Source organism: Rutidosis leptorrhynchoides, chromosome 5 (assembly GCF_046630445.1).
Source record: "Rutidosis leptorrhynchoides isolate AG116_Rl617_1_P2 chromosome 5, CSIRO_AGI_Rlap_v1, whole genome shotgun sequence".
Classification (NCBI taxonomy): Eukaryota; Viridiplantae; Streptophyta; class Magnoliopsida; order Asterales; family Asteraceae; genus Rutidosis; species Rutidosis leptorrhynchoides.
This window is the reverse complement of record NC_092337.1, coordinates 57,900,932-57,973,020: the sequence shown is the minus strand read 5'-3', so window position 1 is coordinate 57,973,020 and position 72,089 is coordinate 57,900,932. Positions and strand designations below refer to the sequence as shown.

Genomic DNA, 72,089 nt, shown 5'->3' with positions numbered 1-72,089 from the left:
AATTCACCTTAATCATATTAGTTTGCTCATAACGGTTAGGTGAGCTTTATCTCATTGTGAGTTCCCTAATAATTTTAAGTGTTGAACAAAAGGATGGCATTTAAATTGTTTGCCTTGTTAATAAGGGTTTTAAGTTTTCATTAATTCTAGTTTGAGAAAACTTTTATGCCATACACCAACATGCATTTAGTGTATGGTTTATTTGAAATCCATTTTCAAGTCTTGTAATTTTAGCCAGTTACTTGATATAAACCATTTTATATATATGATCCTTATCATGTTCTTAATAACCGATTATTAATGTCCTTTTAGCCATTTTTTAATTTAACCATTTAAATTGACGTTTTGCATGTCGTTAATAATGTATTAATTTAACCAATTAAATTGCCATTTTCTAGTTGTTGACTTGTGTGATTAACTTGTAGCATACAAACATACAATCCACATAATCAGATAAAACAACCACGCATGCAAAATCATATGTTCACAATCAAGCTATTTTGGTGGACATTTGTTTAGCCGAAAACAAATGCCACCGGTAAAGGGGTTATAACACAAAGTAGGAGATTTTAAATCTCCCACTTAATCTTGCATCCAAATGCTTCTTCATGTGTTCTTCAAGTCTTCATCATCTTCATCATTTTACAAAATATATCCTAATACATTTTGTCTGAAAAAAATGAAAATACAACCTAATCTATTTTACATACCAAATATAAAATAAATTACATAACCAAATGAATAATTATTACAAACCAAATTGAATAAATTATTACAAACCAAATGAATGAATAAATCAACCAAACAAACATCCATTCAAACACAAGGTCGTGGCTATGATTGTGAACAACAAATATGACCAAAATGGAACAACCCAAAACCCATTTTGGGTGTCCAAGAATTCAGCCAAACCAAGCAACCCTCCAAACCCGAAAAGTTTTTGCAATCTACTTTCATGCATGTTTATAGATTACAAAATTCATGGGTTTATAAACCATATAAGAAGCATATTCCAAAGACCTCGGCTCTAGATACCATTGTTGAAATTCAATATAACAACATGTTCTTAATGTTAACATAATTACTAAACCAATTTATTAAGATATATAGCAAGCGGAAGCATGATTTATTAAGAAAACAAGTGTATATATTTAACCATTTATTAGAATTCCAAGTAGATATCAAGTCTTGATAATATGCTTACAAATATAACAAGAAAAGAAGAGTCTTTATACCTCCTCAAAGATTGTTGAGGGCTGAATTTTGGACAGCAGAAATGAAGAAGAAGATGATGCAAAATGAGCTTCTAACTTGAAGCCTCAAGTGTGTAATACCCCAAACCTTTAATACCAAACCTTTGTACTTTAGTTAGGATTTGTTAACACTTGATTAGAGCTTGCAAAGACCAAGATATGAACTCTCTTTGAGCACTAAAAGGCCACGACATTCAGCAGCCAGAAATACTGGTTTGTGCTGTTTTTTTTTTTTTTTTTTTTTTGATCTTTTGATGTGTACTTACTCCTCAAAATGAGTCAAGCCTTGGTTACCTTGTTAAGCATGCACTTGAGAATATATGTATCAAAAGTAACAAGAATCAACAAGCATGGGACTTGTCTTGAAGTCCCAAAAAACTGCCCATCCATGCCATTATTTTATAACAAGAATGTTTTATAAAAAAACTTGTAATAATTTTATAAAACTTGTATAAAATAAACATGTATTTGTTACTTGCAATAATTTTATAAACCATTTTATAAAATATAACATAACATAATTATTTAAACCTATAAATAATTAAATCCATATCATATATAAATTATCCAAATAATTTATCTCAAGTGATTATAATTTAGAAAACCGATTTTCTAAAGTTCAAGTGTCGCGTATTTATTTAACAATCTAACCGTTAAAATAAATACATATAAAGTGTTGGTAAGCTTGTTATTGGGTATGACCCGACTTGGATCATAACATAGTGGCCACGTTAATTTAATATGTCTCTCGGGCATACGAAATACCTTCATAGGTAATGTAACATCCCGCCTTTTTCCGTTTACCTTCCTTAACTATTTTAAAGTCCGTTATATATTTATAACATCTCCCGTTGATACGCGTTTTAAATTATCTCGTTTAGGTAATTCACGCACCCGAATGAAACTTGAAGGACCAAACTTGCCAAGGGACCAAACCTTTGACTAGGTCAAAGTGGTCAAACCATCCTCATCCATTCATTTCTCCTCTTTCATCTTTACTACTTCAACCATTTTTCTCTCAAACTTAAATCCAAAGAATCATAATCCAAATCCGATCTAGCAAGTGTTTTGCAAAACAAATTACATTTTTGGAATCCTTGCAACTAACTCTTCGATTCCATACCGATTTCATCAAGTTTGGGTAACTTTCTAAAATCACTAGATTTTGTGTTCTTGATGTTTTTAACTTATAAAGTTGTTAATTAGTGTCTATGGCTCAAGTCTAGCATGATTATGTGATTTGTATGCTCGTTCTTGCTATTTTGATGTAACTAGCATGAATTTGTAAAATGTGTATTTAATCTTGAGTTTTGGATGATCATAGGTTGTTAGATGTTAAAATTTCATGTTTTAATTGTGTTACTAGTATCACTAGCTTCAATTTGATGTGTAAGTTGCTTTAGAAAACTTCATAAACTTGATTATTGATTTTGGTGATATTGGTTAGGGTTTGATAGAACTAAATGTGAACATTTGATGCATTGAATGCCATGAATGGTTGTTGGTAAGTGGTTAGTTGCAATATATGTTTAATTACCTACGAAACGACATATTATATGTGTGTATTAAGTTCCCGAATCATCTTATGCAATTTATGAACTTGGAAACTTTGATAACGAGCTTTAAATGATCATTCAACGGGAATTCGGTTATTGAAAATGATGTTTTTGTTTGATGAAATGTGTTTAGTTGTATTCCTAGTTAAATTACCTTTCCAACGATATAAGATACTTGTTTTGGATGTTTTCGGTTCATGATTTATGTTAGATTGAAGTTTGGTTCGTGCATATAACAAATTCAGCAAACAGCTCCTGAAAACACACATTTCGCGACCACAAGGGTTGGACTCGTGGTCACCAGATGCTGAAAAAGGCCACTTCGCGACCACAATGCTGGGACTCGCGGTCGCGAGATTCTCCCTGACTAAAGCCCACTTTTGATTTTTGCAATTTCGTTCTGCTTGCTCGCAACTCCGTTTAACATGAAATTTTGCCAACATGCTTATATATGACTACATTTTTATGTGTAATGGTCGGAAACCAGACCCGACCCCGTTGACTTTGACTTTAACTTTGACCAAGTTTGACTTTTAGTCAAACTTAACCAAACTCTTATGCAATCTTTCTAACTTGTTTCTATACTTGTATCTTGCATGAAACTTGACAATTTGATTCACATGCTACATAATCGAGTCATAACGAGCCATAGGACTAATTGAACATCTTTGACCTATCGTGTTTACCGTTATTGATACAACCTATTTGTTTAGGACAAGGCTAGTATTGTCCTTTGCACACTTTTACTTGTTGAAGTACCTTATTACTCGTGCACTCAAGGTGAGATCATAGTCCCACTTTTACTCTTTTGAACTTACATTTGGGATGAGAAAACATAAATGTTTCTTTTTACTAAGTGAACACAAGTACAGGAAAACAAACATTCTACATACGAGTTTAGAACAAAATCCTCAATTCGATTATCATTAGTTACACTTGCCGGGTGTAAGCGAGAACTTATGTTGTATGGATCCATATGGGCTTGACAAACCCTCATTCAGGCGGTTCGGTACCGTCTACGAATGAAATATATTTTCGTGAAACAGTGTATGTTCTAACACTATTGTGATGGGGTTCTATGGAAGGAATGTTAAGCATTGATAATTGGGTGCTCGTGAAACAAACTTTTGGAATGTATTACTATTATATCAATGTTACAAATCTTGTGGTTCACTTGTACTTACTTATTTAACCTATGATTTCACCAACATTTTCGTTGACAGATTTCTATGTTTTTCTCAGGTCCTTGAACGTTTTGTGATACATGCTTCCGCTCATTACTTTTGATACTTGCTTGGATGTCGAGTATACATGCATACGTGGAGCGTCTTTTGGCTACTTTTAAATTGTGTCGCATATGTTTCAATTGTACTTTAAACCTTGTAACGTAACTAGTTGTCAAACTACTTTGTAAACCTTGAAACATCTTTACTTTTGAAATGAATGCGACATACTTTTGGTCAAACGTTGTTTTAAAGACTTATGACCACGTAACGGGACCTAAGTAGACGGCGCCGTCAATGACAATTTTGTTGGGTCACTACAGTAATAGTTGGATTTGTTAGTGGCGAGTTGTGGGCTTCCGATTTAAAGGGTCCTGGCTACCTGCTGCGTCTATTGGCTATTCGAAACGTGGGCAAAATCCGAAAAGTCTATTAATTTGATAACTTATATAATTATTATCTTTTATAACTAATAGGATATTCAGTGAATGCACCGAGCAAAACGTTCACCACCTTTTATACGTTCACCACCTGTAACTCGATCAAGACATCTAGCCAATATTGTCGCCGTTGATTTTTCTTTAGAATCGTCATCTAGTCGACCAAGTACTCCAATTCAAATTTCCGATAATCCATTTTTTGAACCTGATCTCACAATTGAGAATCCGGAGGATATTCAGGGACAATTCAGAGATCCTGAACCACTAAACATTCCTCCTGAACCACAAATCACTAATCCATAGATTGTCGAGGAGGAAACCATTAAGTCAGAATCCTTTTGTGATTCAGATTCAACAAATTCAATCATGGTAAATCTGGAACCTCTAAGTATGGAAGACCGAATGAGAGCTAAACGTACTGGCCAAGGTCACGCAATTACTCAACCAGACATTAATGCGCCAGATTATGAAATCAAAGGACAAATTCTACACATGGTAACTAATCAATGCCAATTTATGGTGCGCCGAAGGAAGATCCAAACGAACATCTTCGTACCTTTAATAGGATCTGTACTCTATTCAAAATCATAGAAGTTGAGGATGAACAGATATTTCTCATGTTATTTCCTTGGACTTTAAAGGGAGAAGCCAAAGATTGGTTAGAATCGTTACCTGAAGGGGCGATTAATACATGGGATGTCTTAGTTGAAAATTTTCTTAAACAATTCTTTCCGGCATCTAAAGCCGTGAGACTTCAAGGAGAAATAGTTACGTTCACGCGAAAGCCAAATGAAACTCTATATGAAGCGTGGACAAGATTTGGAAAGTTGTTGAGAGGATGTCCGCAACATGGTTTAGACACTTATCAAATAGTACAAATATTCTATCAAGGATGCGACATCACTACAAGAAAAGACATCGATATAGCAGCTGGTGGTTCCATTATGAAGAAAACCGCAACTGAAGCTTACAAAATTATTGATAACACTGCTTCCCACTCACATGAGTGGCACCAAGAAAAAAACATCGTTAGATCATCTAAAGCGGCTAGAGCCGATTCTAGCCATGACTTTTATTCCATTTCTGCAAAGATGGATGTTCTCGAGAGACGAATGGAAAAGATGACTAAATATATTCACTCAATACAAATTAGTTATGAGCAGTGTGGAGGACCACATTTGACAAAAGATTGTCTCAGTATTGAACAAACAATGGAACATAGAAAGAATGTTTCATATATAAACCAAAGGCCTAGAAATAATTATCAGAATAATTATCAACCGCCAAGACCAATTTACAATCAAAACCAGAATTATAACCGAAATGTTCCATACAACAACCAACAAGGTCCCAGCAATCAACAAGTATCCAATAATACTTACAATCAGCAAAGACCTATTTTTCAAAATAAACCACCACAAACCGATGATAAAAAGCCAAATTTTGAAGATATGATGTCGAAGCTAGTTGAATCTCAAACTCAATTTTTTACATCTCGGAAACAAACCAATGAACAAAATGCTCAAGCATTTAGAAATCAACAAGCTTCTATTCAAAATCTGGAATAAGAAGTAAGTAACCTAGCAAGGTTGATAGGTGAAAGAAAACCGAGGAGTCTACCTAATGATACAAATGCTAACCCCCGGAATGAACAGCTAAAGCCATTACCACAAGAAGTGGTATTACACTTAAACCACCTGAAATACCTGTAATTTCTGATGACTCTATTCCTACTCCACAAGAACCACAACCTGAGAAAGATAAGGAAACAGAACCGGTAGTTGAAAAGGTTAATAAAGATAACACAGTTAAGGCTAAACCTTATGTTAAACCATACCAACCACCACTTCCTTACCCAAGTAAAATGAGAAAAGAAAGACTTGAAGCCGAGCAATCTAAATTCTTGGATATGTTTAAACAAATAAACGTAAATCTTTTTTTCATTGATGTGATATCAGGAATGCCAAGATATGCTAAATTCTTGAAAGATCTAATCACAAATAGAAATAAAATGAAAGAACTCTCGGTTGTTACAATGAATGCTAATTTTTCTGCAGTGTTGTTGAATAAGATACTAGAAAAATTATCAGATCCAGGAAGTTTCACAATTCCATATTTTCTGGGTAGTCTTAGTTCAATAGAAGCATTGGCAGACTTAGGTGCTAGTATAAATTTAATGCCGTATTCACTATACGCTAAACTAGACCTTGGAGAATTGAAACCAACACGAATAAGTATACAACTAGCTGATCGATCAGTAAAATATCCTAGAGGGATAATAGAGAACATGCTAGTTAAAGTTGGTACTTTAGTATTTCCAGTAGATTTTGTTATTCTGGACATGGAAGAAGATTCTCGAGTTTCTCTCATATTAGGAAGACCATTCTTAAACACGGCTAAAGCAATAATAGACGTGTTTGGTAAGAAACTGACCCTAAGTATAGAGGACGAGAGTGTTACCTTTTCTGTTGATAGAGCCATGCAACAACCGCAATCTGCAGATGATACATGTTATTATATTCAAACTATAGATTCACATGCAGAATTGTTAGAAGAATTTCCAGAATTACAAGGAACATGAGAATGTTCTTTAGGAGAAGGAACTGAACCAATTGATGAAGCTGAAATGATAGCTGCACTTATGGCTAATGGATATGAACCAACAACAGAATAAATTCAAATGCTAAAAGAGGAAGACAGATATCGATACAAATCATCGATAGAAAACCCACCGACATTAGAGTTAAAGCCACTTCCAAACCATTTGGAATATGCTTATTTACATGGTGAATCTGAATTACCTGTAATAATATCGTCTTCTCTTACGGAAAATGGAAAATCTCAACTCATCACTGTGCTAAAAGCTCATAAACCAGCTATTGCATGGAAGATTCATGATATTAAAGGCATAAGTCCTTCATATTGCACACATAAAATCCTTATGAAAGAAGGTCATAAAACGTATGTGCAACGCCAACGAAGACTAAATCCTAATATGCAAGATGTTGTTAAGAAAGAAATTATTAAACTGCTAGATTCAGGTTTAATTTATCCAATCTCTGATAGTCCATGGGTAAGCCCAGTTCAATGCGTACCTAAGAAGGGTGGCATGACTGTCATCACAAATGAAAAAAAATGAGCTTATTCCTACTAGGACTGTAACAGGATGGCGTTTTTGTATTGATTATAGAAAATTAAATGACGCCACCAGAAAAGATCACTTTCCCTTACCTTTCATTGATCAAATGTTGGAAAGATTAGCCGGGAATAGTTACTATTGTTTTCTTGACGGTTTTTCCGGAAACTTTCAAATTCCAATAGCACCCGAAGATCAAGAGAAAACCACATTCATGTGTCCTTATGGTACTTTTGCTTACAAACGCATGCCATTTGGACTTTGCAACGCCCCTGCAACCTTTCAAAGGTGCATGATGGCGATTTTTCACGACATGATAGAAGAATGCATGGAAGTTTTCATGGATGACTTTTCAGTCTCCGGTGATACATTTGAATCATGTCTAGTTAATCTTGAACGAATGCTTATTAGATGCGAACAATCAAATCTAGTACTTAATTGGGAGAAATGCCATTTCATGGTTAGAGAAGGTATCGTTCTTGGTCATAAAATTTCAAAAGAAGGAATTGAAGTGGATAGAGCTAAAGTAGATGTAATTGCTAAACTTCCACATCCCACCAATGTTAGAGGAGTTAGGAGTTTTCTAGAGCATGCCGGTTTTTACCGACGTTTCATAAAAGATTTTTCTAAAATTGCCACTCCTATGAATAAACTCCTAGAAAAGGATACTCCATTCATCTTTTCATATGAATGCATCAAATCTTTTAATATTCTTAAAAAAAACTCGCTAATGCGCCAATCAAGATAACTTCAAATTGGAATTTACCATTTGAACTCATGTGCGATGCAAGTGATTTTGCAATGAGAGCCGTTTTAGGACAAAGGATTGAAAAACGATTTCAACCTATTTATTACGCTAGTAAGACATTACAAGGAGCACAAACAAATTACACAACTACTGAAAAAGAACTCCTTGCTATTGTCTTTGCTTTTGATAAATTTCGTTCATATCTCGTTCTAGCTAAAACGATGGTCTATACCGACCATTCTGCTCTTAGATACCTATTTTGAAAACAAGATGCCAAACCACGATTAATCCGTTGTATCTTACTCTTACAAGAGTTCGATATTGAAATCCGAGACAAAAAGGGAGTAGAAAATCTCGCCGCTGATCATCTTTCTCGTCTTGAAAATCCTGAATTAGAAGTTCTAAATGAATCGGCCATACAAGATAACTTCCCTGATGGATATCTATTGAAGATAGATTATAGTGAAATTCCATGGTTTGCAGACTATGCAAACTACTTAGTATGTGGATTCCTTGAAAAAGGGTTGTCGTACCAAAAACGAAAGAAATTCTTTAGTGATATAAAACACTATTTCTGGGAAGATCCACATTTGTTTAAAAGTTGTCCCGATGGAATAATACGCCGATGTGTATTCGGAGATGAAGCTAGTCAAATCTTAAACCATTGTCACACATGACCAACAGGAGGGCATTATGGGCCTCAACTTACAGCAAGAAAAGTTTACGATGCTGGATTCTATTGGCCTAAAATTTTCAAAGACGAACACCTTCTTTGCAAATCCTGTGATGCATGTCAAAGGGTCAGAAAAATAAGTCAACGTGATGAAATGCCACAAAATGTCATTCAAGTATGTGAAGTATTTGACGTTTGGGGTATTGACTTTATGGGTCCATTTCCAAAATCTCATAATAATCTCTACATTCTCGTTGCTATTTATTATGTATCTAAATGGGCAGAAGCACAAGCTCTCCCAACTAACGATGCACGAGTTGTAGTCAACTTCTTAAAACGTCTTTTTGCAAGGTTCGGAACACCGAAAGCTTTAATAAGTGATCGGGGTACTCATTTTTGTAACAATCAACTTGAGAAAGTTCTCAAAAGATATGGAGTAACTCATAAAATCTCAACCTCTTATCATCCACAAACAAGTGGACAAGTTGAAAATACCAACCGAGCATTAAAACGTATTTTAGAGAAAACCGTAGGATCAAATCCGAAGGAATGGTCCATGAAATTGGAGGATGCACTCTGGGCTTTTAGAACAGCCTACAAAACTCCAATTAGAACCACACCTTTTAAACTCGTTTACGGAAAAGCATGTCTTCTTCCAGTAGAAATTGAGCACAAAGCATTTTGGGCTTTGAAGACATGTAATCTTGATTTACATGAAGCCGGACGTCTACGGTTAAGTCAATTAAACGAATTAGAAGAATTAAGACATGAATCATATGAAAATTCGTTAATCTATAAAGAAAGAACGAAGAAATGGCATGATAAAAGAATCAGAAGTTTAAAAGAATTTAAAGAAGGAGACAGAGTTCTTCTTTTCAATTCACGATTCAAGCTATTTCCTGGAAAATTGAAATCAAGATGGTCTGGACCATTCATAGTCAAAAGAGTTTTCCCATATGGAACAATAGAGTTAATAAATTCAAATGGGGTTGAATTTAAGATTAATGGTCACAGAGTTAAACATTACATAGATAATCCAATGGAAGTTGAAGATGAAGTTAATCACAATTTCGACACCATAGCTAACTAAGTGTGGGAAAGTTCGAATCTTTTAAGGGTAATATATATTTTTGTTAGAGTTAGATATTCTATTTTCGTGTAGTTTTCGAAAATGGAATCCGAATGGTCTTTCCCTAGCAGACCCTAAAGAACTAGTCTTCTCCCTTCATTCTGAATTTTTATTTTTTTTAGGTTTTACGAGATGAAGAATTCCTTTGATTTGAACCATGATCTAATGCTACACGCTTTGATTACTAAACGTAATAATGACACACTCCCGAGTGACCTGGTGTCAGTAATAAGAGGCAGATGTGACGAAGTAAGGAAAGAACTCGGGAAAGATCATCATAAGACACATTTTGGTAAAGGAAAATCAAAATCCGCAACAAAAAGAAGAGCACGACACCTTGAAAGATGTTATAAATGTGGAAAATGGTCACACGAAGGTAAATGTTCAAATAATCAAACATATTCAAATACCGAATTTGTTACTTTATGCAGAGAAGGACCGTTCATATGTTTAGAAGAAAAGTTATTGAAGAATCAAGGTTACGCTTATGTAGCTATGGAAAACCAAATCATAAGTCATTGTGCACACATAAATACAAACTATATTACTACTCCAATGCCCGTATTTCCTCCCTGGACTATACAGACCAGACCACCGTACCCTACATATGACCCAACTCAAGCATTCTACAGCACATACGGCTATGAATGGGATCCCTACTGGCACCATCCTCATCAACCCTAATTTTCTTTTATGCCTATTTTTTTAACTTGTAATTTTATACTTTTAATATTTCTTTTGATACTATAATAGTTTTTATAATTTTCTAACTTTTATTATTAGATTTTAATAATTTTTGAAAGTGGGGTGATATACCCAACTTCAAAAATATGTATATATATGTTTGTAGTTTATCTCATGTACACAACAGGGTAAAACAACGCATTTTCAAAGACTGGCATTAAGTTCAGCAAAAGCAACTAATTTTAAACAACAAGATGAAAAACAAATGTGATGTAACAACAAAACGGAATGAACAAATGATGTGCCCCATTTATTATTCAAAGCAAACAACAATATGTTTGGAAACTTTGGTAAAATTTAATCATTTTTCTACGCTAATCACCCTCAATAATTTAAATTGTACTGATTTCTTGCAAATGAGGGCATTGCAAGATCTTAAGTGTGAGAAGGGGTTAAATTCTTTCGGATTTTTAAAATTTTAAATGTAAACACTTGGTTACCATTAAAAATACTAGTAACGCAGTAGTTGTATTAGAATCTAGTGCTCTCTGATAATAAATAACAGCCCTAGTCTTATATACTGACTACCCAATTCTAATAAAAATTTCCAAAATTTTTCAATTAAATGAACTCAAAATCATGTTTATACATATTTATGAACGATAAAACTACGTGTTAATACCGAAATTATTGTTACCTTGCAAAGGACATAAATTGAGAAACAACCCAAAATGTTAGAATTCATTTAAAATGGAATAGAGGAAAATAAAAAGGCAAAGAAAGGAAAATAAAAGCCAAGTGTGGGAAAAATTTACCAAGTTATTTAGAACATATGACACATATTTTTGTACAAATAATTGAAGATACTTTTGTTTTGGACGATATTTATCAGTTTTACCCAGTTTATTGTAATATAAAAGGAAGTAAAGTCTTCCGAGAGAAAAATACACGCGCTTCTTGATTTAGGTCAGGAAGTTGTCGTCCAGACCAGTTGTAGAGTCTACGAAAAACCTTGAAAAGTTTTCTCGAAAATCAGCTGGAAATCCACGGACCTCAGCATCAAACAGGGTTGCCAAGTGGTCAGACTTATCCTAACCATGAGAGGATCTGTCTCGTATAATGGGGGGCACCGTGCAAATTAGCTTATAAGACTAATGAATCAGATCTCCAGAAAGGATAATCTCCTTAAAGATCAAAAATCAGCTTTTAAGACTGATATTACTCAATCCTTGAGATTGACCTTAAAGATTGAGAATTACAAACTCATGGAATTCGATGATATCTAAACTCGAGCTTGAACGAGAAAAAATATTTTGATCAAATTACAAACCGATTTGTTTTCTGAAAACCCATTTTTAATGCGTTCATTACCATTAAACGTAAAATCCTAGGAATTTACCTGGAATTCATTAGGTCACCTGAACAAAATCGGGTGTCAACCGTAAGAACGGTGGTTGCATAGCATGGTCGAAGACAGGACCTTGTGCCAGACCAAAAAAAACTATAGAGTGATCTTTACTATTGATCCTACAAAGGATAGTAGTTACATCCGACACGTTATAGACCATAATCAAAAGCATGTCACGGGACATTGCCTTAACAATTGCTTGTTCAATGCTTTCCTTTACAACCGAACGGTAGTTTATCGAAAGGTAATATACGGAGCAAGTATACTGGACGTGTTGCTTTCCTAATACAAGGTTAGCAAGTGGGTGACACAAAACCGCAAGTTTTGAGCTAAAATTTTCAAATCTGAAACCCACCAAACCCACAAAAACAATTTGCAAACTCCGGTGAAGGGTTATTCCGGAAAACTTATCTAGGGTAAAAACTAGATTTAATTTTCAAAAGATCAAATATTTTCATAAAGATCCAATTTCCTTAAGGATCTAAATTTTCATAGTCATGTGGGACTGTAAACCACAACGTTACTATCATTGTTCATACCACCAAATCGAAATCACTGATGTACAAAGTGTGAAGAATAAAGAAGTGATTCTAGTATATTTTTTTTCAAGACTATATTGCTTGAGGACAAGCAACGCTCAAGTGTGGAAATATTTGATAATGCTAAAAACAAACATATATTTCATAGCATTATCCCTCAAGAAAGACAAGCTTTTAGTTGCAATTGTTCTATTTACAAGTGATATTCGTTTAAATAATAAAAGGTGAAGACAAAAGACAGATTCGACGAATTGAAGACACAAACGACCAAAAAGCTAAAAATTACAAAGTACAATCAAAGTGGTTCAAATTATTGATGAGAAACGTCTAAAAGTTACAAGATTACGAGCCGTGAAACGCAAAGTACAAGATATTAAATAGTACGAAAGGACGTTCGAAAATCCAGAATCGGGACCATAGTCAACTCTTAACGCGCGACGCAACGGAGTGAAAATTACAAGTCAACTATGCACATGAATATAATATAATATATAATTAATTCTTAAAATTATATATATATTATATTATTTATTAAAATCGTCGGCAAACTAGCAAACAAAAGCATGTGGCCTGATCCAGCTGGCCATGTGATCACATGGCCTGGAAGAACAAAACTCATGCGATCGCATGGTCCCAAAAGTTGGGTCAGGTCCTATAAATTTCGCGTGTTTTGGCCGAATTTCATACACTTTTTCAATCTCTCTCTCTCACGATATATATATATATATATATATATATATATATATATATATATATATTATATATATATATATATAATTTATAATTTTAATTTTAATTTAAGATTAATAATAATAAGGGTATGTTAGCGAATGTTGTAAGTGTGTAAGTCGAAATTCTATCCGTGTAACGCTACGCTATTATTAATCATTGTAAGTTATGTTCAACCTTTTTAAATTAATGTCTCGTAGCTAAGTTATTATTATGCTTATTTAAATTGAAGTAATCGTGATGTTGGGCTAAAATATTAAAGACGGGGTAATTGGGCTTTGTACCATAATTGGGGTTTGGACAAAAGAACGACACTTGTGGAAAATTAGACTATGGACTATTAATGGACTTTATATTTGTTTAATTGAATGATAGTTCGTTAATTTAATATAAAGATTTACAATTGGAAGTACCTATAAATAACCATATACACTCGATCGGACACGATGGGCGGGATATTTATAAGTACTAATAATCGTTCATTTAACCGGACACGGGAATGGATTAATAGTTAATGGACTCATTAAAACATGGGTGGATTACATGCAAGGACACTTGGTGTAATTGATAATAAAGTATTAAAACCTTATTACAGTTTAAGTCCCCAATTAGTTGGAATATTTGACTTCGGATATAAGGATAATTTGATGAGGACACTCGCACTTTATATTTATGACTGATGGACTGTTATGGACAAAAAAACAGATGGACATATCGAATAATCCAGGACAAAGGACAATTAATCCATGGTAATAAACTAAAATCAACATGTCAAACATCATGATTACGGAAGTTTAAATAAGCATAATTTCTTTATTTCATATTTTATCGCACTTTTATTTACTGTCATTTTATTTATTGCACTTTTAATTATCGTACTTTTTAATTATCGTAATTTTATTTATCGCACTTTAATTATTGTCATTTACTTTACGCTTTAAATTAAGTTATATTTATTTTTAATATTTTACATTAGGTTTTAACTGCGACTAAAGTTTTAAAATCGACAAACCGGTCATTAACGGTAAAAATCCCCTTTTATAATAATAATACTACTTATATATATTTATATATTTACAAATATAGTTTTAAAAATATAACGTTAAACTTGGCTAGTTCCCTGTGGACGAACCGGACTTACTAAAAACTACACTACTGTACGATTAGCTACACTGCCTATAAGTGTTGTAGCAAGGTTTAGGTATACCCACTCTATAAATAAATAAATAACTTGTGTAAAATTGTATCGTATTTAATAGTATTTCATAGTAAATATATAACTATTTTGTACCCCTTCGCTTTGACATCACACTTCTTGTTCCAAATTTTGATTCGAAGCTTGTTGATTTCTAAATGCTTGAGCATTTTGTTCATTCGTTTGTTTTTGAGATGTGAAAAATTGCATTTGAGATTCAACTAGCTTTGACATCATATCTTTTAAATTTTCTTTTTATCATCGGTTTGTGGTGGTTTATTTTGAAAAATAGGTCTTTGCTGATTGTAAGTATTATTAGATACTTGTTGATTGCTAGGACCTTGTTGGTTGTTGTATGGAACATTTCGGTTATAATTCTGATTTTGATTGTAGTTTGATCTTGGCGGTTGATAATTACTCTGATAATTATTTCCAGGCCTTTGGTTCATGTATGAAACATTCTCTCTGTGTTCCATTGTTTGTTCAATACTGAGACAATCTTTTGTCAAATGTGGTCCTCCACACTGCTCACAACTAATTCGTATTGCATGAATATCTTTAGTCATCTTTTCCATTCGTCTTTCGAAATCATCTAGCTTTGCGGAAATGGAATCAAAGTCATGGCTAGAATCGGCTCTAGCCGCTTTAGATGATCTAACGATGTCTTTTTCTTGATGCCACTCATGTGAGTGGGAGGCTGTGTTATCAATAATTTTGTAAGCTTCAGTTGCGGTTTTCTTCATAATGGAACCACCAACTGCTATGTCGATGTCTTTTCGTGTAGTAATGTCACATCCTTGATAGAATATTTGTACTATTTGATAAGTGTCTAAACCATGTTGAGGACATCCTCTCAACAACTTTCCGAATCTTGTCCACGCCTCATATAGAGTTTCATTTGACTTTTGCATGAACGTAACAATTTCTCCTTGAAGTCTCACGGCTTTAGATGCCGGAAAGAATTGTTTAAGAAATTTTTCAACTAAAACATCTCATGTATCAATCGCCCCTTCGGTGCACCACTAAATTGGCATTGATTTATTACCATATAAAGGATTTGTCCTTTGATTTCATAATCTGGTGCATTAATTTCTGGTTGAGTAATTGCATGACCTTGGCCAGTGCGTTTAGCCCTCATTCGGTCTTCCACACTTAGAGGTTCCAGATTTTTCATGATTGAATTGGTTGAATCTGAATCACTAGAGGATTCTGATTTAATGGTTTCTTCCTCGACAATCTCTGGATGAGTAATTTGTGGTTCAGGAGGAATGATTAGTGGTTTAGGATCTCTGAATTGTCCCTGAATATCCTCCGGGTTCTCAATTGTGAGGTCGGGTTCAAAAAATGGATTATCGGAAATTTGAATTGGAGTACTTGGTCGACTAGATGACGATTCTGAAGAAAAATCAACGGTGACAATATTGGCTAGATGTCTTGATCGGGTTACAGGTGGTGAACGTATGAAAGGTGGTGAATGTTTTACTCAGTGCATTCACTGAATATCCTATTAGTTATAAAAGATAAAAATTATATAAGTTATCAAATTAATAGACTTTTCTGATTTTACCCACGTTTCGAATAGCCAATAGATGCAGCATGTAGCCAGGACCCTTTAAATCGAAAGCTCACAACTCACCACTAACAAATCCAACTATTACTACGAACAAAAAAATTTTGGAAGTCTATAAATTTAACTGCTTAAAATAATTTTTCGTCGAAATTTAAAGAAAATAATAATAAAAAATTATATGTCCTAAAGACTAGAGCGTCGAGAAATAAGAAAGAAAAAGAGTGCGTCGAAAAACATCGAAAAATAAAAGGTCGAAAAATAATAATAAGAAAGTAGCGCGTCAAAACTTAAAAGCCTAAAAACTAAGAATTAAAACTTACGTCTAAAGGTATTAAAGCTTAAAAGAATTCTATATCCAAAACGGCAATAACTTAATAGGCACTAAAATTTATTGAACTAAAGCGATAAGCGACGTCATAAATTCTAAAGCGTCTAAGTCTTAGTCTAAAGAAAAAGCACTTAAGGGATTTTACGGCAAATCTTAGAAATCTAAAAATAAAAATAACTACGGCAAAATACTAATCTTAAAACTAATTACGAATGATAAATATACAAATTATGAATTATATGTTTAAAAAGATATGAAATATAAAAAAATAAAACTTAAAGTTATAAAAGTACAATTTTTATAAAAATATTATTTTTATATTATTATTTTATAAAAGTATTAATTTTATAATTAATAAAACTAAGAAATAACTTAAAAATATAAAATTTAATTAAAAACTAAAATTATTTAATATTAAATATAAACCCTTATTATAATTAATAATAATTAATTTTTAACCCTAATTTCGTAATAAATGAGGTACCAGGTCAGGCGTGTCAGACGACTCCGCGAGTGCGGATTTTTTTATGCCAAAAATCTCCGCGAGTGCGGAGGTTGCAGATTCAGATGAGTAGCAGGCTCAAATTCGTTCGACAGGTTTAGTTTTTAATATTTTTTTTACTTATATAAAATATAACTTAACTAAAATTAAAAATAAAAATAAATTACTTATTAGTTTTTATAAATCTTAATAAAAAATATGAACTTTTTAATTTAAACACTTAAAAATATAGATATATATTTTTGTTCCTTTTTTTATAGCGTTTCGCTTCGGCGTTAAGTGAGTTCCCCGGCAGCGACACCAAAAAATACTTGATGTTATGCGAGGTGTATACGAAATAGTTATATTTTTGTTGCGAAATACTATTAAATACGTTACAATTTTACACAAGTTATTTATTTATTTATTGAATGGATATACCTAAACCTTGCTACAACACTATAGGCAGTGTACCTAATCGTACAGTAGTGTAGTTTTTAGTAAGTCCAGTTCGTTCCGCAGGGAGCTAGCCAAGTTTAACGCTATATTTTTAAAAACTATATTTGTATAAATATATATATATATATATATATATATATATATATAAGTATTATTATTATTATTATTATTATAAAAAGGGGGGTTTTTACCGTTTAGTGACCGGTTTGTCGATTTTATGTCTTAAGTCGTAATTAAAACCTAATGTAAAATATTAAATATACAAATGACTTAATTCAAAGCGTAAAGTAAATAACGATAATAAAAGTGCCATAATTGAAAGTGCGATAAATAAAATTACGATAATTAAAAGTACGATAATTAAAAGTGCGATAAGATATAAAATAGAGGAATTATGCTTATTTAAACTTCCATAATCATGATGTTTGACGTGTTGATTTTAATTTATTAATATGGGTTAATTGTCCTTTGTCCTGGATTATTAGATATGTCCATCTGGTTTTTGTCCATAACAGTCCATCAGTCATAAATATAAAGTGCGAGTGTCCTTGTCAAATTATCCTTATACCCGAAGTCAAATATTCCAACTAATTGGGGACTTAAACTGTAACAAGGTTTTAATACATTGTTAATGATTACACCAGGTTATCGACTGTGTGCAATCCAAGGTTTTAATACTTTATTAACAATTACACCAAGTGTCCTTGTATGTAATCCACCCCTGTTTTAATGAGTCCATTGACTATTAATCCATCCCCGTGTTCGGTTAAACGAACGATTATTAGTATTTATAAATATCCCGCCCATTGTATCCGATTGAGTGTATGTAGTTATTTATAATTACTTCAAATTGTAAATCTCTATATTAAATTAACGAACTATCATTCAGTTAAACAAATATAAAGCCCATTAATAGTCCATAGTCCAATTTCTACAAGTGTCAGTCTTTTGTCCAAACCCGAATTATGGTCCAAAGCCCAATAACCCCATCTTTAATATTTAGCCCAACATCACGATTACTTCAATTTAAATAAGCATAATAATAACTTAGCTACGAGACATTAATTTAAAAAGGTTGAACCCAACTTACAATGATTATTAATAGTGTAACGTTACTCGGACAGAGTTTCAACTTACAAACTTAAAACATTCGCCAACATAACCTTATTATTATTAAACTTTAAATTAAAATTAAAATTATAATTATAATTATATATATATATATATATATATAGAAAGAAGGAAAAGGAATGATGAATCGAGCAGAATGCGCGGCCTTTTATAGGCCCACTTGATCACTGTGTGCTTCGCGAGTGCGGTATTTTTGTTCTTCATAGTTCCGCAGTCGCGCAGCTTTGGATTCCAGCTCATTGATCAAATCCAAAACGTGGGCTGTGGATAAATATAATATATAATATATAATATATAATTAATTATATATTATATTATATTATATTCTCGTGCATAGTTGACTTGTAATTTTTGGTCCGTTGCGTCGCACGTTAATAGTTGGTTCATGTCTCGGTTCCGGATTTTCGAACGCCTTTTTGTACGATTTAATATCTTGTACTTTGCGTTTCACGGCTTGTACTCTTGTCATTTTTAGACGTTTCTCATCAATAATTTTAACCACTTGGATTGTACTTTTTAGCTTTTTGGTCGTTTGCATCTTCAAATCATCGAATCTGTCTTTTGTCTTCACCTTTTATTATTTAAACGAATATCACTTGTAAATAGAACAATTGCAACTAAAAGCTTGTCTTTCTTGAAGGATAATGTTATGAAATATATGTTCATTTTTAGCATTATCAGGTACAGCTGAGGCGCTCCTTGAAGCTGAGCAGGCCATCCAGTCCATCTCGATCCCCTTAATAAACGCTTTCGCTGCGGATCCAAATATATCAGTTGATAGGTTCCTCAAGGAGGATTTATAATTGTAACGCTTTAAACACTTGCGCTGTAAGTCCTGTGCTTAGACAGGCAATTTGTAATTATAATTTTTGAGCCCTAAGTCCCATGTTGGGCAGGTATTGGAAACAATTTTTATTTTTAATAACTTAGTTGCATTATATATTCTTGTGTCATGCATGCGTCATGTTGTAATTGTTTATATATCGCGAATCAAAACAAAGGACGAACCGCATGCCCATGCGCATAATTAACCAAAACTCATGCGCACACGCAGGTACTGCATAAAATAAACCAATACTTTAGCAATTTTACCTTTAACAGTTTAGACTCAAAAGCTACTGCGTTATCGCTTTGTCATGTGCTAAAGGTGCACTTTAGCTGTATGGTAAGCAACGCAACTAAAACAAACCAATGCTTTTATACTTAAGAGTTCCTCATGCAAACCAATGCGAGAGTAATAATGCACAAGCAACCCAATGCTTGTATTTTTAAGTCGACTTGGCAGCCATCTATTCTGCGTGGCACTTGGTTAGGGGAAAACCAATTCCCTTCACCTGCCGTTAATGACTAGCCTCGTAACCAAACAGGCCTCTGCCGCACGGGGGCTAGAGGACACCCCTTAAGTAGGCAGGAACCGCATACAAAAAAGAGATATATACAAAGGTATGCGCGAGTAAATATTTTAATTGGCATTAATCATAATTACAACCGTGACACATCCAAACGGACGGAAATTACACAAGGAAAAAATAATGTGCTAAAATGTTTGGAGTGATCAGGTCCAACCAGCTACATGTAATATTTTTTCAACAACGTCGCGTGCCAAGTGCGTTTCACAGGTTTTTCATCTAATGTCGCGAGATGGTATGCCCCGATGTTGCTTGCTCCCACTACCTTATATGAACCTTCCCAACGGGGGCCCAACTTCCCAGTATCTTCCGTATGACTCGCATCATTCTGACGCCAAACTAAGTCCCCGCACTTATAAGAGCGCGAACGCACACACTGATTGTAGTACTATGCAATTTTCTGCTTATTATTGGCTTCGTTTATCGCCGCAGAAAGTCTGCGTTCTTCCAACAAATTAAGATTTTCCCGCAAAGCTTCTGAGTTATTCTGCTCGTCGAAATTCTGTATGCGGAACGTTGGTACCCCAATCTCTGCGGGCACAACAACTTCTGACCCATAGACCAAACTAAACGGAGTCTCACCAGTGCTTTCTTTGTATGTTGTTCTATGTGCCCATAAAACCTTTGGTAGTTCATCCACCCAACCAATGCGACCATGACCCAATCTAGCTTTGATTCCAGCCACTATATCCTGGTTGGTGACTTCGCACTAGCCATTCGCCTGCGGATGCGCAACGGATGAAAAAGTTTGCTTAATATTAAGCTCCGCGCACCAACTGCGAAAAGGATCCCCCGCAAACTGCGTACCGTTATCACTAACGATTTCGTTTGGTATGCCGAATCGACAAACAATGTCCTCCCATACAAAATTTCGCACCTTTTTTCCTGAAATTGTTGCTAGCGGTCGCGCTTCAACCCACTTCGTGAAATAGTCAATTGCAACAATCAAGAATTTGATGTTTCCTGCGTGTGCAAAGTATGCGTAAGATACTGATGTAAGTAGCATATGGTATAAAATAAATGATAATATTACCTCGGCCTTTCGGAAATGGTCTGACTATGTCAATTGCCCATTTGCAGAATGGCCATGGTGACGAGACTGGGATCATTGGGTGCGCAGGTGCTCTGCTGATAGGCGCATGTATTTGGCAAGATTCGCATTGTTTAACTATGCGCGCAGTATCTGCGTACATAGTGGGCCAATAATAACCTAGTCGCATAATTTTTGACACAATAGACCTATGCCCTGAATGAAGAGCGCATGCACCCTCATGCACCTCGCGTATAACTTCCTCTGCCTCTTTTGGGCCAATGCACCTTAAATACGGCCCTAAATAATTTTTTCGATATAGGACCTCACCTTCAAGGGCGTACAGTGGTGCCTTAGTGCGGAATTTCTTTGCATCAACAGAATCCGCAGGTGAGGTGCCATCTCGCAGAAATGCAATGATGGGTGTCATCCACGTCGAGCTGGATTCCTCAACAGGTTCCACTAAAGGCATCATAACAATAGACTTCGCATGTAGTTCTTCTATAAGAACTTTCTTCCCCAGATGATCAAAGGCCAAAGCAGCCAATTTTCTAAGAGTATCGGCCTTCTTATTTTGCCCCCACATTACGTGGGAGATTTGAAAAGCCTCAAACTGGTCAGCGAGGTTATGAACAAGCGATAAATATTGCTGCATGGCTATGTCATGCGCTTCAAAGTCTCCGCTGACTTGACTGCATACTAGCTTTGAATCTACATAAGCGTGCAGAATTTTAACACTTAATTTATGCGCAATACGCATACCTGCCAACAAAGCCTCATATTCTGCTTCGTTGTTCGTAACAGCGAAATTGAACCGCAACGCAAATGTGTGCTCTTCGCCATCTGGGCCAGATAAAATTACACCTACACCCGCGCCAACTGCGCTGCAGGCACCATCAGTATATAACTCCCATGATGACAAGGGTGGTGCAGGCGCATCCTGCTGCTCAGCCGATGTAACGACCCGACCAAAACCGTTATTGACGGCGCCGTTAACTTAGGTCCCGTTGCGTGGTCGTAGTCCCTATATGAGACTCGTTTGACCGAAATTATGTCGCATTCATTTGAAACGTACAAGACTTGCAAAGTTTAGTTTACAAACAATTCGACAACAAGTTTAAGATTACAAAAATTGTAAAGTATAAATGAAATAACTTGCGACATAATATAAGTTGAAAATCACAGTTGCTATAAATAGCGTAAGTATGTATGCTTTAAGGTTTAATCCAAAAGTGTTATCACTAGCGTATGCATGTATGCTTGACCTCAAGCAAGAAATCAAAGTGTGCGGAAGCATGTATCAAATAGCCGAGTATGAACCTGAGAAACATATAGAAAACTGTCAACGAAAAACGTTGGTGAAATCATAGACGTATTTGTAAACGTTGTTTTTGAACCACAAGATTTAGTATTCCCATAGTTGATTATCAAAATCGTTTGCATTCCAAAAGTATTGTTCGCGAGCACCCAATTATCAAGACTTAACGTTTCCTTCCATAGAACCCCATCACAATAGTGTTAGAACATACACTGTTTCTCGAAAATATATTTCATCCGTAGACGGTAGCGAACCGTCCGTAATGAGGGTTTGTCAAACCCGTATGGCCACACAATATAAGTTCTCGCTTACACCCTGCAAGTGTAACTAATGATAATCGAATTGAGGATTTTTGTTCTAACTCGCTGTGGAATGTTTGTTTCATCGTACTTGTGTTCAAGGTATAAAAGTATGTAGTATAAAACTGTAACAAAGTATATGTTTCTCAGCCCACAATTTAAAAGCATAAAAAGTTGTTGAAAAGGTGGGACTATGATCTCACCTCGAGTGCACGAGTATAACAGTACTTCACAAAGTAACGTATGCATGAAAGTTGCTTAGCCTTGACCTAAACAAGTAAGTTGTGTCAATTAACCGGTTACGACACAAGGTCGGGTGAAATGTGTTCAATTAGTCCTATGGCTCGTTACGACTCGATTAAGTATAGCATGTGAATCACGTTGTCAAGTTTCATACAAGAAACAAGTATAAAAGCATGTTAGAATGATTGTATAAAAGTTTGGTTAAGTTTGACTAAAAGTCAAACTTGGTCAAAGTCAACGAAAAAGTCAACATGTTCGGGTCGGGTCCCGGACTATTTTTCTATGCTAGTTATTCATATATAAGCATGTTAAAACAAGTTGCATGTAAATTGGAGGTCTAGAACATGTCAAACATTTTTAGTAAAAAGGTCAAGGGAAACAGAATCTGGACGCGGCTTATGTCGCGCCGCGGCCAGGCCTGTCGCGCCGCGACAATGGCCGTGGCCTGGTCCCAGGCCTGTTTCACTTGTTCAAGGCTTGGTAAAATTTCAAACAAACGCAAAACTCAAACCGTAAACAATTAGAAAGCGTATCTTATACCGTTGGAAAGCTCTTTTGACAAGGAACACAACTAAACATGTTTCATCAAACAAAAACAACATTTTCCATAACCGATTTCTCGTCAAGTGATCATTAAAAGTCTATTTTCAAATTTTCAAGTTCATCAAATGCATTTTGAGTTTCGGGAATCCAATTCTCACATATGATATGCCGTTTTGAAGGTAATGAGGTATACATTACAACTAAACACTAACAATTAACATTCCATGGCATTCAAGCATCCAAAAATTCATGTCAAGAACTATCAAACCCTAGTCAAACATCTCAAAATCAATAATCATGCTTTTGAAGTTTTCTTAATCAACCTACACATCAAATTGAAGCTAATGATGCTAGTAACACATTTAATACATGAACTTTAACAATTAAACAACATTTAATCATCCAAAATCAAAGATTAAGCACACCCATTTCAAAGTTCATACTAGTTACTCCAAATCAACAAATCGAGCAAACAAAACATATATTCATATTATACACGAGCCATAGACACTAACTAACACAATTTCAAGTCAAAAACACGAATTTAGAGAAATCTAGAGTTTTAGAAATGTTACCCAAAATCAATGAAGTTAGTATCAAATCGTAGAGGATGATGAGAGGATCAAGAATATGTAGTCGGATTTGTTGTGAGCTCCCAAGATTGAATTTAGATGATGAATGAATGGAATGGGTTTGTGTGTGTGTTCTTGAGATGGAGAGAAAAGAGAGGAGGGAGATGATGGAATGAATGAAAAATGGGTTGACTAGTTGACCTAGTCAACTAGCTTGCCCATTTGGCAACTCCGGTCCCTCGAGTTTCAAAGCGGGTGCGGGAATTAACCAAACGAATATTTTAAAACGCTCGAGTAAACGGGTGATGTTATAATTAAATAACGGGGTTATTATGAACGTTACTCAACGGAACTATTAATTTAAATACGAAAGATTTTATATAAAAAAAAAAGACGGCGTTAAAATAAATTTAACCGAAAAACGCGGGATGTTACACTATCCACACCTCAAAAGAAATTTCGTCCCGAAATTTAGTTGGAAGTAGTAGTTGTTGAATCTTCCTCGAGATTTTGTGTTGCCAATTCTACGAGTGAGGGAGAAGTACGTTCTAGGGTATTTCAACGAACTTCGACGGTCGGGATTTTTACGTTGGATTGAAGTTTGGTTTCACGATTCATGGTTTCAACCGGTCCTCCTAGGAATGAAGTTTATCGTCGATAGTAAGCTTATCGAAAAGGAATGATAAGTTCTTGTTTCGCCAAACACGTCTTTGAGTTGATACATCGAATGTAGGATAAACGGAGACCCAAAATGAGTCGGAAAAGTCTAAACGGCTAGCGACGGGTCTAAAACGTCCCAAGATTTCAAAAGGATAAAATATCACGGATTTAGCTTCCTACGTTTTCCCGAAACGGATTGCACCTTTCCAAGGTGCGACTCTTAACGTGACGCGGTTACCCACTTGGAATTCGAGAGGTTCACGTCTAACATCGGCATAGTTCTTTTGGCGACTACGATCCGCCTTGAGCCTTTCTTGGAATTGAAAAATTTCCCGGTTGTTTCATGAATGATTTCGGGTCCGGTGGTTCGCTTGTCACCTACTTCGGTTCAACAAATTAAGAAAACGACGATTACGGCTATACGGGTCCTCGAAAAGTGTGACGTTAAGACTTGAATGATAACCATCGTTGTAAGAGAATTTGGTTAAAGGCAAAAACTTTTCTCAAGTAAATTTGAAGTTGGTAATACAAATTCGTATTATGGTTTTCAAGACTTAAATCGTACGTTTGTTCGGTCCGTCGAGTTGTGGATGGTACGCGGTACTCATGTCTAAACGCGGTCCCGAGGCTTTTTGTAAGGTACTCCAAAATCTAGAAGTGAAACGAGGATCTCGATCCGAAACGGGGTATATTTCCCTAAGGCATATTGAACAAGTTTGCTAGGAATTGAAAACGTTAGCTAGGACAAGTTTCTCAAGAAAATTCGCGTCGCGGAAGATTTATCAGTTTCCAAAAACGTTCGTCGGGACTATTCACCCTCGAGGCGAATACTAGTATAACGTGAAGAGTCGCTCTCCTTTGAGAATTTAGAATAAGGACCTCCTGAACCGGAAGTACGAGGGTGATGCAAGAGAAGTTTCCGCCCCGATGTGAGCATAACGAGTAAATTGTAGTTAGTCAATAAGACTGCGCGAGGACGAGCTAGTATACCCGTGCGACATACGGTTGAAGTCGAATGGAATCGGTAATTCATTCGGAAGCATAAATATAAATTGACAATAATTGAAGGTGTGTCCCCGGTATGGTTGTTATAAATATTCTCGGAGTTTTCGGATGTCCAAACCTGAAAAGATGAAGTCATGTACATGGCACATGGTGGTGTTTAGGTTGATCGAGTCTAACCACCATCACGTGTCACTAGAACTTTGGTATGTCTTACCGTAATATAACCACGTTGATCGAGTGTCGTTATATTACGCTAACTCATACCTCCATCCCCACATCACTCTATAGATTCAAGTTCGTGTAATCGTGAAGTTTAAAATAAACAAAGTGTAACGACGTCTCTAACGTGACTCGTATTGAATCGAAAGAATTAGTGCAACTATAAAGAAGCGTTCCCCGAGGGAAGTGTATAAATGATTGTTCACGTCAATGTGTTTCGATTCAGACAATAAGGTATTCAGGTAGGAAAAGAGTAACGAGTCATGATAACGAGTAGCACGCAACCGTAGTGGTAAATGTTGATGACGATACTCACCTAGAGTAGTGATGGTAGTAACACCAAAAAGTAGATAGTAAGAAACACCAGTGGGAAACCGATAGTAAGTTGAAACGGTGGCAAATAACAATTCTGGAGACAGAGTTCCCGAACAAGTGTGACTAATGAAGTCGTCGTCATCCATACGTGTATGAATCATGAATTTACGTGTGTTACCAAAAAGTGGCGGAATACGAGTTCGTATGATGAAGGTTGGGTACCATTAAAAAGTTTGCCTAAGAATGATTCAAGTATAATGCACAAGTAGTCAAGTAAGTGCTATCTATAGCAAATGTATGTCAGAATGCAAATGCTAACTATCCGGTTGTAGTCTAGACTCACTAATGCGTCCTAACGACTCTGTTAGACACACTAATGCACGTCCTAGTTCCCTACAACCAACGCTCTGATACCACTTGTAACGACCCGACCAAAACCGTTATTGACGGCGCCGTTAACTTAGGTCCCGTTGCGTGGTCGTAGTCCCTATATGAGACTCGTTTGACCAAAATTATGTCGCATTCATTTGAAACGTACAAGACTTGCAAAGTTTAGTTTACAAACAATTCGACAACAAGTTTAAGATTACAAAAATTGTAAAGTATAAATGAAATAACTTGCGACATAATATAAGTTGAAAATCACAGTTGCTATAAATAGCGTAAGTATGTATGCTTTAAGGTTTAATCCAAAAGTGCTATCACTAGCGTATGCATGTATGCTTGACCTCAAGCAAGAAATCAAAGTGTGCGGAAGCATGTATCAAATAGCCGAGTATGAACCTGAGAAACATATAGAAAACTGTCAACGAAAAACGTTGGTGAAATCATAGACGTATTTGTAAACGTTGTTTTTGAACCACAAGATTTAGTATTCCCATAGTTGATTATCAAAATCGTTTGCATTTCAAAAGTATTGTTCGCGAGCACCCAATTATCAAGACTTAACGTTTCCTTCCATAGAACCCCATCACAATAGTGTTAGAACATACACTGTTTCTCGAAAATATATTTCATCCGTAGACGGTAGCGAACCGTCCGTAATGAGGGTTTGTCAAACCCGTATGGCCACACAATATAAGTTCTCGCTTACACCCTGCAAGTGTAACTAATGATAATCGAATTGAGGATTTTTGTTCTAACTCGCTGTGGAATGTTTGTTTCATCGTACTTGTGTTCAAGGTATAAAAGTATGTAGTATAAAACTGTAACAAAGTATATGTTTCTCAGCCCACAATTTAAAAGCATAAAAAGTTGTTGAAAAGGTGGGACTATGATCTCACCTCGAGTGCACGAGTATAATGTAGTGACCCGAACTTTTCCATGTTTATATATATTAATTGAGATTGATATTTACATGATTAAATGTTTCCAACATGTTAAGCAATCAAACTTGTTAAGACTTGATTAATTGAAATATGTTTCTTATAGACAATTGACCACCCAAGTTGACCGGTGATTCACGAACGTTAAAACTTGTAAAAACTATATGATGACATATATATGGATATATATATAGTTAACATGATACTATGATAAGTAAACATATCATTAAGTATATTAACAATGAACTACATATGTAAAAACAAGACTACTAACTTAATGATTTTTAAACGAGACATATATGTAACGATTATCGTTGTAAAGACATTTAATGTATATATATCATATTAAGAGATATTCATACATGATAATATCATGATAATATAATAATTTAAAATCTCATTTGATATTATAAACATTGGGTTAACAACATTTAACAAGATCGTTAACCTAAAGGTTTCAAAACAACACTTACATGTAACGACTAACGATGACTTAACGACTCAGTTAAAATGTATATACATGTAGTGTTTTAATATGTATTTATACACTTTTGAAAGACTTAAATACACTTATCAAAATACTTCTACTTAACAAAAATGCTTACAATTACATCCTCGTTCAGTTTCATCAACAATTCTACTCGTATGCACCCGTATTCGTACTCGTACAATACACAGCTTTTAGATGTATGTACTATTGGTATATACACTCCAATGATCAGCTCTTAGCAGCCCATGTGAGTCACCTAACACATGTGGGAACCATCATTTGGCAACTAGCATGAAATACCTCATAAAATTACAAAAATATGAGTAATCATTCATGACTTATTTACATGAAAACAAAATTACATATCCTTTATATCTAATCCATACACCAACGACCAAAAACACCTACAAAAACTTTCATTCTTCAATTTTCTTCATCTAATTGATCTCTCTCAAGTTCTATCTTCAAGTTCTAAGTGTTCTTCATAAATTCCAAAAGTTCTAGTTTCATAAAATCAAGAATACTTTCAAGTTTGCTAGCTCACTTCCAATCTTGTAAGGTGATCATCCAACCTCAAGAAATCTTTGTTTTTTACAGTAGGTTATCATTCTAATACAAGGTAATAATCATATTCAAACTTTGGTTCAATTTCTATAACTATAACAATCTTATTTCAAGTGATGATCTTACTTGAACTTGTTTTCGTGTCATGATTCTGCTTCAAGAACTTCGAGCCATCCAAGGATCCATTGAAGCTAGATCCATTTTTCTCTTTTCCAGTAGGTTTATCCAAGGAACTTAAGGTAGTAATGATGTTCATAACATCATTCGATTCATACATATAAAGCTATCGTATTCGAAGGTTTAAACTTGTAATCACTAGAACATAGTTTAGTTAATTCTAAACTTGTTCGCAAACAAAAGTTAATCCTTCTAACTTGACTTTTAAAATCAACTAAACACATGTTCTATATCTATATGATATGCTAACTTAATGATTTAAAACCTGGAAACACGAAAAACACCGTAAAACCGGATTTACGCCGTCGTAGTAACACCGCGGGCTGTTTTGGGTTAGTTAATTAAAAACTATGATAAACTTTGATTTAAAAGTTGTTATTCTGAGAAAATGATTTTTATTATGAACATGAAACTATATCCAAAAATTATGGTTAAACTCAAAGTGGAAGTATGTTTTCTAAAATGGTCATCTAGACGTCGTTCTTTCGACTGAAATGACTACCTTTACAAAAACGACTTGTAACTTATTTTTCCGACTAGAAACCTATACTTTTTTTGTTTAGATTCATAAAATATAGTTCAATATGAAACCATAGCAATTTGATTCACTCAAAACGGATTTAAAATGAAGAAGTTATGGGTAAAACAAGATTGGATAATTTTTCTCATTTTAGCTACGTGAAAATTGGTAACAAATCTATTCCAACCATAACTTAATCAACTTGTATTGTATATTATGTAATCTTGAGATACCATAGACACGTATACAACGTTTCGACCTATCATGTCGACACATCTATATATATTTCGGAACAACCATAGACACTCTATATGTGAATGTTGGAGTTAGCTATACAGGGTTGAGGTTGATTCCAAAATATATATAGTTTGAGTTGTGATCAATACTGAGATACGTATACACTGGGTCGTGGATTGATTCAAGATAATATTTATCGATTTATTTCTGTACATCTAACTGTGGACAACTAGTTGTAGGTTACTAACGAGGACAGCTGACTTAATAAACTTAAAACATCAAAATATATTAAAAGTATTGTAAATATATTTTGAACATACTTTGATATATATGTATATATTGTTATAGGTTCGTGAATCAACCAGTGGCCAAGTCTTACTTCCCGACGAAGTAAAAAATCTGTGAAAGTGAGTTATAGTCCCACTTTTAAAATCTAATATTTTTGGGATGAGAATACATGCAGGTTTTATAAATGATTTACAAAATAGACACAAGTACGTGAAACTACATTCTATGGTTGAATTATCGAAATCGAATATGCCCCTTTTTATTAAGTCTGGTAATCTAAGAATTAGGGAACAGACACCCTAATTGACGCGAATCCTAAAGATAGATCTATTGGGCCTAACAAACCCCATCCAAAGTACCGGATGCTTTAGTACTTCGAAATTTATATCATATCCGAAGGGTGTCCCGGAATGATGGGGATATTCTTATATATACATCTTGTTAATGTCGGTTACCAGGTGTTCACCATATGAATGATTTTTATCTCTATGTATGGGATGTGTATTGAAATATGAAATCTTGTGGTCTATTGTTACGATTTGATATATATAGGTTAAACCTATAACTCACCAACATTTTTGTTGACATTTAAAGCATGTTTATTCTCAGGTGAATACTAAGAGCTTCCGCTGTTGCATACTAAAATAAGGACAAGATTTGGAGTCCATGTTTGTATGATATTGTGTAAAAACTGCATTCAAGAAACTAATTTCGATGTAACATATTTGTATTGTAAACCATTATGTAATGGTCGTGTGTAAACAGGATATTTTAGATTATCATTATTTGATAATCTACGTAAAGCTTTTTAAACCTTTATTTATGAAATAAAGGTTATGGTTTGTTTTAAAAATGAATGCAGTCTTTGAAAAATGTCTCATATAGAGGTCAAAACCTCGCAACGAAATCAATTAATATGGAACGTTTTTAATCAATAAGAACGGGACATTTCAGTTGGTATCAGAGCGTTAGTCTTAGAGAACCAGAAAATTTGCATTAGTGTGTCTTATCGAGTTGTTAGGATGCATTAGTGAGTCTGGACTTCGACCGTGTTTTCTTTAAAAATGATTGCTTAACATTTTTGTTGGAAACTATATATTTTTAACATATGAATATTATGTGATATATTAATCTCTTAACGTGTTTGATATTATGTGATAGATGTCTACCTCTAGAACAAGTCCCATTGACTCACCTAATAATAATGAAGAGTCAAATGTAAATTGGAATGATTTGTGGACTGATTCACAAGTTCCCGAAGAGGAACCGGAAGAAGAGTCGGAACCGGAAGAAGAATCGGAACCGGAAGAAGAATCGGAACCGGATGAAGAAATAGAACCGGTGGGGGAAATAATAAAACGGTTAAGTAAAAGAAAATCCTCAACCAACCGACCAAAGTTAATTATGGTCAATGGTGTTTCCGCCAAGGAAGCAAAATATTGGGAGGATTACCAATTCTCCGATGAATCGGATTTCGACGAGAATTCCGATGATGTTATAGAAATTACCCCAACTGAATTTAAAAAGGCAAAAGAAAATAATAAGGGAAAGGGCATAAAAATAGAGAAATCTAATTCCAATCCCGATGAACTTTATATGTATCGTCAACCCCCGAAGTCCTTAAGTTGTAACAATGACCCGGGAACCTCTAAACCACCAGGTTTTTCTAAACCAATGTGGACAACGACGGCTCGTATTAGGGGAACATCATATATCCCTAGAAACTTGGCAAAATGAACCAAAACCGAAGAAGAAGAAACGAGCGAGTCGGAATAAGATAGTTGTATTCGTGTGGTGTAATATATGGAATATAGTGTTCTTATGCTTTATGATATATGTAAAAATTGCTTGTATTAATAAGTATTTTTTTTATGAATCTAACTCTTGTCTATTTTACAGTTTAAAAACACAAAATGGATAGACAACCCAATATTTTAAGAGACCTACCCGGAGACATGATTGATGAAATCTTGTCTAGAGTCGGCCAGAATTCTTCGGCACAACTATTTAAGGCGAGATCAGTTTGTAAGACATTCGAAGAACGTTCCAAGAATGTCTTGGTTTATAAGAGACTTTCGTTTGAAAGATGGGGGATATCACATTGGGAAACCCATAAGTTACGATGTGTTTACTTTGACGCATATATTGCGGGGAACCCAAATGCTATTTTACGCAACGGGTTAAGAAATTATTTTGACTCAATATATCCGAATATTGGACTTCGTGATTTAGAAAAAGCGGCTAACATGCAACATAAAGAAGCATGTTATGCTTACGGATTAGTAATGTTCGCTTCTCACCAAAGTGAGAACAAGAACATCGGGCTACAACTATTAAACAAAACGTTTCCTCAAGTGACGGAGTCGGTAATTGGGGTAAGAAATGAGGTTTTTAGATTATTACGGGACTGTTGGACATTACGTAACCCTCGTCCCTTTGATGACGTTACAACACGCTGTCTTATCAACGGCCATAACGGTTATGTTGCACAAGACCAAGGATGGGAAGTAGTCCTAGTAAAACCAGAATGCATGACTTGTTTCTGGACGTATGAATTACGTGTCTTTATTGCCTTTGCCGAACGACTTGTGTACTAGCTAGAATTGTCTTCACAACTATCTTGTATCAAAGTTATTGTGTGCTATATTTCATGCTTTATGTAAAATAAGCGGTATTGTAAGTTTGTAAAATATTGTATAAAAGTTTGAACGCGAAATATTATTACAATCAGTTTTTCATATAGAATTGTAGTAGTTGAATTGTATATTAGCTACTAAGTATGAACTTAACGGGTAGGTACTACCCGAATTTAAACTTATAAAACGCTAATATGAAGAAAAAGCTTTTATAAATGAGTTCATATTATGCTACGAAATACTATTAACTACTCTTAATATTCTGTATGATTAACTTGTTCCATTTAACTATTTTGAAGGAAATGGCACCGACTACTCGACACACCGTAAATATGAATGAAGAGGAGTTCCGTACTTTTCTAGCTTCAAACATAGCCGCAGTACAGGCTGCGCTACATACCAACAATAACCTTGGATCTAGCAGTACAGGAAATCGTGTAGGATGCACCTACAAAGAATTCACTGCCTGCAAACCTTTGGAATTTGATGGAACCGAAGGACCGATCGGATTGACACGGTGGACCGAGAAGGTTGAATCGGTGTTTGCCATAAGTAAGTGTACTGAAGAGGACAAAGTGAAGTACGCTACGCATACCTTCACAGGTTCTGCGTTAACATGGTGGAATACCTATCTAGAGCAAGTGGGACAAGATGATGCGTACGCACTACCGTGGTCAGCATTCAAGCACTTGATGAACGAGAAGTACCGTCCCAGAACCGAGGTCAATAAGCTCAAGACAGAACTTAGAGGGTTACGAACCCAAGGATTTGATATTACCACGTACGAAAGACGATTCACAGAATTGTGCCTATTGTGTCCGGGAGCATTCGAAGATGAGGAAGAGAAGATCGACGTGTTTGTGAAAGGATTACCGGAAAGAATCCAAGAAGATATAAGTTCACACGAGCCCGTCTCCATACAATAGGCATGTAGAATGGCTCACAAACTCGTGAACCAAATTGAAGAAAGAATTAAAGAACAGACTGCTGAAGAGGCCAATGTGAAGCAAGTCAAAAGAAAGTGGGAGGAAAACGGTGATAAGAATCACCAATACAATAACAACAGCAATTACAACAATAATCGCAACAATTATCCCAACAATCGCAACATCAATCGCAACTACAACAAACGGCCCAACAACAACAACAACAGCAACTACAACAATCATCCCAACAACAATAATAACCGCAACAACAACAACAATCAGAAGCAGCTATGCCAAAGGTGTGAAAAGAATCACTCGGGGTTCTGCACCAAATTTTGCAACAAGTGTAAAAGAAATGGTCATAGCGCGGCGAAGTGTGAGGTCTACGGACCAGGGGTTAATAGAACGAAAGGAACAAATGGTGTCGGAACGAGTAATGGCGGAGCAAGTAGTGTCGGAGCAAGTTATGCCAATGTAGTTTGTTATAAATGTGGAAAACCGGGCCACATTATTAGAAATTGCCCGAACCAGGAGAATACGAATGGACAAGGCCGTGGAAGAGTTTTCAATATTAATGCGACAGAGGCACAGGAAGACCCGGAGCTTGTTACGGGTACGTTTCTTATTGACAATAAATCTGCTTACGTTTTATTTGATTCGGGTGCGGATAGAAGCTATATGAGTAGAGATTTTTGTGCTAAATTAAGTTGTCCATTGACGCCTTTGGATAGTAAATTTTTACTCGAATTAGCAAATGGTAAATTAATTTCAGCAGATAATATATGTCGGAATCGAGAAATTAAACTGGTTAGCGAAACATTTAAGATTGATTTGATACCAGTAGAGTTAGGGAGTTTTGATGTGATAATCGGTATGGACTGGTTGAAAGAAGTGAAAGCGGAGATCGTTTGTTACAAAAATGCAATTCGCATTATACGAGAAAAAGGAAAACCCTTAATGGTGTACGGAGAAAAGGGCAACACGAAGCTACATCTTATTAGTAATTTGAAGGCACAAAAACTAATAAGAAAAGGTTGCTATGCTGTTCTAGCACACGTCGAGAAAGTACAAACTGAAGAAAAGAGTATCAATGATGTTCCCGTCGCAAAAGAATTTCCTGATGTATTTCCGAAAGAATTACCGGGATTACCCCCACATCGATCCGTTGAATTTCAAATAGATCTTGTACCAGGAGCTGCACCAATAGCTCGTGCTCCTTACAGACTCGCACCCAGCGAGATGAAAGAACTACAAAGCCAATTACAAGAACTTTTAGAGCGTGGTTTCATTCGACCAAGCACGTCACCGTGGGGAGCTCCTGTTTTGTTTGTCAAGAAGAAAGATGGTACATTCAGGTTGTGTATCGACTACCGAGAGTTGAACAAACTTACCATCAAGAACCGCTACCCACTACCGAGAATCGATGACTTATTTGATCAACTACAAGGCTCGTCTGTTTATTCAAAGATTGACTTACGTTCCGGGTATCATCAAATGCGGGTGAAAGAAGATGATATTCCAAAGACTGCTTTCAGAACACGTTACGGTCATTACGAGTTTATGGTCATGCCGTTTGGTTTAACTAATGCACCAGCTGTGTTCATGGACCTTATGAACCGAGTGTGTGGACCATACCTTGACAATTTTGTCATTGTTTTCATTGATGACATACTTATTTACTCAAAGAATAACCAAGAACACGGTGAACATTTGAGAAAGGTGTTAGAAGTATTGAGGAAGGAAGAATTGTACGCTAAGTTTTCAAAGTGTGCATTTTGGTTGGAAGAAGTTCAATTCCTCGGTCACATAGTGAACAAAGAAGGTATTAAGGTGGATCCGGCAAAGATAGAAACTGTTGAAAAGTGGGAAACCCCGAAAACTCCGAAACACATACGCCAGTTTTTAGGACTAGCTGGTTACTACAGAAGGTTCATCCAAGACTTTTCCAGAATAGCAAAACCCTTGACTGCATTAACGCATAAAGGGAAGAAATTTGAATGGAATGATGAACAAGAGAAAGCGTTTCAGTTATTGAAGAAAAAGCTAACTACGGCACCTATATTGTCATTGCCTGAAGGGAATGATGATTTTGTGATTTATTGTGACGCATCAAAGCAAGGTCTCGGTTGTGTATTAATGCAACGAACGAAGGTGATTGCTTATGCGTCTAGACAATTGAAGATTCACGAACAAAATTATACGACGCATGATTTGGAATTAGGCGCGGTTGTTTTTGCATTAAAGACTTGGAGGCACTACTTATATGGGGTCAAAAGTATTATATATACCGACCACAAAAGTCTTCAACACATATTTAATCAGAAACAACTGAATATGAGGCAGCGTAGGTGGATTAAATTATTGAATGATTACGACTTTGAGATTCGTTACCACCCGGGGAAGGCAAATGTGGTAGCCGATGCCTTGAGCAGGAAGGACAGAGAACCCATTCGAGTAAAATCTATGAATATAATGATTCATAATAACATTACTACTCAAATAAAGGAGGCGCAACAAGGAGTTTTAAAAGAGGGAAATTTAAAGGATGAAATACCCAAAGGATCGGAGAAGCATCTTAATATTCGGGAAGACGGAACCCGGTATAAGGCTGAAAGGATTTGGGTACCAAAATTTGGAGATATGAGAGAAATGGTACTTAGAGAAGCTCATAAAACCAGATACTCAATACATCCTGGAATGGGGAAGATGTACAAGGATCTCAAGAAATATTTTTGGTGGCCGGGTATGAAAGCCGATGTTGCTAAATACGTAGGAGAATGTTTGACGTGTTCTAAGGTCAAAGCTAAGCATCAGAAACCATCAGGTCTACTTCAACAACCCGAAATCCCAGAATGGAAATGGGAAAACATTACCATGGATTTCATCACTAAATTGCCAAGGACTGCAAGTGGTTTTGATACTATTTGGGTAATAGTTGATCGTCTCACCAAATCAGCACACTTCCTACCAATAAGAGAAGATGACAAGATGGAGAAGTTAGCACGACTGTATTTGAAGGAAGTCGTCTCCAGACATGGAATACCAATCTCTATTATCTCTGATAGGGATGGCAGATTTATTTCAAGATTCTGGCAGACATTACAACAAGCATTAGGAACTCGTCTAGACATGAGTACTGCCTATCATCCACAAACTGATGGGCAGAGCGAAAGGACGATACAAACGCTTGAAGACATGCTACGAGTATGTGTTATTGATTTCGGAAACAGTTGGGATCGACATCTACCGTTAGCAGAATTTTCCTACAACAACAGCTACCATTCAAGCATTGAGATGGGGCCGTTTGAAGCACTTTATGGTAGAAAGTGCAGGTCTCTGATTTGTTGGAGTGAAGTGGGGGATAGACAGATTACGGGTTCGGAGATTATACAAGAAACTACCGAGAAGATCATCCAAATTCAACAACGGTTGAAAACCGCCCAAAGTCGACAAAAGAGCTACGCTGACATTAAAAGAAAAGATATAGAATTTGAAATTGGAGAGATGGTCATGCTTAAAGTTGCACCTTGGAAAGGCGTTGTTCGATTTGGTAAACGAGGGAAATTAAATCCAAGGTATATTGGACCATTCAAGATTATTGATCGTGTCGGACCAGTAGCTTACCGACTAGAGTTACCTCAACAACTCGCGGCTGTACATAACACTTTCCACGTCTCGAATTTAAAGAAATGTTTTGCTAAAGAAGATCTCACTATTCCGTTAGATGATATCCAAATCAACGAAAAACTTCAATTCATCGAAGAACCCGTCGAAATAATGGATCGTGAGGTTAAAAGACTTAAGCAAAACAAGATACCAATTGTTAAGGTTCGATGGAATGCTCGTAGAGGACCCGAGTTCACCTGGGAGTGTGAAGATCAGATGAAGAAGAAATACCCGCATCTATTTCCAGAAGATTCGTCAACACCTTCAACAGCTTAAAATTTCGGGACGAAATTTATTTAACGAGTAGGTACTGTAGTGACCCGAACTTTTCCATGTTTATATATATTAATTGAGATTGATATTTACATGATTAAATGTTTCCAACATGTTAAGCAATCAAACTTGTTAAGACTTGATTAATTGAAATATGTTTCTTATAGACAATTGACCACCCAAGTTGACCGGTGATTCACGAACGTTAAAACTTGTAAAAACTATATGATGACATATATATGGATATATATATAGTTAACATGATACTATGATAAGTAAACATATCATTAAGTATATTAACAATGAACTACATATGTAAAAACAAGACTACTAACTTAATGATTTTTAAACGAGACATATATGTAACGATTATCGTTGTAAAGACATTTAATGTATATATATCATATTAAGAGATATTCATACATGATAATATCATGATAATATAATAATTTAAAATCTCATTTGATATTATAAACATTGGGTTAACAACATTTAACAAGATCGTTAACCTAAAGGTTTCAAAACAACACTTACATGTAACGACTAACGATGACTTAACGACTCAGTTAAAATGTATATACATGTAGTGTTTTAATATGTATTTATACACTTTTGAAAGACTTAAATACACTTATCAAAATACTTCTACTTAACAAAAATGCTTACAATTACATCCTCGTTCAGTTTCATCAACAATTCTACTCGTATGCACCCGTATTCGTACTCGTACAATACACAGCTTTTAGATGTATGTACTATTGGTATATACACTCCAATGATCAGCTCTTAGCAGCCCATGTGAGTCACCTAACACATGTGGGAACCATCATTTGGCAACTAGCATGAAATACCTCATAAAATTACAAAAATATGAGTAATCATTCATGACTTATTTACATGAAAACAAAATTACATATCCTTTATATCTAATCCATACACCAACGACCAAAAACACCTACAAAAACTTTCATTCTTCAATTTTCTTCATCTAATTGATCTCTCTCAAGTTCTATCTTCAAGTTCTAAGTGTTCTTCATAAATTCCAAAAGTTCTAGTTTCATAAAATCAAGAATACTTTCAAGTTTGCTAGCTCACTTCCAATCTTGTAAGGTGATCATCCAACCTCAAGAAATCTTTGTTTTTTACAGTAGGTTATCATTCTAATACAAGGTAATAATCATATTCAAACTTTGGTTCAATTTCTATAACTATAACAATCTTATTTCAAGTGATGATCTTACTTGAACTTGTTTTCGTGTCATGATTCTGCTTCAAGAACTTCGAGCCATCCAAGGATCCATTGAAGCTAGATCCATTTTTCTCTTTTCCAGTAGGTTTATCCAAGGAACTTAAGGTAGTAATGATGTTCATAACATCATTCGATTCATACATATAAAGCTATCGTATTCGAAGGTTTAAACTTGTAATCACTAGAACATAGTTTAGTTAATTCTAAACTTGTTCGCAAACAAAAGTTAATCCTTCTAACTTGACTTTTAAAATCAACTAAACACATGTTCTATATCTATATGATATGCTAACTTAATGATTTAAAACCTGGAAACACGAAAAACACCGTAAAACCGGATTTACGCCGTCGTAGTAACACCGCGGGCTGTTTTGGGTTAGTTAATTAAAAACTATGATAAACTTTGATTTAAAAGTTGTTATTCTGAGAAAATGATTTTTATTATGAACATGAAACTATATCCAAAAATTATGGTTAAACTCAAAGTGGAAGTATGTTTTCTAAAATGGTCATCTAGACGTCGTTCTTTCGACTGAAATGACTACCTTTACAAAAACGACTTGTAACTTATTTTTCCGACTAGAAACCTATACTTTTTTTGTTTAGATTCATAAAATAGAGTTCAATATGAAACCATAGCAATTTGATTCACTCAAAACGGATTTAAAATGAAGAAGTTATGGGTAAAACAAGATTGGATAATTTTTCTCATTTTAGCTACGTGAAAATTGGTAACAAATCTATTCCAACCATAACTTAATCAACTTGTATTGTATATTATGTAATCTTGAGATACCATAGACACGTATACAACGTTTCGACCTATCATGTCGACACATCTATATATATTTCGGAACAACCATAGACACTCTATATGTGAATGTTGGAGTTAGCTATACAGGGTTGAGGTTGATTCCAAAATATATATAGTTTGAGTTGTGATCAATACTGAGATACGTATACACTGGGTCGTGGATTGATTCAAGATAATATTTATCGATTTATTTCTGTACATCTAACTGTGGACAACTAGTTGTAGGTTACTAACGAGGACAGCTGACTTAATAAACTTAAAACATCAAAATATATTAAAAGTATTGTAAATATATTTTGAACATACTTTGATATATATGTATATATTGTTATAGGTTCGTGAATCAACCAGTGGCCAAGTCTTACTTCCCGACGAAGTAAAAAATCTGTGAAAGTGAGTTATAGTCCCACTTTTAAAATCTAATATTTTTGGGATGAGAATACATGCAGGTTTTATAAATGATTTACAAAATAGACACAAGTACGTGAAACTACATTCTATGGTTGAATTATCGAAATCGAATATGCCCCTTTTTATTAAGTCTGGTAATCTAAGAATTAGGGAACAGACACCCTAATTGACGCGAATCCTAAAGATAGATCTATTGGGCCTAACAAACCCCATCCAAAGTACCGGATGCTTTAGTACTTCGAAATTTATATCATATCCGAAGGGTGTCCCGGAATGATGGGGATATTCTTATATATACATCTTGTTAATGTCGGTTACCAGGTGTTCACCATATGAATGATTTTTATCTCTATGTATGGGATGTGTATTGAAATATGAAATCTTGTGGTCTATTGTTACGATTTGATATATATAGGTTAAACCTATAACTCACCAACATTTTTGTTGACATTTAAAGCATGTTTATTCTCAGGTGAATACTAAGAGCTTCCGCTGTTGCATACTAAAATAAGGACAAGATTTGGAGTCCATGTTTGTATGATATTGTGTAAAAACTGCATTCAAGAAACTAATTTCGATGTAACATATTTGTATTGTAAACCATTATGTAATGGTCGTGTGTAAACAGGATATTTTAGATTATCATTATTTGATAATCTACGTAAAGCTTTTTAAACCTTTATTTATGAAATAAAGGTTATGGTTTGTTTTAAAAATGAATGCAGTCTTTGAAAAACGTCTCATATAGAGGTCAAAACCTCGCAACGAAATCAATTAATATGGAACGTTTTTAATCAATAAGAACGGGACATTTCATATAACAGTACTTCACAAAGTAACGTATGCATGAAAGTTGCTTAGCCTTGACCTAAACAAGTAAGTTGTGTCAATTAACCGGTTACGACACAAGGTCGGGTGAAATGTGTTCAATTAGTCCTATGGCTCGTTACGACTCGATTAAGTATAGCATGTGAATCACGTTGTCAAGTTTCATACAAGAAACAAGTATAAAAGCATGTTAGAATGATTGTATAAAAGTTTGGTTAAGTTTGACTAAAAGTCAAACTTGGTCAAAGTCAACGAAAAAGTCAACATGTTCGGGTCGGGTCCCGGACTATTTTTCTATGCTAGTTATTCATATATAAGCATGTTAAAACAAGTTGCATGTAAATTGGAGGTCTAGAACATGTCAAACATTTTTAGTAAAAAGGTCAAGGGAAACAGAATCTGGACGCGGCTTATGTCGCGCCGCGGCCAGGCCTGTCGCGCCGCGACAATGGCCGTGGCCTGGTCCCAGGCCTGTTTCACTTGTTCAAGGCTTGGTAAAATTTCAAACAAACACAAAACTCAAACCGTAAACAATTAGAAAGCGTATCTTATACCGTTGGAAAGCTCTTTTGACAAGGAACACAACTAAACATGTTTCATCAAACAAAAACAACATTTTCCATAACCGATTTCTCGTCAAGTGATCATTAAAAGTCTATTTTCAAATTTTCAAGTTCATCAAATGCATTTTGAGTTTCGGGAATCCAATTCTCACATATGATATGCCGTTTTGAAGGTAATGAGGCATACATTACAACTAAACACTAACAATTAACATTCCATGGCATTCAAGCATCCAAAAATTCATGTCAAGAACTATCAAACCCTAGTCAAACATCTCAAAATCAATAATCATGCTTTTGAAGTTTTCTTAATCAACCTACACATCAAATTGAAGCTAATGATGCTAGTAACACATTTAATACATGAACTTTAACAATTAAACAACATTTAATCATCCAAAATCAAAGATTAAGCACACCCATTTCAAAGTTCATACTAGTTACTCCAAATCAACAAATCGAGCAAACAAAACATATATTCATATTATACACGAGCCATAGACACTAACTAACACAATTTCAAGTCAAAAACACGAATTTAGAGAAATCTAGAGTTTTAGAAATGTTACCCAAAATCAATGAAGTTAGTATCAAATCGTAGAGGATGATGAGAGGATCAAGAATATGTAGTCGGATTTGTTGTGAGCTCCCAAGATTGAATTTAGATGATGAATGAATGGAATGGGTTTGTGTGTGTGTTCTTGAGATGGAGAGAAAAGAGAGGAGGGAGATGATGGAATGAATGAAAAATGGGTTGACTAGTTGACCTAGTCAACTAGCTTGCCCATTTGGCAACTCCGGTCCCTCGAGTTTCAAAGCGGGTGCGGGAATTAACCAAACGAATATTTTAAAACGCTCGAGTAAACGGGTGATGTTATAATTAAATAACGGGGTTATTATGAACGTTACTCAACGGAACTATTAATTTAAATACGAAAGATTTTATATAAAAAAAAAAGACGGCGTTAAAATAAATTTAACCGAAAAACGCGGGATGTTACAGCCGATGCCTCAACATCCGCAGGCAATTCTGCTAGGTAATCCACAAGTATTTGACCCTTAACCGAGCTTCGCGAAGAAAAATTTATTTCGTGTTCTCCTAACTCAACTTCCCATTTAGCCATTCGGCCAGAAATCTCAGGCTTATATAGCACCTGAAAGAAAAATGATTACGTTAGTCAATGCGGTAGCCCCGAACATTGCCGCAAATTAGGTTTTTACCAACCTACTTGATCGATTGATCAGTTAGAACCACAATTGGATGTGCTTGAAAGTACCGGCGCAAATGTCGCGTCGTGTGGACTAGCGCATATACTAGCTTTTTTATTGGTGTATAGTTTACTTCGCTTGTTGTCAGCGTCTTGCTTACGAAGTATACTGGCATTTGCGTATGAGAAAACCTCAACGTTACTTGTCCATGAAATAAATAATTCATATAAGTAAAAGAGAATTGATTACCTTTCCGCGATCTGCAATAAGAACCGAGCTGATAGCTTCTTTCGATGCCGCAAGGTACAGCGTAAGCGTTTCTCCTGATACCGGCGCGGTGAGTGTTGGTAACTCAGCGAGCACCTTCTTCATCTCCTGAAAAGCTGATTCTGCTTCCTGAGTCCATGCGAAATCTTTTTTCTTTAAACAATTCTTCAAAGTATTGAAGAATGGCAGCTGCCTCTCTGCGGCTTTCGACAGAAACCACGTGATCGTCGCGAGTTTTCCGATTAGACTCTGCACATCTTTCTTTGTTCTTGGAGATGGTAAACTAGCAATGGCCTCAATCTTTTTGGGATTCGCCTTTATTCCCCAGGCCGTCACCACATGACCTAGAAACTTGCCTTCCTCTTCCCCAAAACTGCATTTGAGCGGGTTAAGCTTCATGTTGATCCTGCGCAGAGATGCAAATGTTTCTAGGATGTCTGCGAGCATCTCTTCTTCGGTGTTACTTTTAGTTCCAAGTCATCGACGTATGCTTCAATATTTCTACCAAATTGGTGCTTGAAGGTTGCGTCAATTACGCGCTGATAGGTTGCGCCTGCGTTCTTTAATCCGAAAGGCATCTTCGTATAACAATAAATACCCTGCAGCGTATGAAAAGCAGTTTTGTCCTCATCTTCCGCAGCCATTAAGATTTGGTGATAACCCTTGTACGCATCCTGAAAACACTTGTACCAAAAACCTGATAATGATTCTACCTTCCAGTCTATCTCCGGGAGAGGGTAGTTGTCCTTGGGGCACGCTTTATTGATGTCTTTAAAATCGACACACATCCGCCAATTGCCGTCAGCCTTTTTCACCAACACAGGATTAGCAACCCATGTCTGATACCGCACTTCCCGCAGAATGTTTGCTTTGACAAGGTTATCCACTTCTGCGCATAACCAATCACTGCGCTCAAGAGCCATATGCCGCTTTTTTTGTCTGACGGGTGTTAGTGATGGATTAACATTCAACTTATGTTTTGCAATATCACGCGGAACCCCGGTCATGTCTGACTCTTGCCATGCGAAAACATCTGCGTTTGCGGATAATATTCCATGCAACTTGGCCTTAGTTTCGGCTGACAAGCCTGGGCCGATTTTGATACGCTTATCCGGGTGCAAACGGTTAGCTATGACCGTACTGCTTGCAAGTTGTTCTCCCATGCTGGGAATGTTTACAGGCACAACTGAACCACATAACTCGATTGCTTGATGTGACGCAATCGTGGCAATTCCTCTCATTGTAGGAAACTTAATCAAGCCATGCACTGCCGATGGTATAATATTAAAACGTCGTATGAAATTTCTCCCTAGTAGCGCATAGTAACGTGAAGTCGAACGAACCACATAAAAGTCAACTAACTCGTGTCTGACCAACTGCGGATTCTTATCGTCCGCAAGCTCTATTATTAGCTCTATCCGGCCTAGTGGCCATGAGCTTTCTCCAGAGAACCCTGATAGCGTAATATCAGGCTGGCGTAACTGCGCTTTAACTTCTGCAGGAAGGAAACAATAGCAATGCTCATACATAATGTCGACGCTACTCCCGGTGTCAACATGCATGCGTTTGATCTGTATTCCGCAATTAGGAATGCGACAATTGATGATAATGGGCTCGTTAACTGTGTCGATCGACATTACGGGAGGGAATGAAATTGGAATTAGCTCCCAATCCTGGTAGTCGTTGTATTTCCTTCGCTGGCCAACTTTGTCTGCGTCAACCATATTGATGGTTACATCGGCGCTTTTAGCTTTATCTGTTTTTTGCCATGCGGACGTTTTGGTTTTTGAACCTTCTTCTGCAGCCTTTCCCTTATCCTTCTTTGGTGGCTTCAGGTGATCCAATTTACCAGCTTGCAGTGCTTCAAGCACTCGCTCCATTAAGTTTTTACACCGATTAGTGTCATGATCGTAATTGTCATGAAACTCGCAGTATTTTGTTTTATCCCGCTTGCCGAATTCTGTCAGCGGAGTTGGAACCGCAAAGGTTGCGCATACTGGTTCGGTTGCCAAAATTTCTTTTGGTGTTTTAGACAAGCTTTTGAGCAGCGCATAATTCTGATTATTAATACCGCACTGATTATTGTTTCGATAATTACCACTTGATCGCCCTTTATCATTTCTGATAGAACCACCGCTAGGATACCTTCCGCGAGAATTACTGCCGTGGCTTTGATCACGTGAACGATCATCATCGTCCTTCATTTCATTGCCATAGCTATCGGTAGGAATATCGTTATCTTAGCCACTCTGCATATAATCGTGGCATTCTTTAAGTGCTTCAGCATAAGTTGTTGGCACCGTATGGCGCAAACGCTTAACCAACATTGGGTGACGCTCTGAATTTATACCATGTATGAGTCCAGAAATTTGTTTCTCTGGCTTAAGATCTGGTATGCGCAGGCACTCATTAGTATACCTTGTGAGAAATTCACCCAAAGATTCCTTGGATTTCTGCACAATATCGTGACATTCAATATGAGTGCGTTTGCGTGGCCTCTGATTCTGATACTACAGCAAAAACTTCGTCCGCAGATCCATGAACCCGGATATGCTACCCACCGGGAGTTTATTAAACCATTCTCGAGCAATGCCCTACAGCGTCATGGGAAATATCTGACACGCAACCGGATCCACCCAACCTTGGGTTCACATTGCTCCCTCGAAACGCTGCAGGAAATCATCTGGATCAGTTAAGCCATTGTAAGTACCTAACGTGTGAGGTTTCTTTGGCGCTGATGGAAACGGATATGCAGTTATATGTGGAGGAAACTTATCAAAAGTGGTTGGCAGCTCAAAAGGTGGTTTGACAGGATCTCCTTTTAGCCCTGCGAAGAAACGTTTCATCATATCCTGAACAAAGTCAGGCTATAAAACAAGTGAACCATGTCAGGAGGTGCAGCCTGCATAAATTGACCTACAAGATTTGCCTGTCCCTGTATATTTTGCCAAGGTTGCACCGACGTCTGCGGATATAACCAAGGCTGTTGCGTCGAAAAAGAGGGAAGACCTGACGGCGCAGAGTATACAGGTGGTTGCAAAGGGACCGAAACCTGTGGCGCAGATATCTACGAAACCTGAGGGTATGCTGTTAAGAGCCCAACTGTATGCGCAGTGCTTTGCTGTTGCGCAGTTATTGGCGTCCAATGAGAGTTTGCGTCTGGAATGACACCAAACCCCAACTATTAAGTAATGCCTGCGCATCCGCAGGGGTCAGAAACTGCGATACTGGACGCGGCGGTTGCCAAGGTTGCAATGGTGTAAACGACGAATTTTGCTGAACACTCTGCGTCTGAATAGGGATTGAAACCCTGGTACTGTAAATAGGTACCTGGCCGCAGCATATCACATGCGGACCTACTGTTTCACCGCTAGTGCCTACCAAGATGACCCTTGGATCCACCGAGGAAAAATCCAGCCGCGTGGTTGTGACTGGTGAGTTTGCCCTTGGCGGTGTAATTCCATCCGGATATATCGGCTTGTACCTTTGGAAAGGCTCGCCGGACACTGGTGGAGGGTAAGGCGTATATCCCGCCCCCGTAGTCATAGCCTGCGTCTGCTGATTACCAGACGGCGTGTTTTGATTATCTGTTTGAGTACGTTGCGATGAGTCCCCGGAAGTCATGATACTGTAAAAGAGATAAAAAATTCAGAAATTTTGTGAATAATGAGCATTATAATTCAAAACTTTCTAAAAGAAAAAACAACTAAACATGTCTTGAATTAGTCCGACTCTCAATGAAAGCACCACTTGATCATACATATATTTTTCATAGGGTCTATATGCCTGTTCAATACGTAAAAAAGGGGGGTTTAAGGATCTTAGAACAAGGCTCTCCGGTCCGGCTACCGTGAATAACCCTGGCCGACATGATGATGTCGGCGGGGTGGCCAAGTGGTTAAGTCCACCTTCGATAACGGTCGTTGATCAGAAGGCCCCTAGCAAGGTTGTAGGTGCTAGCTAATAAGAAACTAACATGTAAACCTTGAGAAGATGAACGATGATAGCTTGTTATGTAGGATGTGTAGTAGGTGGTGGTTACGTACTATTGGTTGTCCCTAGAATGATAATTAGGGTTTGTATATATAGGCAAACCCTAATTCTAGAACCATCCAAGATAATGATAATCTCGTCCATAACTAGCTCCCCCGAATCACAGATATAATTATGGAAAAGATATCGACTTGATGATCAAGTAACCGCCGTACCGGGAACAAAGGCATTCGATACATCACCGCATGCCGCATACCGCATACAAGGTACACGCATACGCATGTTAGCGAGTGCCCGCATACGTATGGAATGCGCATGCGGGTTGCGGTATCATTATCATGCTGGTAATACAAAGAGAGCTATAATAATAAATGAATTAAAATTCTAATAAAAATATTGTACCCTCTCATTGTAGTGGCCCTGACTTCAATCAAGTATGTGAATTTTAGGCACCTATTAAAAGAATGCTAATTTTCTCATAAAAAAAATTGTATCGCTTGTTTGTTCTACTCACGCTCACACATTAGTTTATTTTCATTTTCCAGGTAGTCGTTGCAACCTTTGTTCCAAACTCAAGAATCTCGTTTGGTCTTGCAAGAAAGTTTTTTAATGAAAAGGTTAGGCAAGATTTTAAAATTCATTTGTGAATTTTAGTGAGGTATGATGTTTAATTTGAACTGTGCATTCACATTAACTGTTTTTCTACCTGTAGTTTCCGTTTCAACTATTTCGATATGAGATTATATCTCCAATGTTTAATTAATTGTACTTGTTATCTACTTTGTTGTATATTTACATAATTACTCTTTTGACCCGTTATGAATTTATGTTATTTTGATTTAAATGTTTCAGGATGTGAACACTAAGATCTTAGCGTTCATGCAACAAACCTGTGAAGTTGCACATGTCTTATCCGCATCGGCGCTATTTTCAAGGCTTGTTTACGTTGAAGACGCACACCCATTAGTACTTTTGAGGTGAATTGAACTTAACTGACCATATACCTTCAGCTCAACTACATGTTGTTATTAATTGCATAAACATATAATAAATCCGAGTTTTCAATATTGACACTTTTACACATTGTCATATTAAGCGCTTTCTCATGTTATATACAAACAGATTCTCCGAATGCCACAATTTCTACAAATAAAAGGTCAGGCAAGTGATTGTAAGTGTATAAGCAAGAATACCTGGTCAACGTTACGAACCTTAGAACGTGTGCAAGCGATTTAGTAAATCTTTCAACTACGTCAGTTGTTATTGTTCCAACCTCATTATTGTCCCAACTTTTCTACCCTGCAAAAAATATATATGTATAAAAAAATAAGTTTATAGTGCTTAACTGGAGTATATTCGTCCATCACATTTAAATGGTTCAAATGATTTAGCATTCATCAAAGTTGAAACATTCTCCTTACCCTTAAGCACCTAGATTTTCTGTATATCCTCCGCAAATCATATCCAGAACACGTAACAAACAAGTATATTAAATTTTTTTATTAATGTAATACCTTAATAAAATAATTTTACCCAATTCATATCGTACATTCAAAATGATTATTAAATGGTTTATTTTCATTTAAATCAAGTTTATTCAGAGACTTTGAATTATTCACATTATAAACCAAGTTTAACAATGCTTTTTATGTTGGGGCAGGGTCACATTACTAAAATGAGATGTAAACAAGCGCACTACTTGTGTCAACTCACAAAATGTTTATGAGCAGCTTTAAAGTGTCCCTGAATTTGGTGGTGAGTAATTAGTAATTAGTCCTTTCTTAAAGCTCATGGATTTTTCTTTGCCTTTCACCAAGAAGTTTCTCTAAATGTTTATATTACTTGCGATCACCTAAATGAAAGCACATAAAATGTCACTATTTTTCTACAATAACGGAACTTTATAGAACCAAAAACAGGACTTATGATAATTAATTATTAACATAAAAACATAAGCTTTAAGATGAAAAAGTTAAATATATCATAATAACAGGTTTTAAAGGATTTCATCTATGCTTACTTATAATATTTTGGAAAGCTTGGAAGTCAATAATACAAAACGTATGACAAAGCAGGTAGAAAAAAACTTAGGTAAGACTCTACATTTGGGGGGGGGGGGGGGGGGGGGGGGGCAGAAGAAACCTCCGTAGCGACAACCACATTGGGTTCCCACTAGCGAGTAAAAACCCTGGGTGACGTGCCCCCGAGCGACGAAACTCGTAACCAGGTAAATTGCGCACATTGACGCTCCTCTAGTCAGGAGCCCATTTAATTCAATCTTGAGCGTTACCAAGATTCGTACCTGGGTCTCCTGCTTCATTAGGAACTCGGTGTCCAACACTCTACATTCACTCATAATGGTAGTTTTAAGAAAAAGATTGTTAATTAATCTTTTTCTTTCGATAGATCATAAAAGAAAACGTAAGTATAGATGTAAATGTAAATTCACTATATTTTAAAAAATTTCGCCAAATTTTGAATTTAATATATATTCAATTGCACTAGCCTTTTAAACATGTTAACCGGTTTGTCATTAATAAATTTTATTTTTAAATTGAATTGTCAATAAACTCATAAATTTAGTTTAAAATTTTTTAATGACAAGTCTAAGAGTTATCGTTAAAAAATTAGGACATGCATAAATTTTTTTATACAATTTAAAATAATTTTTTGTAAAATTTAATTTTTTTTATAGATTTTTCATTTAGTTTTTCCAAGAAAACATGGACCATAAGTATATGGGCTAGGGCTCTTGTTATGTGTACTACTAGGCTTCTAGCCCATTAAAGATTTTATGGCATCCATCGGATAATATCTTGCTTTTTTCCTCCACTAAAGGAAAATGCTAAAGTATTTGGTAGCAATATACTACCCCGTATTACTCTTTAGATTCCACGCAAATTTACTAGTCATTTCAAACAACCATTTGATAAATCATTTTGATAAAATGTTCGATTTATCAACATTTCATGTAAAGTTATTAACGAACAACATAAACACGGGTAAGATCAGCCATTTAGCTATATGCACAGTTTTTTGTACTCTAGACAAATATTTTGTAATAAGTTTTGACCATATTAATCATGGTATTTTTCTCAATAGTTATTATATTATATATTATACATAGTAGTTAATTGAAATAATTAAAGTTAAAATTAGTCATATAAAGAGAGACCAACTGAATAATTGCGAGTTGATCATAGTGAGGAACAGAGGAAATCTAGTTTGGTGAAGGAATGCAAGACAATAATATATCCTCATGTGGGTCTATAAAGCTGAATAGTGGTGGTCTAGTTGCATACTTATATTAGACCTTTGCATACGTATAATACACCTATATGTATCACATTCGGTCAAACAATGATAATTTAAAAAAAAAAAAAATGAATGTTTTTTCTTATGTTCAATGTAACACCGGCTCATCGGTATCGAAATGACTCTTTCAACTAGGAGGTTGAGAGTTCGAGTCCTGGTTAAGATAATTTATATATATATTTTGTGGTTAATTTGTTTGGTAATGTGTGTGAGTTTGATTTAAAAAATAAATAAATAGGAGTACATATTTTTATTATGCTGAATATAGTTCAATAAAATTACTTTGTCGATAATATGTTACTCATTTATGACTACAAAAGATGGTAAAGTTACTTTGTCAATAATTTGCTACTCATTTATGACTACATAAGATGGTGTGATACTGTGACATGGTTAATCATTAAATGCAAGTTTAATATTTTAAATATAAAACTACATATTTTCGTGAATTAATTGACCTCCTGAATTTAGGAAATAAAAAATTTTATAATAAAAAAATTTTATACTTTGCAATAGATACTTAAACGTAACCCTTAAGGCTATATTCATTCTCCTAAAAAATATTAATTTGAAGATAAAATGTACAGTATATATTTTTGATATAAAAGAATACTCCATAATATATAAAAAGAAATAGAAGAACTAATTATTCAGGATAAAAATATATAAGGCAACTTCTAGAAATTTTGTGTGTAGAGATAAAAGCTTTACATAATTACTATACTATCTAAAAGACAAAAACCTTGTAGCACTATTTATCAATAGCAATCAGGAGTATTTTCGTCATTTCACCTTTTCTTTTTGTTAATATTTTAAATATAAAACTACATATTTTCGTGAATTAATTGACCTCCTGAATTTAGAAAATAAAAAATGTTATAATATAACATTTTTATACTTTGCAATAGATACTTAAACGCAACTCTTAAGGCTATATTCATTCTCCTAAAAAAATATTAATTTGAAGATAAAATGTACAGTATATATTTTTGATATAAAAGAATACTCCATAATATATAAAAAGAAATAGAAGAACTAATTATTCAGGATAAAAATATATAAGGCAACTTCTAGAAATTGTGTGTGTAGAGATAAAAGTTTTACATAATTACTATATTATCTAAAAGACAAAACTCTGTAGCACTATTTATCAATAGTAATCAAAAGTATTTTCGTCATTTCACCTTTTTTTTTGTCTCCAAAGAACCAACCCTTCAATGTTACCAAAAGATGTCGAAAAAAATTCTTTTTTTACAAAAAAACCAACTACCTTTTTTTTCTTCCCTCAACGATAAAAAAAGGCCACTTTCATAAAAGGAACGACCCTTCAATGCTACCAAAAGATGTCGAAAAACATTCTTTTTTACAAAATAGATCAACTAACTTTAAAAAAAAAGAACGCTAAAAGAAGCAACATTCACAAAAGAAACAACTCTTCAATGTTAGATGTCGAAAAAAAATTCTTTTTTACAAAATAGATCAAGACTTTTTTATTTAACTCGCATTCAAAACGGAACCCCGGCGCGAAGCGAGGGCTCCACAACTAGTTCGATCAAACCTCTAAAAATATGGATAGGTCATGCCGTCATGGTCACTTGATCCAAATGCATAGTTACCCAATCATTAGGCAACAACTAAGTGAGTATGTGTAGCAAAACACTTCATAAGACATAAGACTTTACTAATGATAAATGATATTAAATGTACATCATGGTTACAATGATTATCTACTACATCCATTCCATATAATCGTGATAATATTTATTAAATTAAAGTAACTAATTTTGTAAGGACAAAATATACCAATAATATATATATATATATATATATATATATATATATATATATATATATATATATATATATATATATATATATATATATATATATATATGAACCCGCCTTAATATTATGATAATCACTTATCTTAAAAAAATAATCTAATATATCACTTATCTTAAGTAATTTTTGAGAAATATATTTTTGCTTGGATAATCATCGAACAAGATGAGAGAATTTGGAGCAAAAAAAATTGCAAGATATGCAGGTTAAAATCATTCAAAAAAAAAGAAAGTTATATTTTTTTTTCTTTAGGTCTAGTCAAATGCGTAACGCGTAATATCTATTTTTTATAGGCCTAATCAAATACATTACATATTATAGATTTTGATCTCTTAAAAAAAAACTGAACCTCGAGTAATCGGATCATCTTGCTCTTTCTTTAGGTGAGCTATAATATTTATGATAAGTATTATGATAAGTATTAAATTAATAAAGATATGTACCATTGATATCACAATTCACAACTTATATTTGAAAAATCAAGTAGAGCCATTAACATGACTTTGATTTATTAAAGATATAAATTACAAACATTGTTGTAACACACTCTCAAGCATATATAATTAAACAACATCAATAAACTAAATTATCAAAAATTCATTCATTTAATCATTTCAGTTCCTAGCTACATTATCTAAATCCGTCAAATCATTCATTTAATACTCGAATTTGCTAAGGACGTTCTTAGGCAATGAAACGAGCACTCGAATGGCGTTTGAATCGCCTATAACGAGCAAAAATAGGCAATATATATCACTAGTAAGAGGACTCATATGTAGAGGAATCTCTTCTCCAAAATCCAAATCCTCCAACCCAAATCTGGACCATTCTGATATAACTAAACTTGCATTGAGATCGGTTTATATACTTTTGCCCTCTAATAACTCAACGATCCCATTGATACTGTAGACGATGTTTGGATGGATCTTAGATAGCTTATGATCGTAACTAGAGGCGGAATACACTAGAAATGACTAAAACCGAGATTCGGGTCGTGTCGGGTTCGATATGGTCAAACCTAGGGTTTAATCTAGATTAGAACGAAGCCTAGATGAATGATTTCAGTGGTAATTGGTGTGAGGGATAGAATGGAACGAATACCAGTCGATTAGGGTTATTGGAGTGTGTAACCTAACAATGTAGGTTTCAACCCGTATATATACTGCATGTCAGACACAGTCGGTCGACTGTGTAAGACAGTCGGTCGACTGAGTCACACGGTCGGTCGAGTGTGTATGCAGTTTAACTTATTGATTGTTTAATTAATTAAGCACACACAAACACACATATAATCAATAGTTATCAATGTACGTTATTACATGACTAAATGTATTAAAACGATAAGCTATGTACGACTGGGAATTACATGCACCAACAAATCGTTAAGGCTTGATTTAGCTTCTTGAACTAGCCTCACAAAACGATACAAATTACCACTAATCAAATCTTTCACATTTGTCTTCGCGCAAGCCAACACAAATCCATTTGCATAATACCATTTGGAATCTCGTGAACTAGTTTAATTCAAATATTAACAGAAAACAAGACCTTTACCTCAAGTGACGGTGCAAGATCAAGCGATCTAACCCACGAAAGCAACATATAAGATGCTAATATGTCAAAATTGGTACATTTTATTGATGGTAGACATTGATTTTTAGGTTTTAAGACACTAGAAGGAGTGTAGATCAATGATGCAGGAACAAGTGGTTGAGATTGTAAATCTTGATTAAGGGTATGTTTAGGGACATTTTTAGTAAATGCGTGATGGATTTGTGATAAATGTGAAGCAGGGGATTGTTATTTTGAACACGAGGCGAGAATGGAAGGGTGTAATTGGTAGAATATCACTTAGTTTTTTGGTAAGGTGGGTCCAAGCATTTAGGAATTGAGATGTACCAATACCGTCACATAAACAATGATTTATGGTCGTTGATAACGCTAAAATTATACATGTTTATTGTCGTTATTTCGATCCAATGTTGTTCCATTTGTATGTAATTGTTATACGTATGTATTGTAATTCATGTACATTTGTAAAAAGTCCATTGTGAATGAATAAATGAAGACCAACAGCGAAAACAGAGTTAAAACGAAGATCGAATGCGTAAAACAGCCCGAAACCACTGAAACAGGTCCAAATGCGGCGCATCTCTCTTAGATGCGGCGCATCTTTGCACCAAATAACTCCCGACAGTTTCAGATGCGGAGCATGAAGACTTCTGGGCCAAAATAGCAACAGATGCGGCGCATCTGAGATGGATGAGGCGCATCCAAGCCAGATGCGGTGCATCTGACCCCCTGCCGACAGTCCTGAGTGCAGAATCGAGCTGGAATCTACTAAACGTAAAGAGATGCGGCACATCCCAAAGAGATGCGGCGCATCTGGTCACTTTCTGGCCAAAATACCTAACTTTTGAGGCTATTTAATGAAGCAAATGGTTACTTACTTGAGAGACCTTCACTACTACGTTCTCCCCCAGTTTTAAGACGATTTTCAAGGTCCAAGGAAGGCTGCAAGTTAATCTCCACTCTTTCAACATCAATATTAAGCTAGGATCGTTTATCGCCATTGGTACTATTGTTCTATATCTTTTTAACATGAATTCAACGTGTATTTACTGTTTCATTAGTTCTACTATGATTATGTTAGGCTAAAAGCCTTGTGTGTTTGCTTCAATGTAAGATTTATGGCTTGAGATTGTTCTATACTTTGATGTTATGCTAGTTATACATATGTTTGATTGATTTAATTATCTAGTTCAACCGTATGAACCATTGTTATGCATGTTTAGATCATTACTTCAATTATATAGATTGCAACCTATTAATGTGAGTTAACTAGGAAAACAATCTATACTTCAATACATCTAGTAATCTAGACGATTAGATACATACACTTAAGTGATTTTGTTATGTGTTTAATTCGGTAATTGAATAAGTTCCAAAGCAACATAGTTATGAAATTACCTCAAGTGATTGTTGTAATTAAGGTTTCACGTGAGTTTAACCGGGTTGAATCTAGTTAGTTAATCAATCTAAATCACCATGTTCTTTCAAGAAATCCATTGTTGTAACTATCTTTATATTCTAGTTCAATTATACGAGTTATGACTTGATTTATGTGAATTTATCAAAGGTTATAATTTGTACTTCAACACCTAGTGATCTACACACCTATATGTGAATATAGGATGGTAATTGGATGATATTTAGGTTTTACAATCATGTAGTTTACTTAGAGTGATCTTAGTAAACTAAGTTTTATGTGAATTTAACCAAGAAAGAATCTTGTTGATTAAACATAGTTCTTAAGTTTATAGATATTGTGAAATTGATATAAACTACTCTATTGTAACTATCGTATAACGGTTTTAATTATAAAAGAACAATCCCTGTCATTTATCAAGCAAAGAAGTAAACACCGCATTCTCATTCTTGTTAATTATTATTTTTATTTACTGTTTCGTTAAACAAAAATACAACTTCAAATACAAACCCCCTTTTTAGAATAATTAATCGTAGTAAAATCATTTAAACAAACTTCTCCCTGTGGATCGAACTGGTCAATTTACTTGCTAGTTACTACATGATCGGGTTTTAGTTGCCTGTATTATGTGTTAATTATTAAGCATATTGTCTACATTTTAAAGGTTACGTCTTGACACATCAACTTTTTGGCGCCGCTGCCGGGGAGACGGTTTTGTTAAAAGATTTTAATAAACTTTGAATTATTCGATCCTTTTGTAGGAATTCAATTCCTAGAAAAGTTACTTTTTATTGTAAGCTTGTATTTTTGCAATTGGTTTGTTTGTGGTGTTGTGATTGCAGGATAGGTATTAGTGCATGAATCTACGTTCTTCCAACTCTAATTTAATTCCTTCATATCCTGAACCTGAAAGAGAACTTCACGAACGCTTAAGAGCTCAAGAAGTAGAATCTCTTGCTCAAGGTTTAGAGTCACTTTCGTTAGATTCTAACTCTGAACCAATTGTTCAACCAATCATCGAGCCAGTCATTAAAGAAGAGGAAGAGATGACTGCTAGAAATCAAACGATGGATGCTTTGATGAAGGAAACAAGGACAGGACAAGGCCACGTAATTGTTCAACCTACGATGACTAATGGTTTTGAAATAAAGGGGCAATTTCTCCACATGGTGACTAATACATGCCAATTCGGTGGGGCCTCAAATGAAGATGCTAACGAGCATCTTCGTAAGTTTGTAAGCATTTGCAAGCTTTTCAAAATCAAAGATGTCTCCGATGAAGTTGCATGTCTAAAAATCTTTCCATGGTCCCTAAAGGATGATGCAAGAGATTGACTAGACTCATTACCGGAAGGTTATATTGAAAACTGGAATGATATGATGGACAAATTTTTGTCAGAATTCTCCCCCGCTTCGAAAGTAGCAAAATTGCAAAGTGACATAAATCACTTCAAGCAAAAGTCTAATGAGACTCTTTATGAAGCTTGGACCCGATTTAATAAAATGCTTAGGGTATGTCCTCAACACGGGTTGAATACATTCCAAAAAGTCCAAATTTTCTATAAAGGAGTCAATGTGGATACCCGGAAGGATATAGATGTTGCAGCAGGAGGATCAATCATGAAAAAAATGCCCGAAGACGCTCACACGATAATTGCCGATATAGCATCCCATTCTCATAATTGGCATCAGGAGATGGAATTCTCTAGATCGTCAACAGTTGCTAATGTCGAAAGCAACGATGAAATCGCTGCATTAAAAGTTCAATTGGAAAATCAAGCAAGGCAAATCGAGAAGGTAACCAAATAAATGCACGCTATCAGGGTAGGGTGCGAGTTGTGCCAAGGTCCCCATCTCACATGAGATTGCGACCAAACGACGATGGAAGAGCAAGCAAATTTCCTAGGTTACATGCGAAAAGGTGAGATGAATTTTGACGACTTTTCGGCGGTTGAAGCAAATAACCGGAAATATCCTCCTGTCAACAGTTATCAAATAGGAGGACCTTCAAGTTCAAACAATAACTACCACGGAGGAAATGCAGGTTACCAAAATAACCGAAATTTCTAGAATCAAAATCAAAGAAATACACCACCGGGTTACAATCATCTAAACAATCGTAATCAACCCCCACGAAATTACCAAAATAATTTCCAACACAATCAACCACAAGCACAACCACAAGCACTTATACAACCACAACCTGAGAAGAAATCCGGTTTAGAAGATCTGTTGAGAGATTTTATGGTTAAACACGAACAAAATGCAGAAATTCAAACTCAGCAAATTCGCAATCAACAAGCTACGATTCAAAACTTAGAAAGGGATGTTGGAAGGATCTCACAGTTACTAGCAGAGAGACCACCTGGTGCTCTCCCCTCAAATACTCAAGTGAATCCTAGTAACAATCAAACAAGGAATGAGCATGTAAATGCTATAACCACTAGAAGCGGTTTAACTACTAACCCGGAGACCCTTAAGTCCCCGGAAGTTCCCTTGTCTCCTTCTGTTTTGCAGGTGCCTGTTGATGTAGATGAGCATGTTGAAAAAGAGCAAGAGAAAGGTGATCCACCGGAGGTCATATCGAAGAAAAGTGAAGAACCACCAGTGAAGGTGTACAAGGCACCTATTCCATACCCAAAAGCGTTGAAGAAAGACAGACTTGCGAGCCAATATCAGAAATTTGTGGATATGATCAAGCAAATCAGCATTAACATGCCACTCGCGGAGGTTCTTAAGGGTATGCCCCATTACGGGAAGTTTTTGAAAGATCTCATATCCTCGAAAGGAAAATACCAAGAAGTATCTGCCACATTCCTCCATGAGGAGTGTTCGGCAATCTTGAAAAAGCAAAATGTACCTCCAAAATTGGGAGATCCGGGTAGTTTTATCATACCATGTATGATGGGTGATTCGGTAGTGTATGATGCGCTAGCCGACCTAGGTGCAAGTGTTAACCTAATGCCTTACTCGTTATATTTGAAACTTGACTTAGGAGATTTGAAACCAACCCGGATGGGTATTCGATTAGCAAACCAATCATTTGATACTCCCATAGGTATAGCCGAGGATATTCTTGTAAAAGTTGACTCACTTGTCTTTCCCGTCGACTTTGTTATTCTAGAAATGCAAGAGGACACAAAAGTTCCTATCATTTTAGGACGTCCTTTCCTTAACACTGCAGATGCTATCATTAATGTCCAAAAAGAACAATTAAGTCTAGGTGTGGGAGACGAGAGAATAGTTTGTAATATTGACAAAGACATGAAAAGACCCACTTCCACCGATGACTCTTGTTTTCAAATTGATGTTATAAACTTTTGTGTTGAGAATGAATTACAGGAGCTACTTGAAATTGATACCTCGGGGTTTGCCCCGGTGAGTGAAAGTGAATATTTCAATATTGATGAGGATTTTGATGAGTTGATGAAAGTGGTCACGGATGATGAGACCATGAAAGAAGAATTTCCTAAGGAAGAAGAATCATTTGAAGATATCAGAAATAAAGATAGATTCCGAATAAAGAATTCCTTGGAAGAACCACCCGTACTAGAGCTTAAGGAGCTACCCAAACACTTGGAGTATGCTTATCTCGAAGGTACATCTCAATTGCCAGTAATTATTGCTTCACATCTTTCCAGTAACGAGAAGAAAAGGTTAATCTCTGTTTTGAAAACCCATAAAAAGGCTATAGCCTGGAAAACGACCGACATTCCAGGGATAAACCCGTCTTATTGTACACATAAAATTCTCCTTGAAAATGACTTCAAACCAGTAGTACAAAGACAACGCAGGCTAAATCCCAACATGAAAGAGGTTGTTAAAAAGGAGGTAGTCAAGCTTCTTGACGCCGAGTTAATCTACCCCATCTCCGATAGTCCTTGGGTTAGTCCAGTACAAGTAGTACCCAAAAAGGGGGTACAACCGTTATTGTAAATGAAAAAGATGAACTCGTTCCGACTAGAACGGTTACCGGCTGGAGAGTCTGTATTGATTACAGGCGTCTCAATGATGCCACTAGAAAAGATCATTTCCCGTTACCTTTTATTGATCAAATGATTGAACGATTAGCGGGGAAAGAATACTATTGCTTTCTAGATGGTTTCTCCGGTTACTTCCAAATTCCAATTGATCCCAACGACCAAGAAAAGACCACATTCACTTGTCCTTTTGGGACCTTTGCCTATCGCCGCATGCCATTTGGTTTATACAATGCACCCGGAACCTTTCAAAGGTGCATGATGGCAATTTTTGATGATATGGTAGAGGATTGTATGGAAGTCGTCATGGATGACTTTTCCGTGTTTGGAGACTCCTTTGAATCGTGTCTTTTTAACCTTGAACGTATGCTTATCCGATGTGAGAAAGCAAATTTGGTCCTGAATTGGGAAAAATGCCACTTCATGGTGAAGGAGGGCATTGTACTTGGTCACAAAATATCTCGTGCGGGAATAGAGGTAGATAAAGCTAAAATTGAAGTTATCTCTAAGCTACCTATACCGACGAATGTCAAGGCAATTAGAAGCTTTCTTGGTCACGCGGGATTTTATAGGCGATTTATCAAAGATTTCTCTAAAATTGCCCGTCCAATGACCAAACTTCTTGAAAAGGATGCTCCATTTGACTTCGATTCCAATTGTGAGAATGCATTCTCCATTCAAAAGTCAAAACTCACACAAGCTCCCATTATCGTGTCTCTGGATTGGAGTATGCCTTTTGAGTTAATGTGTGACGTGAGCGACTATGCCTTAGGAGCTGTCTTAGGACAACGACCCGATAATCATTTTCGTCCAATTTATTATGCGAGCAAAACGCTAACGGGAGCTCAAATTAATTACACCACCACGGAAAAAGAGCTCCTAGCGGTTGTTTATGCGTTTGATAAATTTCGGTCTTATTTGATGTTGTCCAAAACCATTGTTTACACGGATCATTCGGCTCTTAGGTACTTATTCTCGAAACTAGATACAAAACATCGTCTCATACGATGGGTTCTTCTACTTTAAGAGTTTGACATTGAGATACGTGATAAGAAAGGAGCCGAGAATCTAGCCGCCGATCATTTATCCCGACTTGAAAACCCCGAATTAGAACAACTTGATGATACAATCATCAAGGACACATTTCCTGATGAATCTCTAATGAGGGTTGACAAGGAATCTGAAATCCCATGGTTTGCCCATTTTGCAAACTATCTTACTTCAAGCATTCTTCAAAAAGGACTTTCTTATCAACAAAAGAAGAAATTCTTTGCGGATTTAAAGTCCTATTTCTGGGAACATCCCGACCTATTCCGTGTTGGTGCAGATCAAATGATTCGCCGTTGTGTGTACGGAAAAGAGGCTCAACAAATTCTCGAGCATTGCCATCAAGGGCCCACCGGCGGTCATTTCGGACCAAACCACACCGCAAGAAAAATCCTTGACTCGGGCTTTTATTGGCCCACGATCTTTAAAGATGCCCATAATTTTGTTCGGACTTGCAATGCATGCCAACGAACGGGTAACATCACGAAAAAGGATGAGATGCCTCAAACCGGCATCCAAGTTTGTGAAATCTTTGATATTTGGGGAATCGATTTCATGGGACCATTTCCAAGTTCCCATAAGTGCAAATACATCCTAGTAGCCGTTGACTATGTATCTAAGTGGGCTGAAGCAAAAGCTTTACCAACGAATGATGCTAGGGTGGTGGTGAACTTCTTGAAAAATCTCTTCTCGCGCTTTGGAATCCCAAAAGCGCTCATATCCGATCGAAGAACTCATTTTGCCAACAACCTTCTTGAAAAGGTGTTGAAGAAGTATGGCGTAACTCATCGTTTCTCTACTCCGTACCACCCGCAAACGAGTGGTCAAGTGGAGAACACAAATCGTGCCTTGAAACGCATACTTGAGAAGACGGTTGATAACAACCCTAAGATTTGGCAACGCAAGTTAGATGATGCGTTGTGGGCCTTTAGGACTGCTTTTAAAACACCAATCGGTACCACACCATTTAGACTTGTATACGGTAAAGCATGCCATCTTCCGGTTGAAGTGGAACATAGAGCGTACTGGGCATTAAAACTTTGTAATTTAGACATGGAAAAGGCTGGTGAAAACCAATTCATGCAATTGCATGAATTGGAAGAGTTGAAGTTAGAAGCGTACGAGAATTCGAGCTCGTATAAGGAGAAAACGAAAAGGTGGCATGATGCCTGATTGAAAGAAGTGAAAGAGTTTAAAACCGGTGATAAGGTTTTGGTTTTTAACTCACGTTTTAAATTTTCTCCCGGAAAGTTGAAGTCCCGATGGACGGGACCTTATTTGGTGAAACAAGCATTCCCATTGGGATATGTTGAGTTGTTTGGAAACGGAAATACCTTCAAGGTGAATGGTCATCGCTTGAAACTCTATTTCGATGGAGTGGACACCACGGTTTGAGATGACATCACCCTATTCCCCAACGCTAATTAGCTTGGGACGGAGTCGAGTGAACGACTCGTTAAACTTCACAACATGTATATAGTCCCACTCGTGTACGTATTTTAATAAATTTGAGTGTTTTGAGTGATTTCTAAGTTATTATACGAACCAAGTTATTTAGGGACCTTCCGAAATGTTTAAAACGCGAAAAAACGTCAAAAGCTGGTGCAACAGGGGCAGATGCGCCGCATCTGTGATGGATGCGCCGCATCTGCAGACAAGAAAAATCCCGTGAATTTTGAATGCGCCGAGAAAGGGTCATGCGTCGCGTTTAGACCATCTGATGCGCCGCATCTGCTTCAGATGCGCCGCATCTGCTGCAGATGCGCCGCATCTGTGTCTGTATGTTGGATTCTGCCCAATTTTTTTTGCACAAATACGGGAGTTTAGCATTTTTTCTCATTTTTTCACCTACTACTCCGAATCCCATCTCATTCTCTCTCAAAATTTCAATCTCTATTCACTAATTGAACCGATTAATCCCATCTTTGAGCATCAAATCCGAATATCAACATGAGAAAGGTAAGATTAATCCTAAACACTTCATGATTCTTGTGTTCTTCTATCTAAAAATCAGATTTAGCTTGTTCTTAGTGTGAGGATGTTTGAATGTTCATGTTTTGGTCATTATATGCTTAAATTGTTGCTACTAATCCTTATTCATGCTCTAATTTCATGATTATTTGCTTCAATCTTTACTTTGGAAATTAGGGTTCTTCATGAATTTAGGGGTTTTGGAATTTTGGCCATTAATTTATTCAATTGAGATATTTTGAAGTTTGATTACTAGTATACATTAACAAAATCGCATGAACCTTTGTTGAATTACACGATTACACAAATTATTGAATTTTAGGGTTCTTGAATTAGGAATTTTGACTTTTGTTAACTAGTAAGTGTTTTAAGTTGAAGTTATGCAAATCATTACTTATGGTAAACACATGTGAACCTTAACTTGGTGTTATTTCGATTTGAAAGTAATTATTATATAAGTTAAGGATTATATGCTTAAGCATTTTGATGAAGTTGTTGACTTGAGATGAATTTATTGTTCTAAATGTATGAAAACCATTGATTGCATATTGTTTAACATGCTTTTTGATGAATTCCTATGGTTCCATATGTTATGACATTGCAAGTGTTTGGTGAAATGAAGCATGCTATGTATGATTATACTTGTAAAGTGATTTGAATCAATTGGCATACTAGTTCATGTTTGTTAAGAGTGAAAATAGTTCATACCATGTTAAGATATTGGTTAACATAAACATTGAGATTTAATTGGAACTTAACATATCTACATGGTTTTTGCTAGGTACAATATGAAAGATGTTTTGAAATTCTTTAACGCTAATCAACTTGGTTTGTTATTTTGTTTGTTTGGTTTTGTTATGTTTTTGTAGACTAGAGCATCATCATCAAACCCAAAATCAAAGAAGCAAAAAGCCCCAGCAATTGTAGATGAGGATACAAGTGAAGAAGAACATGCTGCTGAAGAGGAAGAAATGGATATTGACAACCAGCAGTTAAATGTCCGTGGATTAACCACTCCGGATCCATGGATCAATGCAGTTTTGAGGCATCCGGAATACCATGAACGGATGAAGGCACTTCTACACAAAGACGTATATCCGGGGAAATATATCGATTGGACACCATTAGAGGAAGCCGGCGAATATCAAAATTTTCGCAACCTTTTCCGAGTAACGTATCATGGCCATCGAATATATGCTTGGGAAAACCTGTTCAGAATACAAGAAAGAGTGTATCCACTTTTAGTCAAAGAATTCGTTGGTTCACTTAGGGTTGATTACACGTCACCAACATCGGGTAAATTTATGAGATTTCGTCTTGGAGGGCAAGACAGGACATTAACGCTGCTGCAATTTGTGAAGGCGTTGGATATTTATGAAGGGTTGCCACATCAACTGATGAAAAATTACTTTAATCAATGTATATACTATGTTTCTTCTTTTAATCATTCAGCAGCATGGGTGGACATGAGCAATACCGCATATAGTGCAAGCAAGCAGACTTGTAGCAAGCTACGTACCTACGAGCACCGATGCGTCCAACGATTCATTTCAAGTACCATAAACTGTCGAAAAGACAGTAGTGAAAAAGTAACCAACTTGGATATATGGTACATTCACGCGATAATGGATCACTCCCATGTTCATATCCCACGAATGATTCTCACTTTCCTCCTCGAAGAAAGGAAAAAGATTACACCAATCATGGGCGGCCATTTTGTAACCAGGATTGCCGAACATTTTCGAATCAACACTAGTGGGTTAGAGGAGAAACATATGATTGCCTTTGATAGAGTGAGTTATACAAGGGCAAACATTTTGATGAGGGGGTCGAACGGCCTTTTAACTAGGTATGAGGATCCCGTGAACAGGCAACCAGAACAACCCCAACAGCAACCAGATCCACAGCCGAATGTTGGAAGTAGTTCGGGTCCGGGAAATGATTGGGAGGCTTACATGGCTCGCCAGTTTTCAGATATGTGACTCCATAGTGATCAAAACACCCAAAAGGTAATTGATCACTACGATGCAGGTAACAGGGAGATGCAACATTACATTGATGTTGGGAATGATCGAACATGGTATACTCAAGCGGGGCAGCAAAATCAGCTTAATTGGATACATGAACAGACAGTGTCATACGCTGCAGATCCCGCTAACTATACCCCCTCTCCTTGGCCTGCATACAATCCTTGGGTTCGAATGGGTGATCCATATCCTGCGCCTTATCCTCCTCCTCCTAACCCGCCTACTGAAGACACTGCGGTCGTCCCTGCTCAAGGAACTTATCAGGGGTACAACCCCTCAATATTTCAGGACGACGATGCGGGAAATCAAAGCGAAGGTGGAGCTGGCCCAAGTAACTCATTTTGGGGATTTTTCTGAAGATGACGTAATTTTTCCTGATGTGTGACAGGTTTGGTTGATGTTGGTTTATTTCAAAAACAATTTCTTTTCAAGTTTGGTGTGTAATAACTAGATAATATTTTGGATAATTGTAATTTGAATAATTTAGATAATTGTAAGTGGGGTTTTTAGTACATGGAGTACACCCCCATTTATTTGTGTGAATCGTATGGTACCTTTGTTTGAATTACTACAGGTGAGCATTGTGCTATATGCTGCATTTTTACAAAGACTGGCAGTAAGTTCAGCACATACTTGATTGGTGATTGTTTTGTGGTTGCAAGAAGCGGATGATGTTCTTATGCTGGCATTCAGTTCAGCGCCATCATTCCGTGAACTTCGGTTTTAAACCTTGAAAGTAATAAACTCTCTTACACTCTTTGACCCTCTTGAATTTAAATTTTTCTGATTTCATGTAACGAGGACGATACATGAACTCAAGTGTGGGGAGGAAGTTATAAATTCTTTCGGGTTTTTGATTTTAGTTAAAAAGGCTTAAAATGGTGAAAAATTTTAAACTTTTATCTTCATAAATTCAAAATTTGTTTAAAATTTGAAGATTTTAAAACTAGGTGTATACACCGAAATTATTATCACAAAACAAATTAAGAAACAACCAAATGATTGAGTTTGTCATATAAAAGATATAATCATCATGCTATACCACATTCTGGATGAAATGAAAGTCATCAAGTAATTTGTTGTTCTAACAATCTAATCCAATGCTCATCCATGTAATGATTGTGATGGAAGTCAAGTCTTCCAATATGACACACTTGCTAACTTATGTTAGAAGTCGTAGTCCAGAACAGCTGTAGGTTGACGAAAAATCTTGAAAAGTCATCTCTATCATCGGCTGGAAATCCACCTCACCTCAGCATCAAACATGGTTTTTGGTGGTCAGACTTATCCTAACCATGAGATGGATCTGTCTCGTACAATGGGGGGGCACAGTGCAAATTAGCTTTTAAGACTAATGAATCTAATCCCCAGATGGATGATCTCCGTAAAGATCAACCGCATCTATGTTGACCGCGGTTAACATACATATGCCATAACAAATTGAGGTGTGCAAACTCATGGTTCACCGATGATATTTGGACATGATATAGTTTCTTCTAAAACTTATGCTATTTTATGAACTATATTGTGTAAAACCATTTTTAGGACATCCGGTTTCAAGTTCCATGATACTTCAATCATGGGGGCGAGTAGCTTGCTAAGCGCCGACTGAGGCTTCGGTTTTCAGTTACCCTCAACCGGACTTTGAGGTTAAAACCGGAAAACTTGATTAGTGTAAAAACTAACATGAATAATTTTCAAAACATAAAAGGTTTTTAGTAAAGGTCCTAATTTCCCTAAGGATCCAAATTTTCAAGAAATGTGGACTATAAAACCCACCTTTCGACTTTGGCGTGATTTCATTTCGCGTGTGTACTCCAAAGGTGTGTGTATACTCAAAACGCGTGAGTTTGATTCGTGTGTGAAATAAAAGTGTGAGTGTGTATATATTGTGACCCGAGTGTGATTTCCATATAGCGTGAGTTATTGTGTTACTAAATAACTTGTGTGTCTTGTGTATTATATCGAGTGAGTGTGAGTCCCATTTTTTGTGTTCTCACTTAAATAAGTGTGTTTACTGTAGTAAATTTCGATTTCTTGTAAGTCTTGCTTGAGGACAAGCAAGGTTTAAGTGTGGGGATTTTGATAACGCCAAAATTATACATGTTTATTGTCGTTATTTTGATCCAATGTTGTTCCATTTGTATGTAATTGTTATACGTATGTATTGTAATTCATGTACATTTGTAAAAAGTCCATTGTGAATGAATAAATGAAGACCAACAGCGAAAACAGAGTTAAAACGAAGATCGAATGCGTAAAACAGCCCGAAACCACTGAAACAGGTCCAAATACGGCGCATCTTTGCACCAAATAACTCCCGACAGTTTCAGATGCGGAGCATGAAGACTTCTGGGCCAAAATAGCAACAGATGCGGCGCATCTGTTGCTATTTTGCGGCGCATCCAAGCCAGATGCGGCGCATCTGTCCCAGATGCGGCGCATCTGACCCCCTGTTGACAGTCCTGAGTGCAGAATCGAGCTGGAATCTACTAAACGTAAAGAGATGCGGCGCATCCCAAAGAGATGCGGCGCATCTGGTCACTTTCTGGCCAAAATACCTAACTTTTGAGGCTATTTAATGAAGCAAATGGTTACTTACTTGAGAGACCTTCACTACTACGTTCTCCCCCAGTTTTAAGACGATTTTCAAGGTCCAAGGAAGGCTGCAAGTTAATCTCCACTCTTTCAACATCAATATTAAGCTAGGATCGTTTATCGCCATTGGTACTATTGTTCTATATCTTTCTAACATGAATTAAACTTGTATTTACTGTTTCATTAGTTCTACTATGATTATGTTAGGCTAAAAGCCTTGTGTGTTTGCTTCAATGTAAGATTTATGGCTTGGGATTGTTCTATACTTTGATGTTATGCTAGTTATACATATGTTTGATTGATTTAATTATCTAGTTCAACCGTAAGAACCATTGTTATGCATGTTTAGATCATTACTTCAATTATATAGATTGCAACCTATTAATGTGAGTTAACTAGGAAAACAATCTATACTTCAATACATCTAGTAATCTAGACGATTAGATACATACACTTAAGTGATTTTGTTATGTGTTTAATTCGGTAATTGAATAAGTTCCAAAGCAACATAGTTATGAAATTACCTCAAGTGATTGTTGTAATTAAGGTTTCACGTGAGTTTAACCGGGTTGAATCTAGTTAGTTAATCAATCTAAATCACCATGTTCTTTCAAGAAATCCATTGTTGTAACTATCTTTATATTCTAGTTCAATTATACGAGTTATGACTTGATTATGTGAATTTATCAAATGCTATAATTTGTACTTCAACTCCTAGTGATCTACACACCTATATGTGAATATAGGATGGTAATTGAATGATATTTAGGTTTTACAATCATGTAGTTTACTTATAGTGATCTTAGTAAACTAGGTTTTATGTGAATTTAACCAAGAAAGAATCTTGTTGATTAAACATAGTTCTTAAGTTTATAGATATTGTGAAATTGATATAAACTACTCTATTGTAACTATCGCATAACGGTTTTAATTATAAAAGAACAATCCCTGTCATTTATCAAGCAAAGAAGTAAACACCGCATTCTCATTCTTGTTAATTATTATTTTTATTTACTGTTTCGTTAAACAAAAATACAACTTCAAATACAAACCCCCTTTTTAGAATAATTAATCGTAGTAAAATCATTTAAACAAACTTCTCCCTGTGTATCGAACTGGTCAATTTACTTGCTAGTTACTACATGATCGGGTTTTAGTTGCCTGTATTATGTGTTAATTATTAAGCATATTGTCTACATTTTAAAGGTTACGTCTTGACACATCAGTCGTGCATAATATCATTCCTCCACAACGAAGTTTTGTCACCTACTATAATAGACTTACCTTTCATTAATCATTAAGTTAATTACAATATACAGATTATCAAATGATCGTTAACCTATTGGTATCTGGAAACTCCTTTAGTTGAGAGGTTGTGAGCTTGAGTTCGATAATGAACATTTATAAATATTCGGTGCATGATATGTGAGGTTGTTTTTTAGACACTAATCTTCTTCTGAAAAGTTCTCTTCAAGTATTTCCTTGCTCTTCTTACTACACTCCCCATTGCCCATAAGATGTCCATCTTTTCAAGTTCATCCTCATCAACCTCATCATAATCCTCAGCGTCAAGATGAGCATTTCCAATATGTCCTCTAATCATGTCTCTATAAGAATTCACCACCATAGAAACAAGTGCCATATCCTCCTCAATAAGTTCCAAGGGCCTTATTCTGATGTTATTAGTTTTCATAACACTGGAGTTAGCCTCTTGACTGGAGGAAGCACATCTAGTCCCTACTGTTTGGTTTGTAGGTGACTGATAAACTATAGTCCGAGCAGGTTGTGGAGAACTCTGTGACAAATCACTGGAAACAAACGTTGTTTGCAAAGGAGCATGAGTCTAAGCAGATCTTGATTCTTGAGGTGACAACCTTATAAAGTGAGGGGTTTTGTGGCTTGTCAAGACGATTCCTCTTTGTTTTAATCTCCAAGATTTTCTCCATTGATGTAAATGATGCCAACGTGAGGTTTGTATTGGAAGCCAAGGCCTTTGATTCCACTTGCTTTATAATGATTTCTCATTTTTCACGTATCCCTTCTTTAATTACCTTTATCGCCTTAGTTTCAGTCACCTCAACACCATAGTTATTCATCTCAGAAATAAGAGGACGATACCTAGTAACAGTATCCTCCAAACTCTCAATTGCCAAGAGTAGCAAATGATTTCCACTCTTGCTTCAAGACCTTTCTTTTCTTTGCACGATAAGCTGAATTACCTTTTCTTAATGATTGAAGTGCATTCCAGAGAGCATGTGAAGTCTTGTTACTAAAAATAAGATGGTAGATTTCCTTGGATTATCCCCGAGTAATTTGAGCATAACACTTATACCCCAACCCATAATCCTCTCTTTCATGTGGACTCTACTCATAGATTTCTTTCTTCACACCATTAGTACACGATGGGCATTTGTACACAGTGATTTCCTCTCCTAAAAACATGTGTTGACCCCATTCAAATAAATAGTAAATCTAGATTTCCAATGGGTAAAATCATTTAAATCATCAAGTCGAGGAACCCGAGTGGCACTTTGTGATTCATTCTCAGACAAAAACATTTTATGTATGCCAGGTGTAATAGCCGTAGCAAAGTTAGTGTTTGCATTTGATGGTTCAGACATTGTTCGAAAATTTAAACTGTTAACCAGTCGGTCGGTTGTCCAAGTCAAACAGTCGATTGTCTCACAGTCGATCGATTGTCTAATGTCAAACGGAAGGCAGTCTGTTACACTCACTCACTTAGTATTACAAACTCAATCGATCGATTGTCTCACAGTCGGTCGATTGTCTCACAGTCAGTCGATTTTCTAATTTCATACGGTTGGCAGTCTGTCTTACTATGTCACTTGGTATTACAAACTCAATCGGTCGATTGTCTCACTCCAATGGTCGATGGTCTTACTCAATCGGTCGATGATCTTACTCAAACGGTCGATGGATAGACTAAGGTTCAGTCGGTCGATTGGTCTGACAAACGACTGGAATTCACTACTCAATCGATCGACAGAAGAGCTGAAATGTCCCGTTCATATTGATTATAAACGTTCCATATTAATTGATTTCGTTGCTAGGTTTTGACCTCTATATGGGATGTTTTTCAAAGACTGCATTCATTTTTAAAACAACCATAACCTTTATTTTATCTATAAAGGTTTAAAAAATATTACGTAGATTATCAAATAATGATAATCTAAAATATACCGTTTACACATGACCATTACATAATGGTTTACAATAAGAATATATTACATCAAAAATAAGTTTCTTGAATGCAGTTTTTACATAATATCATACAAGCATGGACTCCAAATCTTGTCCTTATTTTAGTATGCAACAGCGGAAGCTCTTAATAATCACCTGAGAATAAACATGCTTAAAACGTCAACAAAAATGTTGGTGAGTTATAGGTTTAACCTATATATTATCAAATCAAAATAACAGACCACAAGATTTCATATTTCAATATACATCCCATACATAGAGATAAAAATCATTCATATGGTGAACACCTGGTAACCGACATTAACAAGATGCATATAAGAATATCCCCTATCATTCCGGGAAATCCTTCGGACATGATAAAAACAACATCGAAGTACTAAAGCATCCGGTACTTTGGATGGGGTTCCTTAGGCCCAATAGATCTATCTTTAGGATTCACGTCAATTAGTAGATCGGTTTACTAATTCTTAGGTTACCAAGCAAAAGGGCATATTCGGCTTCGATCATTCACCCATATAATGTAGTTTAATTTACTTGTGTCTATTTCGTAAAACATTTATAAAACTGCATGTATTCTCATCCCAAAATATTATATTTTAAAAGTGGGACTATAACTCACTTTTACAGATTTTTACTTCGTCGGGAGTAAGACTTGGCCACTGGTCAATTCATGAACCTATAACAAATATATACATATATACATCAAAGTATGTTCAAAATATATTTACAACATTTTTAATACATTTTGATGTTTTAAGTTTATTAAGTCAGCTGTCCTTGTTAGTAACCTACAACTAGTTGTCCATAGTTAGATGTACAGAAATAAATTGATATATATTATCTTGAATCAATCCACGACCCAGTATATACACGCCTCAGGCTAGATCACAACTCAAGGTATATATATTTTTGGAATCAACCTCAACCCTGTATAGCTAACTCAAACATTACTGCATATAGAGTGTCTATGGTTGTTCCAAATAATATATATACATGGGTCGATATGATATGTCAAAATATTTGCATACGTGTCTATGGTATCCCAAGATTACATAATATATTAGAATACATGTATAATACAATATAAGTTAGCTAGGATATGATTTGTATAGAATTGTTACAATATTTCCCGTAGCTACAACAATCAAAAAAATATCCAATCTTGTTTTACCCATAACTTCTTCGTTTTAAATCCGTTTTGAGTGAATAAAATTACTATGGTTTCATATTGAACTCTATTTTATGAATATAAACAGAAAAATTATAGGTTTATAGTCGAAAATATAAGTTACAAGTCGTTTTGTAAGAGGTAGTCATTTCAGTCGAAAGAACGACGTCTTGATGACCATTTTGAAAAACATACTTCCACTTTGAGTTTAACCATGATTTTTGGATATAGTTTCATGTTCATAAGAAAAATCATTTTCCCAGAAGAACAACTTTTAAATCAAAGTTTATCATAGTTTTTAATTATCAAACCCAAAACAGCCCGAGGTGTTACTACGACGGCGTATGTCCAGTTTTACGGTGTTTTTCGTGTTTCCAGGTTTTAAATCATTAAGTTAGCATATCATATAGATATAGAACATGTGTTTAGTTGATTTTAAAAGTCAAGTTAGAAGGATTAACTTTTGTTTGCGAACAAGTTTAGAATTAACTAAACTATGTTCTAGTGATTTCAAGTTTAAACCTTCGAATAAGGTAGTTTTATATATATGAATCGAATGATGTTATGAACATCATTAATACCTCAGGTTTTATGGATAAACCTACTAGAAATGAGAAAAATAGATCTAGCTTCAAAGGATCTTTGGATGGCTTGAAAGTTCTTGAAGCAGAATCATGACACGAAAACAAGTTCAAGTAAGATTTTCACTCGAAATAAGATTGTTATAGTTATAGAAATTGAATCAAAGTTTGAATATGAGTATTACCTTGTATTAGAAAGATATCTTATTGTAAATAAGAAATATTTCTTGAGGTTGAATGATCACTTTACAAGATTGGAAGTAAGCTAGCAAACTTGGAAGTATTCTTGATTTTATGAAACTAGAACTTATAGAATTTATGAAGAACACTTAGAACTTGAAGATAGAACTTGAGAGAGATCAATTAGATGAAGAAAATTGAAGAATGAAAGTGTTTGTAGGTGTTTTTGGTCGTTGGTATACGGATTAGATATAAATGATGTGTAATTTTGTTTACATGTAAATAAGTCATGAATGATTACTAATATTTTTGTAATTTTATGAGATATTTCATGCTAGTTGCCAAATGATGATTCCCACATGTGTTAGGTGACTCACATGAGCTGCTAAGAGCTGATCATTGGAGTGTATATACCAATAGTACATACATCTAAAAGCTG

At 35.7% G+C, this 72,089-nt stretch overlaps 1 pseudogene; it reads right to left on the bottom strand.

Annotated features, from left to right (window-relative positions):
- Positions 1–52,544: 52,544 nt before the first annotated feature.
- LOC139848644 (alcohol acyltransferase 9-like) lies at positions 52,545–67,790 on the bottom strand (annotated as a pseudogene).
- Positions 67,791–72,089: the final 4,299 nt, after the last annotated feature.